The sequence below is a fragment of the Malania oleifera genome, chromosome 2 (genome assembly GCF_029873635.1).
Source record: "Malania oleifera isolate guangnan ecotype guangnan chromosome 2, ASM2987363v1, whole genome shotgun sequence".
NCBI lineage: Eukaryota > Viridiplantae > Streptophyta > Magnoliopsida > Santalales > Ximeniaceae > Malania > Malania oleifera.
Window position 1 is genome coordinate 129,912,174 of NC_080418.1, and position 72,089 is coordinate 129,984,262.

Genomic DNA, 72,089 nt, shown 5'->3' on the forward strand with positions numbered 1-72,089 from the left:
TGGTTCAGTTGTCTAGGGCCTTGGTCAACTGTTGACCCAGGCCTGGTTTAGTCGACCAGGGAAGAATGAACTGCCTAGTTTGGTCGACCGAAAGTGCACAAAGTGTGCATTTGGGTCTCGTTTTAACACACACAAATCCTAATGAAGTGCCTAACAAACATGGGTGCAAATGTGTGTGTCCTAGGGTCATTTATGATTATAAATACACCGAAAAAGTCCGGTGTCGGTTGACCGGTAAACCTTAAGATCTTTCTACGGTCACTTTTAGTTTGTATCTGGTTTGAGCTTACAAAATAAACCATGCATGTAATGTGTGTGGTTATTACAAACCAAATACCCTAATTACTATTATAGAAAAATTTCACTACTGAATATTACAATTGAGAACATAAATTTGTCTTCAAGTTTTGAGCTTTCACGTGTCATCAATGTGTCTGCTAATATAGATCTGCACGTGAACTAGATATATATTAAATACAAGAGTATTTGTCATTATCAAAATCGGGTCTGACCTATAAGGTCAACATAGGGTTCTAGACAGGGATTCATTGACGGTATTCTGTGTTTTTCCTGAAATGACAATTTCAGTAAAACCACGGAAAACCATTGATGGTTTCATGTTTCTGCGGTGGGGCAGACCTGGACCCGAGAGTTTAGAAGTTAACATGATTATTCTGAAATGATTGTGTTTATTGTAATATGATAGAGGAATGCTAATCTATTCCTATCCTACTTTCATAATGGAGCCCACGGATAGCAACTTATATAGTAGCTCGAAGGGGACTTCGAGTGATGGGTCACCTCATGTGCCTTGGCATTTGACCAGGCAGGTTATGCGAGAAATTGTGTAACGAACCAAAAATATCATCATTTTTTTATTATTATTTAAAAAGAAATAATATAGATTACTTTGATATTCTTGTAATACCTGCTATAAAATCTCAGGCCCCAGATGGGCAATGAGGCATCCCTGCACTCAAAATGGCATACCTACGCAACGGAAAATAGAAAGTAATACACCCATATTTACAATACCAGAATTCAGTGTTTCCAAACCATACATAAACGTCTACATGTCATCCCAGTATCATCTACCCAAAAATACAATCCCCTGAATACACTTACCTTTAAAATAGGGCAGTACACAAGATCTCTTTATCTGCGAGCCTAATCTACTCGTCTAGCTGGATCACCTGAAAAATGTTAAATCACTAGGATGAGAGAATTCTTAATAAGAGGAAATATGCTATTACTAGTGTGTGACGACTGAGTTTCATAAATACTATATTGATAATATCTGAAAATTATATAAACTGGTAAATTTATATACAATATAATTTGCATTTATCATAGTTTAAGGTATAACTATAATTTTTGAGTCTTCTACTTTTCATACTTCTAGTATCATACTATATCTGCTGATATTCTGTAAAATTGTAAACATATACATAACTGAGATGTTTATCCTAGAAAAACTGTGCGTCATGATTTAACCCCTCATGATAGCGTTGTACGGCCCATAGGCGGGACTTAATCTGGGTTGACCCACCAGGTAAGTCAATTGTAACTTTACCAATCCTCAGCCCGACCAAAATGCAGCCTCTCTTAGGCACGAAACTAGTAACTACCTCATCAAACCAGCCACCTCAACCAAGTCTTTTGGGGAGTCTGCAAACCCTCCTGGCACGGTTCACAAAACCATCCAAACACTATATAAGATGTGTGGTTGCACTTTGAACTATAGTAGCAACGGTACCGTGCTCTGCTAACTCATCATAACATGATTCATCAGGGTCTGATACTATATATACTATTTCTATAGATATCCTACTGTTTCATCATGTTTCCAAAATAACCATAAAACTATAAATCTAATCTGAAAATACTATACTCATCATACTAAAATAACTAAAATATCTGACTGTCACATCTTTCTGAATAATCTGTATTGTCTGAGTGTTATGGTTTTGGAAAACATCACATTCCATAAATACTGTAAAATACTTGTTTGTATAATATATGTAAAATATCCATTTGATAAATATCTATCTGTATATATATACACTGTAAAGCATGATATTCTGAAAAACTATATAAATTCTATACTTAACAATTATCTACTTAGGACACACAATTAATATATCTCATGTTCTGAAATCTGTAAAACTGTGTAATTTATACCATGTACCCTAGTAAACAAATACTATAATTCACTGATAATATTTCTGAATTTACTAGCATAACATATTTCCCTTACCTAACTGGCTGGGAGGCTCGCCTCCAACTTATGCTCACGCTCACGACGTACTATTCCCAAAATCTTGAAATAATCCATATTTCCAATAAATCACTGTATTTCCCCGAAACTACGTATTCATAATTTACTAAACTATAATTTACCTGGGCTCTTGGAAATATTTTCTAGGGGTCCTCACCCCATGCCTGCAGGGTCCTAAAACACCCTATCCTTGAAAACATCACACCTTAATTTTATTTTACAAAACACCAGTATGTTCTCATAAAATACCAAATCTCAATTCAGATAAGCCTACTAATACTGAAGTTACCCAAATAATCTACTTACCCTGATTTTGGGATAGTTCCCAAATTGGCCAAACCAAGAATCTGTTTCGGCAAACTGGTAGAGAATCTCTCTAGGATCAATGTGGCAACTTCTGATCATCAAAACGGGGAGTAACGAGGCGAGATTCATAGAAAGAAGGCAGAGGAACCAAGTAGGAGAGAGAGAGAGAGAGAGAGAGAGAGAGAGATGAGAAAAATGATTTTCTATCGTTGAATCCCGATTTTCTACTATATATAAACCTTTTACCACCTGGCCTCGACGAGCCATGTCACCTCGTCAACGAGTTCAAAAAGGAAGTTTGTCGACGAGCACCTAACCCTCATCAACGAGTTTTAGGCCCCAAAACAACCCATCGATAAATTCTCACGGACGAGACCCATGTCCACGTTGACGAGTCCAAGAAGACTGTTCGTCAACGTTCGTCGATGAGGCCCTGTTGCATCCCCTTTTAAAATAAATTTTCCCTCTCTTTTCTTTATTATTTAATTCCCATAATTATTCGGGTTACTACAGATTGGGTGAAGCGTTGGGAGATGGGAGCGTCCACCTACGACTGAGGGTTGCACCATTGAGAAGTTCACCCGCATGCATCCTCTGACGTTTATTGGAGGATCCGACCCGATTGTGGTAGAAAACTAGTGTAGAAGACTGAAAATATACTGAAAGTTCTGCAATGCACCGACGAGTAAAAAGTTCTCTATGCTATGTTTCAACTAGCAGGAGAAGTTAAGAGATGGTGGACGATGGTGAGTCTGCTAGAGGAGCATAGGACCAACCCATTAGGGATGGCATGGGGCCATTTTAAGGAGGTATTCTTCGAGAGGTACTTCCCGACTTCTGTCCGTGATGCAAAGGCAGACGAATTCTCGAGTCTGACCCAGGGGACCTTGATGGTGTAGAGATACGCAGCTAGATATATTAAGCTATCTCGTTTTGCACCATGTCTGATATCGAACAAGTACGAGAAGACTTGGAGGTTTGAGAAGGGTATATGGAAGGATATTCGTAGGCTGGTGGGAATGCTGCAAATTTGGGAGTTCCCTGTTTTGGTGGATAAAGTCATAGTGGTTGAGGGTAGTCTCGAGGAGGATGAGGTGTTGCAGGACCAAAAGAAGAGGCCACTACCTTCTGGTTCTCAAATTGGTTCTCACCAGGGGTAGTGGAAGAGGAGAAACTATGGTACGAGAAATCACCAGGATATGGAATCGCAGGGTCTATAAGGGGATCCATCCCGCGTGCGATCATTTGTGGGTGACTATTATGGCTATAGCAAACCGGGCCACAAGTCTCGTGACTGTCGTACACAGATGGATGATATGATTACACTGAGTTAGAATCGGGGAAAGAATCAAGTGCCCCGGGGAAACTTTTAGGGAAACACAGCTCAGGCAAGAGTGTACTCGCTTACTTCAGCTGATGTAGAGCACGCTGACAACATGGTGACATGTACAACGTTATTGCTTTCAAATAAAGTTGTTATCTTATTTGATTCAGGAGCAACCCACTCCTTTATATCTGCAAACTTTGTGAAACTGTGTGGGGTTGAAACTCAAGTGATGGATGAGAGGTTGTTTGTGACTACACCATCTAGGAATGTGGTGATTTGTAGGAAGATGCTAGGGAACTGCCTAATGGTAATTCAAGGAAGGTCGCTACTGGTGAATCTGGTAGTATACGATATGTTTGGTTTTGATGTCATACTGGGGATGGATTGGTTATCCGCCAGTTTTGCTGTAATTGACTGTCGTAGGAAAGTGGTGGTGTTCATACCTCCTCGGGAACAGAAGTATGAGTTCGTAGGATCGTGTGTGCATTTGACGCCGCAGATTCTATTGGCAGTGCAGGTAAGAAGGTTACTCTTGGACGGGTGTCAGGGGTACCTAACTTGTGTGAAGGAACCACCTCAGGATTATTTGAAGCTCAAAGATATCCGAGTGGTTAACAAATTTCTGGATGTATTCCCAAAAGACTTACCCAATTTACTTCCTGATCATGAGGTGGAGTTTGCTATTGAATTGCTGCCAGACAAGGCACTGATTTCTAAAGCTCCATACCGAATGGCTTTAGATGAACTAAAAGAGTTGGAGGATCAGTTGCAGGAACTACTGGATAATGGCTTTATCAGACCTAACGTTTCGCCTTAGGGAGCTCCAGTATTGTTCGTGAAGAAGAAGGACGGGTCAATGAGAATATGCATTGATTACCATGAGATTAACAAGGTAACAGTGAAGAACAGATACTCGTTGCCTCGTATAGATGATCTATTTGACCAGTTGCAGGGAACGCAGGTCTTTTTGAAGATTGATCTACGATCAGGGTATCATCAGGTGAAAGTGAAGACTGGATGTTTCTAAGACTACTTTCCGAACCCGATATGGTCATTACGAGTTTTTGGTCATGCCATTTGGGTTGACTAACACTCCGGCAGTATTTATGGATCTAATGAATTGGGTTTTACATGAATACCTAGACCAATTCATAGTGGTATTCATTGACGATATTCTAGTATACTCTAGGAGTTTGGAAGAGCATGAAAACCATCTGAGGTTGGTGCTTCATATACTGCGAGAAAGGAAGTTGTATGCTAAGATGAACAAATGTGAGTTCTGGTTGAATTAGGTTGCATTTCTAAGCCATATCGTGTTAGGAGGTGATATCTCAGTTGATCCAAGTAAGATTGAAGCAGTGGTTGACTGGATGAAATCGAAGAGCATGTAAGAAGTTCGGAGTTTCCTTGGACTGGCAGGATACTATCGTCGGTTCATGGAGGGATTCTCTAAGTTGTCTAGCCCTCTGACACGGTTAATGAGGAAGGACATGAAATTTGTTTGGACCGATGATTGTGAGTATAGTTTCTAGGAGTTGAAACATCGACTAGTTACTGCTCTAGTTTTGACCTTCCCATCTTGGGATAGTGGTTTTGTGATTTATAGCGACACATCTCTGAAGGGTTTGGGATGTGTGCTGATGCAACAAGGGAAAGTAATTGCATATACTTCTCGACAACTCAAGAAGTACGAGAAGAATTACCCTACGCATAACCTGGAGTTAGCGGCAGTGGTGTATGCATTGAAGATCTGGAGACATTACTTGTACGGTGAACAGTGTGAGATCTTCACAGACCACAAAAGCCTCAAGTACTTCTTCACACGGAAGGAGTTGAACATGAGACAGAGGAGGTGGCTTTAACTGATCAAGGACTACGATTGCACCATCAACTATCACCTAGGAAAGGCTAACATAGTAGCTAATGTGTTGAGTTGGAAGTTAGAGCATGCGTTAGTATCCGCAGTGGTAGATCATCATCATATCAGGAGGGACTTGGAGGGTCTTGGCATGGAATTGGTGGATGGAAATCACCAGGCTTTCATTGCTAGCTTGGTGATCTAGTCGACATTGTTTGAGAGGATTAAAGCAGCGTAGGCAAATGATGTGGAGTTAGTGGAGACTGTGGAAAAAGTACAGCAAGGGTTGGCTACAGGTTTTAGTATCTCCAATGGTGGTGTATTGAGTTTTGGAACCAAGATGTGTGTTCTGAACGACGAGGAGATAAAGAGGACTATTCTGGAAGAGGCGCATCGTTTTTTGTATACGGTACATCCAAGTAGCATGAAGATGTATTGGGATTTGCATGAATCCTTCTGGTGGAGTGGCATGAAGAGGGAGATTGCTCGATTTTTGGAGCAATGTCTGATGTGTCAGCAGGTAAATACTGAACATCAGAGGCCGGCAGAGCCGTTGCAGTCATTGAGCATTCCGAAGTGAAAATGGGAGAACATTTCCATGGGCTTTGTCATCGGGTTACCACTAGCATCTCACAGTAGAATGCAATCTGGGTGATGGTTGATAGGTTGACTAAATCTGCTCACTTTGTACCGATGAAGGTTAGCTACTCCTTGGGTAGGGTCGCAGACCTATACGTGCAGGATATAGTCAGAATGCACGGGGTACCAGTGTCCATTGTTTCAGATTGAGACCCAAGATTCACTTCTCGATTATGGAATAGCTTACAGGTAGCATTGGGGATGAAACTTACTTTCAATACAATGTTCCACCCCCAGACTGATAGACAGTTAGAGAGGACGATTCAGATCTTAGAGGATATGTTTACAGGCTTATGTGTTAGACTTCGGCGGTTGTTGGATGTGGTTCCCATAGTCAGTAGAGTTTGCCTATAGTAATAGCTTCCAATCCAATATCGGGATGGCACCATTCGAAGAATTGTATGGTCGGAGGTGTCGGTCTCCACTGTATTAAGATGAGATCGACGAACGGCAAATATTGGGACCCGAACTTATGTAGCAGGCTTCTGAGAAGGTCAGATTGATCAGGGATTGAATTAAATCAACTTAGAGACGTAAGAAGAGTTACATGGATGTGCGTAATTGGGAATTGGAATTCGAGGTGGGGGTAAGACATTCCTAAGGATTGCTCTGATGAAGGGAGTGATGAGGTTCGGGAGGAAGGTCAAACTAAGCCTGAGGTATATAGGACCATTCGAGTACTCGAGCGAGTGGGTCCAGTGGCCTATAGGATTGCACTACCCCCAACGCTCTCTAAGATCCACGATGTGTTCCACGTATCTATGTTGAGGAGGTACGTGTCAGATCCGTCACATGTGATTAGTTACAATTCTTTTGAGATTGGGGATGCTTTAGCGTATGAGGAGGTGCCAGTTCAGATTTTGGACCAGAAAGTTCAGCAGCTGCGTACCAAGGAGATACTGTTAGTGAAAGTGCTATGGCGGAATCACGCGGTTGAGGAAGGTTCTTGGGAATTAGATACAGAAATACCCTAGAAATATCCACATTTGTTTTGAGGAATAGAGTTGTTGAGTTAGTTGGGTAGGTATGTAATGTTTATGTTGATTAGAGTAATGATGTGTGGTTAGTCTCTAGGAGAGGTTTGTGATATTGTGAGCTCCCAAGACAGTGCATATGTAACCACGGTATTCCTCCGCCATAAGTGAGGGTATGTAATGTATATGGGACAAGGCTGCTATGTGGATGGTCACCGGCTCTTTCTAGAGTCGGGTATGCATTTGGGTATATTGATGAATTAGAGAGCGAGAGATTGCAAATTTCGAGGACAAAATTTTTGTAAGGAGGGGAGGTTGTAAGAACCCGACCCGAGAAATCCAAATTAAATAAATGAGAAAAAGGAAGGGAAATTAAAAAGGAGAAAATAGCAGGGCTCGTCGACGAGGCCAACTTCATCGTCGATGAATGCCCTTCTTCTGCTCATCGACGAGTGCTCCAATTGGTCGATGAGGCTGACCAGGTCAAGGGGTCTTGCTTCATTGCTAAGAAACTAAAAATCCTCTCTCTAAAACTCGAACCAGACTCTCTCTTTCTAAGATCTCGGGCCGTTTGTTACCCGAATCAACTATCCAACGTTACTACATGGATCAGAAGGAGAACCTCTACGATTATATCAGATCAGATCTTTATTTGAGGATTTCCGGGTTTTATCCTGAAATCGAGGTAAGGGTCTAAGTTTGTTTTTGGTCTGGTAGATCTGTAGCAAATAGGATTGTAGTGAAGACTTGTTCTTTGGTTTTTAGGTTTTGGGAACTTGATTTGCACTTTTGGAGCTGTGGTCGTGTCAGAAACAAGCTTGATCCTAAGTCCCAGAAATGCACCTTCGTTGGTTATAATGAAGATGAATATGGGTATTGCATTTGGGACGATGAAAACAAAAAGTTGATTAGAAGTGGAGACGTAATCTTTAACGAAAATGTGATGTATAAGGACAGACATACAATAAAACCTACCGAACGAGTTCACAATGAATCAACCTATGCAAACATGGATGATGTCCTAGAAGGTGTCGAGACACAACAATAGAATGTCGAGAATCCTCAAGCGGAGGAACCAGTGGAGCAGATCATCGCACCACCGCCTCTTACTCCAACTTTGGAGCTTAGGAGATCTTCTCGGCCCCATGTACCAAATAAGAGGTATATGAATTATTTACTTCTTACAGATGGAATAAAGACTAAATGTTATGATGAAGCATGTTAGGTGGCAAATGCGAGCAAGCGAGAGCTTGCAATGAAGGAAGAGATGAAGTCCCTCACCTCCAACAAAACGTGGGAACTAACTAAGTTGCCCAAAGGTAAGAAAGATGTTTACAACAATTGGGTGTACAGGATCAAAGAAGAGCATGATGGATCCAAGAGGTACAAGATTCGGTTGGAAGTCAAAGACTTCGAGTAGATGAAGGCGATGACTACAGAGAAGCTGAAGTTGTGCTCAATTTCAGGTGGTCTTCATGTTTGAAGACAGATGTGAGCACATCATTTACCTATACACTGGTTAAGAAGTTGCCTCCATCTCTAAATGGGAGATTGTTGAGATGCAAAATGTGGAATCATCGACAACCACTGTCCCAGCTGCTTTCGTTGATGTTGGAGATCAGCGGCCACCAACCCTACCTACAATGCTAACATTAAGCCACTATGTTTGAATTTTTGCCAACCACTCCACCTCCCCATGGCTATATATATAACAAAATGTATGTAAGTGAGATGGGGGCAGGGAGTGTGCAGAAGCTATGCGTAGTGTGTGAGGAATAGAGAGTGTTGTGCAAGAGAGAGTAGAGTTGAGTAGAGTAGCTCCTCCTCATTGTAATTCTCCCAGTTTATGGTGAAGATGTATCTGCTCCGTGGACGTAGGTTAGATTGGACTGAACCACGTAAATTTGGTGTTCCATTTTTGTTGTTTATTTTGCTTGTGCGTGATTATTGCTCCTGGATCCACCCCAACATAAACAGAATATCCAAAAAGTAAAAGTTGCCTAAAAAGTAAAAGTTGCTGAGATGAGAATACTTAGATGGATGTGTGATATAATACTGAAAGATAAATTAAGGAATGAACATATTCGTGGTAAGTTAGGTGTAGCTCCCATAGAAGATAAGATAAGGGAGAGACGACTTAGATGGTATGAATACTTGCAACATAGGTCACATAGTGCGTTAGTGAGGAAAAGTGAGTTGGTTATTGTGGGGAGCAGTAGAAGGAGTAGAGGTATACCTAAAATAACTTAGAATGAGATAGTGACTAAGGATTTAATAACCCTAAATTTGTCAAATAAAATGGTGCATGATCGCATAAATTTGTAGAAAATGATTCATATAACTGACCCCGCCTAGTGGGACTTAAGACTTTATTTTGTTGTTGTTGTTGTTGTTCTACATTCATCATGACAAGGTTGTGATTAATAAGATATATATATATATATATATATATTACACATATATATACATAATTAATGATTTACTCACTAAAACATATAGAAATAGACAAAAAAAAGGATAGTTATGAAGAAGCATATATTTTAAGGCAAATGTTGTTGGATAAATGTTGTTGCGGGCTTTGCAAAATAGGGGGGTGTTTTGCCATCGTTGGAGGTGGGGCTGCTATTGTTGTTGTGGACAGAGAGTTAGGGAGGGAAATTGCCAGTTAGGAGAGGGCGTAGGATTTTCAAAAAATAGAAAATTTAATGTAAAATAATTACTTATGTAGTGTTTGTATGTGTACTCTACTATTCTATAATACCCTACTTATAAGTGGTCAAAATGTTATCTCAAAAGGTTTTTCCATATTTACTTATTTTTGTTCTAAGAAGACAATTCAAAAAACTAATTTTTGTATTATGTACTTTTCTTTTTGTTTAAGTCAAATATAACTTTTTTTTTTTAAATTTTTATTTTAAGCGATAAGTATTATAAATACTTATTTTAAGTGCTTACAGACAAGATTGAGAGAAACTTATCACTTATGTAAAACCGTGATACCGCATGATTAAGGAAAAAACGATAAAAATCATCGTTTCGTTTACAATATTATTGCGTCACAATAAGAAACATTAGATTCAATGAGAGAAGGGGGCTAGATTCGTGCAAAAACTTAAAATTCATATATATATATATATATATCATTGCCATACCATAATAAGTAAATTAAATTAGTTGTAAGATTTAAATAAAATTAATCTATAATACAATGTTTGCTATAAATTTTTTTATTAATTTATGAAGACTGATTGGTTCTTATAAAATTTCTTAATTTTTAAATTTTAAGTTATAATTTTTTGTTAAGTTTTTGAATGCAAAGAGAACCTATTAGTAATTTTTTTTATAAAAAGGCCAGCATCGGGCCGCCCGGAACCAATACAAGCCAAGCTTATTGAACCGGTTGGGCCGTACATCGGGTTGCTGGACCGGTCACGCTCAGGTATAGCTTCATGGGATCGATCCACAGATATTTTGATCTCTATTCAGACGCTAAGCCCTTTGTACCTTAACACAGAATTTTTTTTACACACACAAAAAAAAAAAAAAAAAAAAAAAAAAAGGAGAAGAAAAGGAAAATAAAAAATGAAAAACCCCAGATTTTATCTTCTCCCTCGTATAAAACCCAAAACCCTACTCCCGAAACCTCATCACCCTCAGTCCCAAACTCTGTTCTCATGATTACTGTGCTAAGCTCCAGCACACACAGCTGAAGTCTCAACAAAAACACCATCCCTCAACTTCATGACTATCCGTGGCAGGCGCATCCCAGCTCCGTAGACACAGGAAGGGTGAGAAATGAGGTGAAAGCAGCGTCACCATCATCATCTTCCAAACTCAACTCTGCCAGAAAGATGGTCAAAAGAAGGGCTCCACCGCCGGCGGCGGCGGGGAAGAATGGTGGCCGTCGTTCGCGGCGGCCCTGCAATCATAACTCAGTCATCGGAGACGGGAAGAGGAAGCAGAAGAAGTTGGTACTTCTCCAGGAGAGTCAGCTCACTGCGGACTATATTCTGAAGAAGGTGTTCCGGAAAGATGGTCCTCCTCTTGGTGTCGAGTTCGATTCTCTGCCTTCTGGGGTGTTTTGCCATTGTAAAGGTGAATTCAATGTGTATATAAGATACATATGCCAAAATGTATTTATTAGATATCGATATTGACAGATAACCAAGTGTGCATAGAGTGATGGATACAAATATCAGTTGATTTATATTTGGAGGTTAAGAGAACTGTGACGTACTACCTACGTACTACCTTAAGACGCTTGCATTATTTTTTTAATGGAAAAAGAAGAAATTTTATTGAAGGGGAGAGAACATACAAGAGGGAGCACAAGAAGTCCTTATAAGAGAACCAAAAAGCCAAAAACAGAAGATAATTGCATATTCATTCATGGTTTCCGGCTGTGTTGTTTGGGGTCATAGTGCGAGAGTTGTTTAACACTAAAAAATTGGGTCTGATTGTTAGTAGAATCTGATGGAATAATAAGAAAAACAGCATTTGGTTCTTCTGCTTGATCACTTTTCTTTTTCCGTGAGTTGATCTCTCTTGACCTGCTCGGTTGAGGAGTGAAGCAGGAATAGATTGGAGATTAGTGGCTGTTAAGTGTTGGATTGTAGGTGGAAGATTGTAAGTTTTGATAAGGGACTGAACCATCATTGCTCAATTCATCTCTTAAAAGAAAAGTCCTCAACTGTGTAGTGTGGTGTAATTTGAGGAAGCAAATTTTTGTTATTTTTGCTAAATTTATTTGTTTATTAACATAGAAAAAGTACAGAAGTTGTTTTTTTTTTTTTTTTGTCCGTCTATACCTTTGTTTTGGTCTATACCTTTGTCGCTTAAATTTTTCTTTTGGTGTTGGCTGTTGGGTCTGGGGGTTGGGTGTAGCAGCAGCTGCTGATTTATTTGTGTATTTTAGTTCTCTTATGAATAGACAAATCTTAAGTTGTTTTACAGTCTTCATTTGCTTGGTAATTTAATGTTATACTTGTTTTTTTTTTCTTTCAAATGCTCTATTTTTTAATGATCATATTCTGTATCTGTATATCTTTTGTTCTTACACACTAACTTTTACTTGATCAGATTCCAGAAATACGTGCTCTGCCTCCCAAGAAATCCAAAGAGTGCATCAAAGGAGGAAGGTAGTAAAAAGTAAATTTTATGGGCAGCTTCAATTGGTTACTTGATGTTTCCTCCATTCTTTGAGACCATCCATGCCGTCTGTACCCTGTCTTTCTGATCTTAACACTCAAAATTTGATTTTTCATTTCTAGGTTGTCAAGCCTGCTGTATTAGATTGTCAGGTTTCTTGTAAGAAGAGTGCTGCAGTGAGGAATCATGGTATTGGTAAAGGTTTGATGACCGTATGGCAGGTATTAAATCCTGGTGCTAGAGGATTTCCCACCGGTGTTGATTTTTCAGACAATAAAACCACTGGTGGATCTCAAATCTCGACTTCTAAATCACGAAAACCACTAAATGGTGATAAGAAGCTACAAAAGCCAAAACTTTTGACGGTATGATTATGATATCTTTTGATAATTCATATAATGTTTGGGAAGTATTTTACTATTAAATCATGATAAAAGATGATGCCTGCAAAAAAATGTGGTGTTTGATTTGATATCATGGAAGATAAATCTCATATAATAAGTGTAAAAGTATTTTCCTCAGACCCTGCATTTGAGCTACTTGTCTGCATTTATTTGAATGATTTTTTAGATTGACCAATTATTTGATTAATGAGTTCCTGAAATTGAGTCAACATTAAAGTGTTCTTCTGAATACAGAGAAGGCTGAGAAATAAAGTGGGGGATAAAAAAAAGACTTCTGTAAGAAGGAGAAAGGTAAATTAATGCCTGTTATTGCTTTAGTGTGGTTATTTGGTGCCTGTATTAGCATTAAGAAATCTGTTATATTTCAGGCAGAATGTAATAAAGATGAAAGTCATAAAACAATACACAAAGATAAATGTCAACTTGCTCTGGTGGGAGCAAGGTCTGAGGAACACCTTGATTCATTTATGGAGCTAGTGGATGATGAGGAGCTTGAAGTAAGGGAGTTACAAGCAGGACCCAATCCACTAACCTGCTCTGCCCATTTTGCTACAAATGGACTGCATTGTTGTTCTCTTTGCAAAGGTTTGTTTTGGAACTGCGTTTTTTATTTCTTACTTTCTCTTAATCACATTGAAAATAATGTGCGTGTGTGCGTGTGATGCTTCTGGAGTTGCTCTCTAACAGCAGCATCTTTTCTCTGCCCCAGATTTGCTCTCTAAGTTCCCCCCTGATTCTGTAAAAATGAGGCAACCATTTTGTCTTCAACCTTGGGATTCTTCTCCAGGACTTGTCAAGAAGCTTTTTAAGGTGCGCAGAGCAAGAATCTGGTTATTGCTTTTTGGTGTTGGTTTGAAAATTTATATGTAGGATGCTCTTCCATGTATATATTTTTTGAAAATTTTAATTACTTATTTCTTTTCCTGAAATCGCTTTTATTTTTTTCCTGATAGAAAAAAAGAAACTTTATAAAGAGAAAAAAGAAATGTACAAGGAAAATTCTATAAACAAACCAGAAAATACCAAAAAAGAAGAAAACAAGTAAAGAAAAAGAAAAAGAAAAATTGGTCCAATAAAGTCGTCCAATATTGCCAAAGATCATGGATGCCCACATTTTTAGCGGAGAGAGGAGTCCTGTCACAAATCAAATCAATAGATTAAGGTTAGTTTTAAAAAATATGAGCACTTTTTTCCGGCCAAAGCACCCATAAAACATAAAAACTGAAAACCATAAAGTTCTTGCGTTCTTATCCTTCCAAAAAAACTTTAAAATCGAGCAGCAATATAGCCTCCAAAGAGTTAGTGCATTCCCAATACTTCCCCAACAATTCAAAAAGCTTGTTCCAAACTCCAGGCCAGGGAGCAAGGAAAAAAAAGATGAGCATATTCCTCACTACTAGCATAATAGATAAAGAACACGCATGTCAGGATGTAGATTCATAAAGTGTGGCTTTTGGTTCGCAAATTCAAACAACAATCCCAGGAATTTTCATTGATTCCCTGGTATTCCCATGTTAGGTTCATGTTTAAAAAATTATGAAGTGATAAAAGACCCTGGTTAGTTTTTAAAATCCAACAATGCCCTCATCTAAAAGTAGTTGCATTATTGAATTAGCCTTTGAATTATAGTATCTTAATAATCGTATTTTAATTTAGTGATTTTGACATTGTGTTTATATTGAGTAGGGCAATTTTTATTATTTTATTTTATCCATTGAATTTTATGTACTATGTATAAGCATTTTTTTGGGTTGAAGTATCGTGTTTCCTACTTAAAGGTATTTTGGAAATAAACCAAACATGGGAGTGTGTTATGCCTAGGAATTTATGAACAATATGCTTCTAAACATAATGTGCAAATCCTATATCCCGAGTAGCAAGGTTCCCAGGAATCGCAATGCCGGAGGTAATCTTAGATCTGCAAACCAAATGCCAATAGGATCTTCTATTGTTAGTTTTAACTCTATTAAGGATGTCGGTCCACAAAAAAGCTTCTCTGTTAGAAGGAGTCTTTATCATTCCACAAACAATTAATGAGAGGAAAAAAATGAGAAGCAAATTTGATGAGAATAAAAAGATTTACAAGAGAGAATTTAGAAATGTCCACACACCAGACCTGATCATCCCCGCAATAGGAATAATGATAAATTTTCAACAAATTAGGAACATTTTCTGAAAGAACTTGTTTTATACTTTATTTATAAAATCATATTGCTGAACTGAATTTTTTTAGTACTTAGCCGTCCTGTGATAAGATGCATAGTTGCATACCATGTAAGTTTCCTGTTTTATCTGAATTTTATCATATATTCCATGAATGCCACACATTCTTTGTTAAATCTGGTTGTAATTTTGTATAAAAATTATGATGCAATATTATCTTGTCATGATGATATAATTACATTTGCTGGTGAATCAGTCTGCATTTTGATTTTTTATTATTAGCTCTCTTGATGTATTATTAATAATAGCACTATAGCAGAATAGATTCATAGTGCTAAAGCATTCACTTGTTGAGCTGTAGACTGACTTTCTTTCTGCAGGTCTTCCATTTTCTTTATACTTATGCTGCAACAATTGATGTATACCCATTTACCCTTGATGAATTTGCTGAATCATTTCATGACAAGGTCGGTTTCTTATTAGTTCCTTCTGGTATTTATGATATTTTGCTTAATTGAACCTTTCTTTGTACTCTTTGTTGATTTTGTTAATATCTATGTTTGATTTTCAGGATTCTTTGTTACTTGGAAAAGTTCATGTGGCCCTTCTCAAGTTTCTTCTGTCAAACATTGAGATGCAGCTTAGTAATGGATGTATTCCTCGTGCAAGCAAAAATTTCTTTTTTCTTGGCTTACTGCACTCGGTGAGTGTAGAAATATGCATGGAAGTGTTAACAATTAGTTTGGCTGATGATAATTTATCATTCTTGTATTGTTCTGTGTATTTATCCTTCTTGTATTCTTGTATCCTTCTTGTATTATTTAATATGCATACTTCCCATTTGTACATTTTTATATTCTTTATCATTTTTAAATTTCCTCGAGATGAAAGTTAGGATGATATAATGAATTCTGCTTTGCAGTTTCTGAAATTAGGCTGATTTTTACTTGGACAGTTATGCATTTCAATGCACGTGCATCTGCTGCACTGGTACTTTTGAATTTAAATGAGTTCGGGCCTGGACCTAATTTTTTGTTTCCATATGCATGTGATTAGCCTGGACTAATTAGTTTTTAAGCATTTAGAGTGCTGCAACTAACTGTTATAGTGTTAGACAGATCCTAAGAAAATTCTCAGCTGCTGGATTGCTAAACAGTGTCAAAAAAATCCAGCTGATGGCCTGGTAAAGGTGGATAAGAAAAGCCTGAGACTGGCAAATCATTTTCCAGCCTTCATTGACCTACTCATGAAGTAGATATGGTTGATTTCTCAACTTGTTTAACCATAGAATATCACTTTCAATGTGGCAGCTGATGAAGTTTTGTCTGCTTTTCATATTGGCCTCACAGTTTTGTCCTATAAAAGGTGCTTCACGTAGTTGGAGCCAAACCATCCTTACAAGCCCAAGATGTCCCTTGTACACATCCGATGTCAGACCGTGACATGCTCCCTAGTCTGATCTATGATGCCTTAGTGGTCCACACCTCTGTATAGGATCCACCCACATGATAGTACCCCGAGGGTGACTTTGAAACCAAATGTAATGATCTTGGGTCCAACTCTGGTGAGATATTGTCTGCTTCAGCTCATGGGTCTCACGGTTTTTCTTATGAAAGGCGCTTCATGTAATTGGAACCCGAACCAACCTTATAAGCCCAAGATCTTCCTAGTATACATTCAATATGGGACTATGACACTGTGCATCTAAATTATTGATATATGATTTTATACCTATTTGATTTCTATGTTGATATATGTCAATATTTAAAACATTAATATTTTTGTTTGTTTTTCAGTTTTTCCCTCAAAATTTGATTATTTTTAGGGTTTTGAATACTTTAATTTGTTGAAAATTTTTGATGATATTGCGTAGTCATGCTATAGGAGTATGGAATTTACATTATTTCTGTAAAAAAAAGTTGTACACACAGTTTTGAATGGTGCAAGACATATTGAGGCACAAAGGGCATCTGAGGTCTAGGCGCAATGTGCACACCCGAGGAAAATGAGGCTCCCCTTTATTTAAATAATGCAATAATGCTCATACATTACATATTCTGTTACAGAATTATCACTAATATCTAAAAAAATGGTTCTCATAAACTCTATATGCTGCAGGAGGACTCGGTCAATCAAATCACTGCATTATGATACTTTAAATCAAGTTATTGATTTATAATTATTTGAATTTATGATAAGTAATTTTTTTCTTGATTTTTGACTCAATTTCTGGTTTTTAGAAAATTGCTGACAATTACAAGTTTGATCCTGTACATAATTTTTTAAGTTTGAAATGCTGTATATTTAACCAAAATTTTAGCAAGATCTTATGAATCTTTTTCAAGATTTTTTTTAATGATATTCTGATTTCTAATTCCTTCTTGGCTAAGTTAAAATTTTAAAGTTTTATTTTAATGGGATGTATTCAAACTTGAATTTGAGAACCAGAATTGAAAAAAATTACTTTGTTCTTGAAAGAGATTTTTGACTCTTCATTCCTTGAAAAAATTCTTAAATATCTTTACTGAATTTCAAATGGGGGCTATTTCTTTGTTTACATGCAAACTCTTAAGTAAACACAAAGGGAAAGGGACATTCACTTGATTGATTTCACATGTAAATAAGTTGCTTGAGGGCTTATTGTGTTGGAAACAGGATGTATGCTGCTGATTCAGTCGAAAAGAAGATATAGAACTATAGAAGAGGTGTGCTATTTTGTTGCTTGGTGCTTGGTCTTGGGCTGTACACCTGGGTACCCAGGCATGCACCTCATGCAATTTTCCTTGCTTGAGGCTATCTAAGGCATAGGTCTTGGTGCTTGAGTGTGTACTGTGCGGCTTGTGCCTAGGACATGCTTTTAAGTCATGGAATAACTTATTTGCTTATGCTGAGTGAGTGATCTATTTGCATCTGTGGATCATCTCGCTTGATACCACTTGCGCTTGACACCACTTAAGTACTGAACTAGATAAAAGTACCTTATAAAAGTAATGTTATTAAGTGCTTTTGGATTACACTTCGAAAGTTAAAACTTAAAAGTGGTGTGTTGTTATGTTAGAATATAAGTATTGATTTAACTATTAAAGTAATAATATTGTCATAATAATAAAAAAAAATAATAACAATCATCATCCTATAATCATACCATATTTATAATAATATTAGAAAGATATTATGTAAAAATATTATAACATTATAATATGCAGTATTATTTACATTGTAACATAAGTTATCAATACTATAATGTAGATAATTTTGTGGACAAAGTATGATTATACGTGCAGAAGTATGAATAGTGTAAATAATTTTGTGGATAAAGCATCCTTATCTTTTAGAAGTAAGACAAACATTCCTAAAGGAAAGTTAGATAAACTTACATTTAGAATGTCTAGAAATTAATGTCTAAATGATAAATTATGGGCTGAAAAGTACCCTCTAAATGATAAATTTTGAATTTATTTAAAATTTTAAAAACTCATTAATTGATCCTAAGTAAGCTAAAAAGTATGAAGATTTTAGGTAGCAAATCACAATTTAGAAATTGCAGTAAATGTATTAATATTTTTTTTGGAAGAAGCCATATATTGAGATTCTTTGAAAAATAAAAAGAATGGAAGATATATGTATTTATTAAAATTATATATTTTGCATAATTTTCATTAGAGCATTCTTGTCATATCATATCTCATGTTTTAAAAAATTTTAATGTCCCTAAATCCATGTTGTGTCATGATAGTATCTCATGATTCTCATGTTTATGTATTTTATAGTTTTAAATAAATTATATTTTTTATAAATAATTTTGAGCATTCATTCTTTAATATTTTTAAACTAAATTATGACAGTATGGTACTGATTTGTTTTAAAAACATATTAAAACTTTATTAAGAATTATAAAAATATTTTACACTATTATTCGCATGCAATCTTGTGCAACATACATGACATATTTACTAGTTATTATAAATTTATAATTATTATAACGTAATAAATATATGACATATTTTAGCCCTTTTTTTGATCATAAAAGAATATATTAAGAAAGAGAATAGAAAAAATTATGAACTAAGGGAAGACAAGATGCCTCAAAGCTGGAAAAAACAAACAGAAATAAAAAACCTAGAAAAATAAAATAAAAAAATAAAAATCAAAGAAAACCTAATTAAGAAAACTTCTCTTTAAACACTTCCCTTCATTAGTGGTTGCCGTACGGCATTTTCAGATCTTTGCACGGTTTGAGGCAAGGTGACCCCCTCCCCCACCTTGCATTTATCTTGGTTATGGAAGTTTTGAGCCATATGATAATCAAAGCCAATTAAGGTGGCCTGCTCAAGGGGCTTGGCATCGGAAGGAACAACAAAAATTTGGTAGTTTCCCATCTTCTTTTGCAAATGATTCTATCATTTTCTGTGAGGATGAACCTGAGCAAAATTTTAACCTTAGATGGATCCTACTTTGCTTGGAAGAAGTCGCGGGTTTAAAGGTGAATTTAGGCAAAATTGATATCATTCCTACGGGACCTTGTGATTGTGGATCCTTACTAGCAGGCATTTTAGGCTCTCCCATTGGGAGCCAAGTTCAAAGATAAGGGAGTTTGGGGTCCTATAGTTGGTAGATTTGAAAGGAGACAGGCTGTTTGGAAAAGGAATTATCTCTTCAAGGGTTGGCAAACTCACACTGATTAAAAGTACCTTAGCTAACCTCTTTTTTTGTTTTTTGTCTCTGTTTCCCATCCCTAGTGCAGTTGCCAAAACATTGGAAGGCATTCAAAGAAGATTTCTTTGGGGACATGGTAGAGGAACTCAAATATCGTCTTGTAAGATGGGAGTTTGTTAAACAACCCACGCAAAAGAGATGGCTTGACCTTAGATCCATTCTCACTTTTAACAAGGCACTCTTTGGGAAGCTTCTTTGGAGGTTCATATCTGAGACAAATTATTTTTGAGGGAAGTTATTGCTACTAAATATGGCATTCATCATAACGGTTTGGCCTTTAAAGAGGTGCCCAAAGGCTATGATAGAAATGTTTAGAAATTCATCAGGAATGGGTGGCAGAATTTTTCTTTCACATTCATTTTTGCTTGAGAAATAGGGATAATGTATTTTTTTGACATGGCATTTGGAGTGGTGAATGTTAGTTACCTTTTATGCCCCCATCTATCTCAGCTAAGCGCTTTATGCCCGTCTATCCACAATTGTTTACGAGCACCTGGAACATTCCCTTGATCAGAAATGTTTTAGATTGGGAGATTAATGCTCTGATAAAATTTTATTGTAGCCTTTACAATAGTCAGTGCTAAGCAACCTCCAATAAGCCCATGTGGCCCTTGAGCAAAAATGGAATTTCACGGTCAAGTCTTGTTAGACACCATAGTTGCCTGGCAGAGTGTGACAGCAATTTTCCTTGGAAGATCATTTGGAAAACGGCAGCCCCTTCGGAGATATTTTTTCCTCACTTATGATTACCTTCAGAAAAGGGCTTGTCTCTTGTGACTAGGTATTTTATGTGCCTTGAGAAAGTGGAACTGGTGGAACACATTCTTCTTCGTTGTCCTTGGACAGGAACCTCTGGAGCTTTGGCCATTTCCATGGTCCAACAGAAGTGCATTACTGCAACTTTGGTTGAGGGTGAGATTTGGGCCTGGAAAGGGATTCCGTCCAACAAGGTCAGAAGTAGGGTTCTTTCCTAAATCCCCTTTGCTATTTTTTGGGCTGTGTAGAAGGAAAGGAATAGGAGGGGTTTCGATGGAACGGTTTCTTCTCATGCTGTCATGGAAAATTGGATATCTATGATCACTAATTGGGCTGTGCAGAAGGAAAGGAATAGGAGGGGTTTCGATGGAACCGTTTCTTCTCATGCTGTCATGGAAAATTGGATATCTATGATCACTAATTGGCATGGTGGGACGCCTAGGAGGGACATTTGTGTAATCCTTGATTTCCTTGATTTACTACATTGACGGTTGTATTGGTCCTTGTTTTTGCCATACTTGACCAGGGTCTCCTTGATGCCCAGGCTTCTTTATAATATTTTATTTCTTTGCTGGTAAAAAAATAAAAAAAATCCTTCCCTTTATAATTGATAGAGCTTTGAAGAGTTGCTAATTCCATACGACCTTTATTTGGTTTACTTTTATCTCCATCCAATTGAACTTCATTCTCTCCATGATCAGCCATTCACAATCCTATTCTATCCAAAGATTTTGAGCAACAGCATCCTGTTCACTAATCTTCTCCATAGCAGTAGGTGGTATCCCTTCCTTGCAATGATTACTCACAGCAACATTCCGCTCACAAATCTTCTTCATAGGAATAGGTAGTACCCCATCCTTACACCGATTACTTACAACCAAATTCTCTCCATCACCCATATATCCCGCAACACATTCGGAGCCAGTTTTTCGTGAATCTTATCCAACAATAAACCACTATCACAATCAAATTCACATTTTGGCCCTTTTAAAATAATATCATAATAATATTAATATAGTGTAAAATTTATACTAATATTTCATATAACATAATAATTATACCATAATTAAATTATTATCAATGTTATAATATTATGTGATATTTTTGTCTTATATAATAAAATGCATTATTGTTTTACTCTATAAATACAGTAGTACAATACATAATATAAGTGGCCCACTAGTGTCTCCCTACTAATTAAAAACCTTTTATTCACGAGGTCTTTGGTAAATGCTTAGGGTTTTAAGAACTTGTCCTATAATGAACCAAACACTGTTTACTTACTGGAGCTACCAATAGGTGATAAGTGACTTCAGTACTTATAAGTGGTATCAAGTGCGAGCTAATATTCATTCAGCAGTTTTAGTTGAATATACTCATCGAGTTTCCAGCAGGATTGGATGAATTTGTTAGCTTGGCTTTATTGTCATATTTTTAAAATAGTTTTTTCTCCTTTTCATTTATTTATTTTTTTGTTTTTGGTTGGAGGATATCTTGTCTTCCTTTTGTACATATCTCTTCTCTCAATAAATTTTCTCTGTAAAAGCAAGTCCTCTTGTTACAGGTGGCCTTCAAAATGTCAGAACAGATTGACGAGTTAGTCTCATGTTACTTTTCACAGCATAATAGTCTCGATTTTTCTTCTTGTTTAAGCTTCAAAAATCACATTCCGTTCCAATTCTGTCGGAGTCTACAAGTTCTGCTACCTTTTTCCTCCACCAACCTCTCCCCCCCCCCCCTCCCCCAAAAAAAAAAACAAAAATGAAACACACAGAAAAAAGAAAATGGGATTCATAAATAGATAATGACTAAAGAAGCTTTAAACATTGATAAAAAAAATTATGGACTCCTCAAATGTAATAAAACAGTAAATTTGACATTGATAGCCTGCAATTGGTTCTCATTTTAGATTAATTTAATTTTAAATTGAAAAATTCCAGTTCTAAAATTTAACAATTCAAACAAGCTTAAAGAAAGACTGTAATTGCCAAAATTATCTGTCATAGACAGTTGGGAACTCTAAGGAAAGAAAGTGGAACGTTTGACCTTCTCTCCCACACCAGCAGACCTCATCTTGCAATTAGGAAGTGTTGATACTTGATACATACATGGATGCAGGTACTGATGGCAATATGATGTGTTAATTAATTAATATAAAAATAAAAAAATATATTTGGGCATGTTTTTTCTTCTGGATGACAAATATTGAGGTGCAGCAACAAAAAAATAAAAAAATTCAAGGAACATAGAAATAAATGAGGTGTCGTCATTTGTCTACAATGAAAAATCATACATGGGCAGGCAAGCCGAAAGCCTAGAGCTGTCAATGATGCCAGCCTGCAATATGTTTTTTTTTGTTTTGTTATGTTTTGTTTTTTGTTTTTTTCTAGTAATAATACACTGCTTGCAGTTATGCCTGGTGTGGGTGATGGGCATGGCTCATCAAGAAATTGTAAAAAAAAAAAAAAAATTTACAAAGAGTGGGCAAACTGGCAGAGTGGTGCTTGGGCTCCAAAGTCCAAACACACCAATGGTGAAAGAACCTCTTGACTCTCTCTCTCTCTCTCTCTCTGTCTCTCTCCCCCTCTCAAGTCTATATATATTTGGCATTTCGACAGCTGTTGAAAAGTTCATTGATTTCATAAATGTTGGGAGTATTAATGGAGAGCATAAAATTGAAAAAATTCGATTTTCCAAAAAAAATTATTTATAGAATTTTCAATTAGATACTCTGGAGTAACTTTATACATTTCATTCACACCTCTAATTTCATGCGCGTTGTCCTCTTATGTCCCCTTGATTCTGATTTGTCTACAACTAATGTTTTAAGTTTTGGATCCCTTGGCAGTGTTTCTGCTCGAGTTTGCCTTCTATACAAATCTTTATTATTGCAAGTACTTTTAATTTAAAGTTTCTATCCACCTGCTCCTTCACATTGGATAAAAAATGTGAAATAAAATTATCGTTTGTAAATGGAAAAATGGTGTTCTAGAGACTCATGAGTGAGGGGAAGTTTGTTGGATGTTCCACTTGTGAGAGTTGTTCCTCATTGGAATTGAAAAGGTGGTGAATGCTGTGCGGAGATCAAAATAAGATGGCAGGTGTTATTTTCATTTGTCACTTCATGATTTGGAGTTGATTTCTAGATATGTTGGGATTGAGTGGATTTTCCTGTTATGTTTATTATCCTAGATCGGAACAAGTTGATGTAATCTTCTTTTCACGTCCTCATGCCGGAAATAGTGGAATAGGAGGATCACTATGACTATATAGCCCTTGGTAAATTTATTAATTATTGACAAAAATATAATTAATTTAATAAATAATTGAATTATATCTTTATCAATCTTCATCAATGACCAATATCTTAATCATTTTTAAAATTCCCTTTGATTTTATTAATCTTCCCTTCTTAATGTTGGCTATTTGGAAGGTATCAACTTCTTACATATTTGAGGAAAGTACGCCACAAGCTTGCTGTTTGCTGTTTTAAAGGCTTGTCATTCTGTTAAAGCAAGGTTTTAAAACCTGGACTGGACCGTCCAGCCTGACTTGGTTGGCTGGAATTCATCCACTTACCAGTCTGGGCAATTGTATGAAACTGGAAATTCCAAGAACTGGAGTCAACTTGTCCAGACTCAGGAACTCGGCTTAATCTGGCCAAATCAGTGAGTTGGGTTGAACCAATTACTCTGTGCTTTTCTCATAAATACAGAAAAAAATGTAAATTTGAAGGGTAGAGGATCTCAGGTCCCCTATGTTAATGAGGAGTGGTTTTGCCAGCAGAGCAATTACGCTCATATTAACAATTTGAACAAATAATATATAGACAAGACAACCACATCTATTTGGACTTTATATATACAAACCCTTATGTATTTTTTTTAATCATAAAGAAAATCTAGGGAATCAAATTCTCTCTTGTGCTTATCTAATATTATGAAATATGAATTGATCAAAGTTTTCTAGCCTTTAGTAAATTTTAATTAAATTAAATCCTCTAGCACTATATTAAATAATAGTTTGACTTTTAATATTAATCATAATATTATTATTATTATCATTTCTTCATGATATATATATTTAACTGGTTTAACCACGGGTTCGACCTGTTGGACCAACCCAGTAGCTTTACCAGGTTGGCCACCGGTCTGGGTTTTAAAACAACGTTTTAAAGTTATTGCAATTGGGGAATGAGGTTGAGTATCTCTTTCAATAATTAATATTTCCCTGTTGACTATGGTGCATGAGGTTGAAAATCTCTTTCAATAATTGATATTTCCCTGTTGACTGTGATGCATGCTGCTTAAGATATGCTTTTTTGTTAAATTTAATTATTGTTACAAGTACAGCGCAGCTTAGAAGGTCCATTTCTGTTTTTGTTTTTATTTTTTTATAGGCAAAGATTTTGTTGAATTTGGTAGTTTTTTGGAAGAAACTGGAATTTTGATTAGCATACATCGGTAGGACAGGAGTTCAAGACATTATGGTTTTTCTGGTACTTGGTAAAGTTTTTAATTGTTTAATCAATGTAATTTATGATTTGGCAGGTTGAACGTCAAGAGTTTGTCGTGAAAATCTGGAATAAATTTTTAAATCCTCTAACATGGACGGAAATACTGCGTCAAGTGTTGATTGCAGCTGGTTTTGGATCAAAAGAGGGTACATTACGAAAGGAATTCCTAAACAAGGTATTCAGTCTTTACTTATTTAGTTATTTTCCCCACTGGTCACATAAAGGCCATACTGTAATCTGATTAGTTTACAGTTTGATTTAAGTCTGTTATTAGCTGTGCTTTCTTATATAGATATAATATTAGATTACTGTTGTGGATGTTGTTGAGAATAATCTCTCTCTCTCTCTTAGCTGTTAGAAGTGCAAGTTGCGCTAGGTGCAAGAGGTACCTGAGGACTTGGTGCAAGGGGCAGGTGTGTGCTTGGCAAAGATGGGGTGCACATTTATTGAAAAACCTGTATAAGGTGCTCATGTAATAAGATTTGAAATTATTAGCAAATTATCCCTTATATTTATTTTATAGAAAAAAAAAATTCATTAATGAATAGAAAAGAGAATTACACAGAAAGGAGGATAAGAGATTGTCAGATTTCTAGGGAATAAATTAGGAAATTCTATTTTTTAAATTCTGAAATTACAGTTCAGTTACTAGTAGTTTCAGTTTCCTGTTTTCTAGCCTAGAGATCTGCTGATTTTATTTGCTGATTTTGTGGTGATTTGATTTGCTGATTTTGTGCCGATTTGATTTGATGATTTTGTGGCCTTCCTAATTTGGTGGCCTTCCTCTACTATTTATCTTGTAATCGTGTCTTTTGAAATAATAAGAATGGTTATTCTTCTTCTCAAAAATCCTTCATGGTATTAGAGCCACACTCTTTATCTATTGTGTTCTTTCTTCTGATGATGTCGTATAAGTTGGCGATGACCGGTGCCCAAAGAAATCCTACCGCCTCTTCTGGTACTTCCGAAACTATTCTGCCCAATCCCACTATCCCTCCCAGGTCTGTATCTGCTGATTGCTATTCACAGAATTCAGCCCTTTATCTCACGGTTACAAAACTCAATGGGCAGAGCTATCTCGAGTGGGCTCAGTCCGTAAAATTGGCGATCGATGGCAGAGGCAAAATAGGGCATTTGACTGATGAAATATCGAAACCTGCTGCTGGTGACCCCGATCTAAAAAAATGGCATTCCGAAAATTCTCTTATTATTGCTTGGCTCATTAATTCCATGGAACCTGCCATTGGAAAACCTCACCTATTTCTTCCCACTGCTAAAGACGTCTGGGAGGCCGTTCGAGATCTTTATTCGGACCTGGAGAATTCTTCTCAAATATTTGAGTTGAAAACTCGACTCTGGAGATCCAAACAGAATGATTGTGACATTACTACTTATTACAACGAATTGGTAACGTTATGGCAGGAACTTGATCAGTGTAATGATGATGTTTGGGAGAATTCGAATGACCACACTCGCCACAAGAAGAGAGAGGAAAATGACAGGGTTTACATGTTTTTAGCCGGCGTTAATCAGAGTTTGGACGAGGTCTGAGGCCACATTCTCGGCAGGAAGCCATTAACCTATATTCGGGAAGTTTTTTCTGAAGTTAGACGTGAGGAGTCAAGGAGAAAAATCATGCTGCACAACACCAAATCTGGTTTTAACTTGGAACCTCAGAGCTCTGCTCGTGTCAAGAGGTGTTAATTCTGACAACGATGGGCGTAAGAAACCATGGTGCGAGCATTGCAAAAAACCATGGCATACAAAGGAGACGTGTTGGAAGCTTCATGGTAAACCGGCAAATTGGGAGCCAAAATCCAAATGAGACAATAACACCTACCAAGCCACTGCTGAAGAGACTCAAGAGCCTTCTACCAACTCAGATGCAGTCCCCTTTAACAAGGAGCAATTAGAGTACTTGTACAAATTGTTTCAATCTCTTAAAACTGTCCTTAATTCCGTCTTGTTCTTTGGTACAGAAGGGTAACTCTCTTGCTACTACGTTTTTAGGTGTTATTCCTAATTTTTTTTCATTTGTGGATAATTGATTCTGGCGCAACTGATCATATGACTGGTTGCTCCAAATTGTTCTCATCCTATAGTCCGTGTGCAGGCAATAAAAAGGTCAAAATTGCTGATGGTTCACTCTTGGTAATTGCCGGGATAGGAACTATCAAACTCACTTCGTTGTTAACTCTCTATGATGTGCTCCACGTTCCAAATTTGTCTTGCAATTTGTTGCCCATAAGTAAAATTACCTCTGATAATCAATGTCAAGCTAATTTCTACTCTTCTTATTGTGAGTTTTAGCAATTGACCATGGGGAGGAGAATTGATGGTGCTAAGGAAAAAGATGGACTCTATTATTTTGACGATGGACCTAACTTGAGTAGACAATGTCAAATTACTTGCTTAAATTCTGTTTCTGTTTTCAAAGATAATGATATCATGTTATGGCATTATAGGTTAGGCCATCCTAGTTTTCAACATTTAAAATGCTTGTTTCCCAATTTATTTCGGAATAAAAGTCCATCTTCTTTTTATTGTGAAGTTTGTCAGCTTGTTAAACATCATCGTGCATCCTTTTCCACCCAACCCTACAAACCAACTATACCATTTACTATGATTCACAGTGATATCTGGGGCCTATGTAGAACATCTACGTATTTTGGCAAAAAATGGTTTGTGACCTTTATTGATGATCACACGAGGTTAAGTTGGGTTTATTTGATAAAGGAAAAATCTGAAGTGGAAAAAATTTTCCAAAATTTTTACACCATGGTGCAAACACAATTTCAAAAAAATATTCAAATATTGTGGAGTGATAATGGTCAAGAATATTTCAAAAACATTTTGGGTCAATTTTTTCTTGAAAAAGGAATTGTTCATCAAAGTTCTTGTGTTGACACCCCACAAAAAAATGGTTTGGTTGAAAGAAAAAACAAACACTTATTGGAAGTAGCTCGGACATTGCTTTTTACCAATCAAGTACCTAAATATCTTTGGGGTGAAGCCGTTCTTACTGCTACATATGTCATAAATAGAAAGCCTAATAAGGTTTTAAACTTTGAAACACCTTTTGATGTTTTTTATAAGTATTATCCAACAAATCGGTTGTCTTCGTCTTTACCACTAAAGATATTTGGTTGTACCGCTTTTGTTCATATTCATAGTCATAATCGAGGAAAACTTGAACCCTGAGCCACAAAATGTGTGTTTGTTGGTTATGCTCTCACTCAAAAGGGGTATAAATGTTTTCATCCCATTTCTAAAAAAATGTCTGTTATCATGGATTTTACATTCTTTGAATTACATCCCTATTTTACGCCTCATCTTTAGAAAAAAAGGGGGGGGGGGGGGGGAAGAATCAAAACAAAGATTCAGCTGTGTTTCATGATTTTTTCCAAATTGAAGACTCGCAAAATGATCCTTCTCCAACTTTGATTATTCAACTTGGAAACCCAAGCTTTATTATACCAGGAGAAAGTGAGTCAAGTTTTTTAGATACTGAAAAGGCAGGTCTTCCTACAGTGCCATCTCATGATGGTCATGATCCTATAATGACTAACAAAGGAACATCGTTGGTACCATTTGACATTGTCTACTCGCGACAGAGGACAACTCGAAAGAAATGGTCTTCCAATCCTTTACATTGTCCGGAATCTGTAAACCCTCTAGGTAATGTTCTCACCGAGCCTCTACCTCACGTTCAGCCCATTTCATCTTCGAGTTCTTAGTCCTTTAGTTCTAAACCGGAGTTTGGTTCCAATCCTGAGTTCGATGATTCTGAACTTCCCATTGTTGTCCGGAAGGGTGTGAGGTCTTGCACCCAACATCCATTGTCCAATTATGTGTCATATGAAAATCTCTCACCTGTTTTTCGTGCTTTTACCTCACAATTGTTTTGTATGGAGATTCCTAATACTGTGCACGATGTTCTGAAAGTTCTTGAGTGGAAGCAGGGTGTCTTGAGGAGATGAAAGCTCTTGAAAACAATGGCACGTGGGAGTTAGTTGATCTACCAAGAGGAAAGACAACTGTAGGGTGCAAATGGGTGTTTACAGTCAAGTATAAATCTGATGGTTCTCTAGAATGGTATAAAGCTCAATTGGTTGCCAAGGGTTTCATTCAGACCTATGGCATTGATTACTTGGAGACATTCGCCCCAGTCGCAAGCTAAACTCTGTAAGAGTTCTTTTGTCACTAGCTGCTAATCGTGATTGGCCTTTGCAACTGTTGGACGTAAAAAATGCGTTTCTTAATAGAAACCTGGAGGAAGAAGTGTTCATGGATGCACCTCCAGGATTTGGTGAAAAGTTTGGCACAAAGGTGTGTAAACAGAAGAAGTCCTTAATCCTTAGATGGGTGAAAATAGTCAACAAGTGCATGGTTTGAGAAATTCACTCATTTTGTTAAGAGCTCCAGGATTTGGTGAAAAGTTTGGCACAAAGGTGTGTAAACAGAAGAAGTCCTTAATCCTTAGATGGGTGAAAATAGTCAACAAGTGCATGGTTTGAGAAATTCACTCATTTTGTTAAAAGTTAGGGGTATACTCAAGGGCAAGGTGATCATATGATGTTTATAAGACATTCACAGGATGGGAAGATAGCGATACTGATTGTGTATGTAGACGATATAATTCTCATTGGAGATGATGTACATGAGATGAACTGATTGAAGACTTCCCTCTCATCAACATTTGAGATCAAGGACTTAGGATCTCTGAGGTATTTCCTTGGAATGGAGGTTGCTTGGCCGAAGAAAGGGATTGTTGTCTCCCAACGGAAGTATGTCCTTGATCTCCTTAAGGAGACTGGGATGAGCGGTTGTAGGCCAGCAGACACTCCAATAGATCCCAATTAGAAACTTGGAGATGACAAGGAAGGTGATCCAGTGAATACAACTCAGTATCAAAATTTGGTGGGAAAGTTTACTTATCACATACACGACTCGATATTGCTTTTGCTGTGAGTTTGGTAAGCTAGTTTATGCATTCACCCTACGATAAACATGTTGAAGTAGTTTAATTGGATTCTCAGATACTTGAAAAGTACACCAGGTAAGGGTTTACTCTTCCATAAGACCACACAGCAGAAGATAGAGGCATACACTGATGCAGATTGGGCAGACTTAGTTATTGACAGGAGATCCACGTCAGGTGGCGAAGCAAGAAACAGAATTTGGTTGCAAGGAGCAGTGCCGAGGCAAAATATAGGGCTATGGCTAACGGAGTTTGTGAGATGCTATGGCTGAAGAGAATTCTTGAAGAGCTGCGGATGCTGGTGAACATGCCAATGAAGTTGTATTGTGACAACAAAGCTGCCATAAGTATTGCTCAAAACCTAGTACCATGATCGCACGAAGCATGTAGAGATTGGCAGACACTTCATAAAAGAGAAGATTGATAGGGGAGCTGTTTGCATGCCTTTTGTTCCTACTACTCAACAAATAACCGATATCTTCACCAAAGGACTTTTCAGACCTAGTTTTGAGCTCTTTGTAAGCAAGTTGGGCATGATAGATATCTACGCTCCAACTTGAGAGAGGGGGGGGGGGGTGTCAGATTTCTAGGGAATAAATTAGGAAATTCTATTTTTTAAAATCTGAAATTACTATTTCAGTTTTTAGTAGTCTCAGTTTCCTGTTTTCTAGCCTAGAGATCTGCTGATTTTATTTGCTGATTTTGTGGTGATTTGATTTGCTGATTTTGTGCTGATTTGATTTGCTGCGTGTCTCTTGAAATAATAAGAATGGTTATTCTTCTTCTCAAAAATCCTTCAGAGATCCTCCTAATATGCAAGCAAGCAAAGAAACAAATGAAACAGTTGCAACAAAGCCCTTTTCCCATCCCTCTAAAGATCCGACAACAACATTCCTTGACAGAAAAACAATTAGGCTGGAAGGAAGCCCTGAAAGTAACTTTGTCTAGATGAAAATGCACGGAATTTGTTTTGCCATTGAAGATCCTTGCATTCCTTTCCGTGCAGAGTGTCCAAAAAATGCCAAAACTGTCTCTCTCCATAAATTTGTTTTCCTCCTCCTCCTCCTCCTCCTCTTCCTCCTCCTCCCAAGACTTTGCACCAGGGAAGCACCAGAGCAAAAAATATCCCTTATATTTATATGTAAACTCTCTATTACGATAAATTTTGGCATGGCTCAATCAATTAAATTAATGCAAATGATCACTAGTGCCTTAAATTTTAATTGCATGCTTTTTTTTTGGATTGAAATTAAATTGTTTGATTTGACTTAGTTTCACAGTTTATAGGTATTTAGAAAGTTTTTGGGTCAATTTAGAAAAAAGTCAACTATATGGTTGATCAAGGCTAGAAGTTACGAAGGGATGTCTCATATTCATCTGATGGTTTTAGAACTATTTTTTGATAAAATTTCTCAGAATTTTAATCAAAATTTTTTTAATACAACAATTTTCTGTATTGATTTTGAGGGGATGCTCCTTAGCTTTAAATTCAGAGTGCCAGATTGTCCTTATCTTTTCTAATTTTGTTATTGAAATGACGGATTGAATATTTTCTGTGTTGGATGTGTGATTTTTGAAGTACTTTAATTGAATTTAGGTTTCCTGAACATGTAAAATCTTGAATGGAAGAATATACAATATTTACTTAAACAACTAAAAGAAAAATTAAATGAAAACAAAAAATCACTTGTGACTACTGAAAGGTAGGATGCACCCCAAATCACTAGAAAAAAAGAGAACATGATGCATCTCATTCCACTTTATTGAGCCGGTTCCTGTTGCCTCACCTGAGGCTGTTTTGGCCTAGCCTCTGCCCTTGTAATTAGATGTGTCTAAGGCATGCTCTTAATAATTTTTGTTGTTTATTCCCTGGACCCTGCATATGGGGGAGCTTTGTGCACCGGACGGCCCTTTTTATTAGGGTATTGTTGTGCTTGGTTGTATGCTAAGAGTTCGACATCTAAATATTTCAAGTCTTTTATCCTGTTTAAACAGTATCTTGATCATTGTCATTTCCTCTCTTACTCTATTGGTTTGACAGCAGTTCTGTTAGAAAGCTGCATAGAATTCATGTACACTATGTTTGGGAGAGGCCTTAGATTTGGATATGTTTGGAAAACGGGTCATGACTCGACCGGTCACCCGTGACCCGCCCGGTTAAGACAGGTTGGGTTTATGAATGCAACTTGTTTATAAACGGGTCAACTCGTGACCCGCCCATTTATAAATGGGTCAACTCGGGTTCGGGTTGAGTCACTCGCCAGGTGACCTGTTTATTTACCTATATATACCCATTTAACCAAAAAAGCCCTTATCTCTTGCAACCTTACCCGCACCCATGGCCCTCTGCCCTCTGCCTAGGCTCCCAGCACTGCACGCTGCCTGCACGCTGCACCCCAGGCAGCCCAGCACTGCAGCACCAGCACGCTGCCACGCTGTTGCCGTCGCCGCACGCCATCCTTCTCCCTCTCACTCTTTGTCCCTCTCGGCTCTCACTATCTCAACTCTCCCTCTCACAATCTCACCCTCAGGCCTCAGTGTTGCTGCTTGCCGTCTCCTCCTTCTCACTCTCAGTCTCCTTCAGTCTCCGATTCTCACTTTCACGATCTCACCCTCAGGCCTCAGTCTCCCTCTCAGTCTTGGCTCATCCTCAGGCCTTATGGCTTGCATCTGCTATGGTTTCTTTCTCATGCTTGGGAGTGTTGGCTTCCGTGCCTTGCTGTTCTTTGTTTGGCAGATATATAGGTCCATCAAGTGTGAGTAGCTGGATGCACCAATTTATTTCAGATAGTCAAATCAGATATGGTTTTCAAGTCTGGTGGCATGGCATCACTGCATGAGTATTTATTTTATTTTTTTCAAAACATTGACGGCCACTGAGACATTAGCAGTATAAGGGATTGATGTGAGACCAGGAAGTGATTTGATGCCATGAATTTATTGTTAGGAATTTTGTTGAGGTTTCTACCGTTGCACATGGTCAGTTAGTGAGATGATGATGCATGTGATTAGGGCCCAATCTTCCTCTCTCTGCTTTCACAACTCAGTCCATCCATCTGCATTTTTTTTTTTACATTTTACGTTTTTTTAAAAGATTTAATAATTAAAATTAGGAGTACTTTTCTTTAAAAAATAAATTTTAAAAAAATTAAAATATATAATTATTTTTTAAATAGGTAACTCGTGACCTGCCGTTTAATAAACAAACGGGTTAGGGTTTATATGGTTATGACCCGTTAACATCAACCCAACCCGTTTACGACCCGTCCCATTTTTAACTCGCTCCGTGAACCCGTTTTGCCACCCCTAATAAAATGTAATACAAAATTGTATTGTGTTTTGCCCAAATTCACACATCCAAATCCAGAGCCCGAAATCCATGCTCCCAGATGCAGCGTAATTGTTAGTAAAATGCTGCTATAAAGAATGTTTTAGAAGATTTGCATACACACAAGCAAACACAATCAGGATTGGATATATCCATTGTAAAAATTTCTGGTTGATACCTGTCAATGATCTTTACGCATCTTTACATGTACAAATATCTGCTTTTTGTAGCCTTCCAATTTGTGCTCAATTAAATTACCCAAGAAGTTGCAGTACCATGTGGATTTGATGGAGGATCTTTGATCAGTATGATATTTAATAAGCATGATAGGGAAGGGTTGGGCTTGCAGTTTGTGCACGCGCCATTGAAGAGAAAAAGGATGAGAAAGGACATTGTTTTTTCATGAAATCGACCTTCACCGTACTTGACATTGCATGGATGCATCCATTTATTTCTAACTACAGTTTGCCACCTTATAAATAATATTTGTGGGGGGGAAGAAAAGTTATTAATTGTAAGTAAATATTATCTGCAAAGCCAAAATATTGTCTATTTACATTTTTCATATCTTACATATATACTTAATAAAGCATTTCTAGTTATAACTTGCACTTACAAAAAATCAAAGTGCTACAAGCTCCTAATATCTCCTTAAGAAATATCTTAATTAATAATCCTATTGCCTTTTTATGAATTTGTTATTACTTGTAAGCTTAACTAATTGAGTAGTTCTTGATTTTAGGCACCAAATTTGTCTCTTAATTTTTTGTTGACTTACCTCTTTTTTCAATAGATTCTCTTTTAATATTTTTTTGTAAGTGACTATATGCACAAATATATTATACATACATGCATGCGCGCGCGCACACACACATATGTTGGCAATTGTTATGGGTTAACAAAGATATAGAGGCTAACAACAACGTCAACAAACCAAGGTTTAAGCCCCACCAGGTTGGGTTGGCTACATGAATCTTTTTTCGTCAATTTACATGATCTTGAGCAATTTTGTTTGACAATTTGTCTAATCCCTATTATCTCATTCCAAGTTATTTTAGGTCTATCCTCACCCTTCTATAGTCACTATTAGTAACTAGCTCACTCCTTCTCGTTGGTGCATGATTTGGCGTGCTTTAATAGTTGCTTCCTTAGCTTATCTTCTAGAGGTGCTACGCCTTTTAATGTTATGCCATTCATCCACCTTAGTATTTTCATTTTGGAAACTTTTACTTTTAGGATATCTTGTTTCTTAGCTGCACAACATTTTGAATTGTATAGCATAGTTGTTCTTACAGCTGTCCTATAAAATTTTCTTTTATTTTAGGGGTATTTAATGATCACACAACATGCCCAAAGCTTTCCATTTTACCCGACCATCTTTAACTCTCCACATCTTTAATTTCTCATTCAAATTGCTTAATAGATTCGAGGAATCGAAATCTACTGGTGCTATTAATTCCTTGACCATCAAGTTTAATCTTTTCTTTAATATTCCTCCTACCGTGACTGAATTATAATTTTTATTATTTTTATTCTAAAACCTCTATATTCTAAAGCTTTTCTCCATAATTCTAATTTAGATTCTACTCCAACCCTAGTTTAATCAATCAAGACCTATCATTTGCCAACAACATACACTGTGGGACCATGTTTTGGATATTCTTAGTAAGTTCATCGAGCACTAATGCAAAAAGATAAGGGCTCCAAGAAGATCCTTGGTGTTTTTCTAGTGTGTGGTTTTCAGTGATCATCAATGGTGAACCCAAATATTGGTTTAGCATTTCTAGGGGCATTAGTCAAGGTGATCCTTCCCATTTTCTATTTGTTTTTGTAGCGGATATGTTGAGTAGGATGGTGGATAGAGCTGTGGAGAGGGGGCTGGTTAGAAACTTAAAAGTTGGGAGAGAGGATGTGGTGGTTTCCCGTCTCTAGTTTGCTAACGATACAATTTTTTTCCTTGATGATGACAGTCCTCTTAGTATTTTAGGTATTCTCCATACCTACGAGAAGGTGTCTGGTCTTAAAATTAATGTGGGGAGGAGTGGATTAGCAGCTTTGAATGTTCCCGATGAGCTAGGGAGCATGGCCATGGAAGTGGGTTATGGCATTCTGGATTGGCCTTTGACTTATCTAGGGGTTCTTTGAAGTGGGGGGGGGGATCCTAGAGCAGCGGAGTTATGGAATCTAGTGATGCAGAGGGTGATGAAAATTAGATGGGTGGAAGGGGGGTTCTCTCTTCTATTTAGAGGGTAGAATTACTTTGATTTCAGGCTTGTCTTTCTAGTGTTTCCCTTTATTTTTTTGTCTATTTTTAAGATTCCAAGAGGGATTGCCAGTAAACTGGAGAAAATGATGGGAGACTTTTTGTAGTCTATCCTGGGGGACCATAGGGATCACTTAGTCATATGGGATGAGGTTTGTAAGCCGGAAAAAGGAGCGTGGGTTGGGTCTAGGTAAGTTGGTGTCTAAAAGCACTGCCTTTTTAGCTAAATGGTTGTTGTGCTTGCCTCTATAAGAATCTTCCCTTTGGCATTGAGTAATAATTAGCCAGTTTGAGTTGGATGAGAATGGGTGGGATACAAATAGTAATCTAAGATATTCTTTGGAGAGTCGATGGAGGTCCATTTATTAGATTTATCCTTCAACCCTCACACTAATCTTGTGGTGGGGAGGGGGTCACGTGTCTGCTTTTGGAAAGACCATTGGCTAGATAATGAAGTTTTATCCACTTCTTTTCCTCATTTCTTTTGTTAGTGTGCTGAGCAAAATAGAGCCATATCTCTTTTTGTTGGAGATTTGAGTAGCCCTTTGGTTTCTTGGAATCTTCATTTTAGGAGACCTTTTAATGAGGAGGGAGATGGGGGATTTTTCTACTTCGCTATCCTTATAAGCTGGAAGTAATCTGTCGTTGTGGAGGGATATTCACACTTGGTCCTTGGATCGGTTGAGAGTGTATTCTTGCAAATCTCTTTTTGGATTCTTGATTCGTTCTAATTCTTCATTTCCACTCTTTCCTATAATTTGGAAGGCCAGGACTCCTTCAAAAATTAAGGCTATCACTTGGTTGATTGTGCTTAATAAAATAAAGACTATCAACTCATTGCAAATCAGAAGACCTTTGAAAGCTCTTTCTCTTGATGTTTGTGTGCTCTGTTTGAAGGGCTCTGAGACAGCTTCTCATCTCCTTTTACACTGCGACTTTGCCTGGACGATTTGGAATAAGTTGTACGGTGTAATGGGGGAGAGTTGAGTATGCCGTATATTAGTGGAAGATTTATTAGCCATTTCTTTCACTGGTATTGGAAGAAGGAAGGATAGGACAACCTTATGGAGGTGTGGTGTATTTGCAGTTTTATGGGGGTTATAGATGGAACAGAACGCACAAATTTTCTGTGGTAAAAAATTAATTTGGGAGTTGGTTTGAGATAAGATCCAGTTTTTAGCATCACTGTGGTGTGTTGGTTTTGATTTTCCAAGAGTAAATAGTTTCCAGGAGATTCAAAGAGATTGGAGTAACGTGCTGGCTTGTTGAGTTTTTCTTATTTCTATAGGTTTTTGTTGTGTTTTCTGGCTTGTTCCAGGTTTTCTTTGGGAGATCTCTCATTCCCCCTCTTGTAAATTCTTTTACCGTTAATATAATTTTCTTTTGCTATAAAAAAAAATATCAAATAAGTTCCTATTAATATTTTCTTAGCCCTGATATTTCTTGTATAATATTGTTCATATCTTCTAAAATTGTCTTTTAAGGTTTTATGCTATTTGAGGAGCATAAGCACTGATGACAGTCACTATCTCTTGCACTGAGACCATCTTTCTTGTTTTGTTATGTTCGGATAGATTTTTTTTTTTGTTTTTTGTCTTTAAGATCATGATTTTTTATGATTCTATGTCCTACTCTTTTAACATGTACAATACTACCATTTAATGTACCAAAGTTTTAAATCTTGATTTTTTAACTTCTTGAGATTTTCTCCCCTAACCACTTAGTTTCTGGAAGGCAAATTATGTTAATTCTTCTTTTAATCATTGTGTCAACTACATCATGCTTTTAACGGTAAGTGTCCCTAATACCTATATTCCAAATTGCTATTCTAACCTTACTCTCCTGAACTAACTTCTTTAACAGGCCTTCACCATATGAGAATATATAATTATTAATGGCATGTCACTTCAAATTCAATAAGAGAACATTTTTGTTTTGGAAAAAAATATTATATTATGTATTGAGAGAGTAGTATTAGATAAATGCCCACATCGAGAATGATGTGGGAACCCTTACATATTTGACACCATACCTAGGTGCCAGCATAGTGTGCTGCTTCAAGGCAACGGCTAGCCCACCCTTGTGCATTTTTTGCAACACCCAGGTGGTATAAGTGTAATGCATTACTCATAGTGGATGCCACAAATAATGATTCATATCAAAGATTTGACAAGTGACAAGTTTTATGTTGGGAGTCAGCTACCTAACACTACCCTTCTCCTTCACCTGCGCTTGGGATTGATTGTGTTTGAAAAGAATTAGGACATTGAGTGTATCACTAACGGATTTAAGGTTCATAAAAAATGTTGCTAAATTTGAGGAATTATTATATCATAGAACATTATATATTAAGTGGCCTACTCTATTGTTGGTTTATGTTGCTTTGACCTTTGTATTCTTAAATGAAGAGTTCATTGTTTTGCTTGTTGATTGTGATGTTTATGTGTGTGTGTGTGTGTTTGTGTTTTTTTTTTCAATCAACAAATTTGTGAATTTGCTATTTTGTTTTTTACCTGGATGTTTGTGGGAGTATGTTACTGATTTTTCAAATTTAACTTGTTATCTTATAGGAAGTAGATCTTATGGTCAAGTACGGATTGCGTCCTGGTACTTTGAAGTGTGAACTGTTTAGTATTTTGTCAGAACAAGGGAATAGTGGACTGAAAGTGTCTGAGTTGGCGAGGTCTTTGCAGGTAAGTTACTGGCGCATGGACATAATTTTTATGGAAAAAAGCACATTAATTGGCTGTTATTATTACTGAACTGCCATTATTTTCGAGTTGATTGCTTGACTGACCAGTGTTTGTTTTCCTTTTGAAGATTGTTGATATGAATCTTGCCAGCACAACTGATGAACTGGAATGTTTAATAAGTTCAACTCTTGCTAGTGACATTACTTTGTTCGAAAAAATCTCAGCTTCAGCATATCGTTTACGTACTAATTCTGGCACAATGGCAACTGAAAATTCTCAGTCAGATACTGATGACTCTGGAAGCATTGATGATGATGAATCCGAGGATGGGGACACATCTAGCAGTGGTGATGAATTTGAGTGTGATTCATTGGCTGCAAAAAAAGGAAGACATAAGCATACAAATCATTGCAAGAGTAATAATAACATGTTAACTGTATACAGTGAAATTGATGAGAGCCATCCAGGAGAAGTATGGCTGCTAGGACTGATGGAAGGTGAATATTCAGATTTAAGCACTGAAGAGAAGTTAGATGCCTTAATTGCTTTAGTTGATCTTCTTAGTGCTGCAACCAGTATAACAGTGGAGGTAATAATTTACAGTAATATACATTTTATCTTTGCCTCTTCTGCATTCGAGTTTTCCTTTGCCTAGTCTATATTTATAATTTATAATTTTTTTGTATTCTTTTTTTTTTTTTATCCAGAGAAGCAGCTTGTTTATCTAAGTTATGTGGTTCTTTTGCTAAGATAGACTCATGCCACTAATCTTACTACTGGATAATTCTAGATTTTATTTTTTATTTTTTATCTCGTCATGCTGTTCCCTTATTCAGCTTCTCATGATTTCTTTATTTTATGTCTTGACTTGTGATATCATGTCAGATGATTTCATTGCCTCTCACCCCTCTCTAGGAACATTTCAGAAACACATTGGATCCTCGTGTGTGTGTGTGTGTTTGTGTGTGGTGACATATCTATTATCCTAGTGTGTTTTTGGAATTGTGCAATTGAATGCTACAACTTTTCCACATCCTTGCTTACTGTTTTGAGATCTCTTTATAAGGTTATTAAACATTAGATTTCTTATTATATAGCATTGGATCTTAGTCTCTTCAGCATTATGAAGTCGAGCTAAATTGCTTGGATGAGAGAAATTGTGATATTGTGAGTCTAATTATTTTTTGCATACAGTAAGCAATTCATACCTTATTTGTTTGGAAATTAATTCATTTTATAATCTTTTAATGGAATTTCTGATGCAAGAACTGCATGTTTTTGGGTTCCTTGTGTAAATGTATGGTTTTTGAAGTCATAGAATTTCAATTAATTTAGTTAGATAGTTGCTGCAGCTACCAAAATATTAAACCTAGTTTTACTCATGTAATTCTGTTTATGTTTTGTTCCAAACTCATAATTTCAAGAATTGCATTCTGATTGTGGATGCCTGAGTTAAAAATAAAACTTTGGAAATTCCTAAGAGCAATGGATAAAGACCTTGTCAACTTGGTTTGATTGTTGGTGCAGCTATATGTTTGTATGTATGTATGGTATTTGTGTGTGTCTATGCGTGTGTGTGTGTATGATAGAAAAAAGAAGATATATTAAGAGAAAGAGAAGATACAATCAGTGTGAGGATACAAAATACTCAAAAGAAAACAGGAAAAAAAAAAGACAAGATGTAATTGAAAAAGAAAAAAAAAAAGACTACTTAACCAAGAAAACCCCTCTTTAAGCCCTTCCCATAATAGTTAAATGAACACTTCAAAGTAGCTAATTCTTCCTGACCCTTCTTTACTTTTGACTTACCACCATCAAGCCAAACTTCATTTCCTCCACAATCAGACAAATTGAATCCCAAATTATCCAATAAACTCTGAGCTTGAAGGTCCTTCCCAGAAATCTCTTGAACTGGGGTGGGAGTTTTCCATCACTAACCTTTTGCTCTTTAACTGAATCATCATCCTCAAAAATGCTAATTCCATCCAAACCTTCCAGTGGAGGTGGCGGCACATAAAACAAGTCCCCGAGGGATTAGAGAAGAGTTGAAAGAATAAATTTATCCCAAATTTCATTCCAAAGTAAACCTGTCACATTCAAAATCACTAGTGCCTACACTCTCATCATCCAAGACATCCCCCACCTCTTTTTCTTCTTGCCAGTGTTAACCCTCTCACCAATTGGCTCCTCCACTAAAAGCGCCCTCTGAATCTCTTAAGAATATATATACATGCATACATATGTGTATATTTATACATACATACATACTACATATATATACATATATATATATATATATCTATATTACACACACATACGTATGTACTTGTGTATATATGTATAGATTATACAATTCTCCTTTTTCATGTTTGTACTTTTTCTCCTTTGTTTTTGGGGGCTATTAATGGGGGTGTGGTTTCATCGTTATCTTCTTTTTTGTTCATCCTTAGTATGTTCATTTCAATTTCTACAAGCTGCTTGCTGGTTTGTGTGTTCATGCAGTGAGCAATGGCACATGAATGGAAGCTCTGCTTTTCAAAATTGAGTTATATTGGGCTATGTTTTTGTTGCCCTTGCATGTGCAAAGGTGCACTTTAAAAAATTTTAATTTAGAGTTTTGTGTCGTTTGGACATTGTATTCATTGTGGAATGTTAAATTTTTTTCATGTGATATAACCCTGTCAGTATGCAGATGCACATGGCAGTTTTCTTTCAAATTCAATTAGCCAGATCAATATTTTGGTGTTCATAGTGGGACTTCTATCCTAAATTATGGAGTATTTATTCCCCTATAAAATATTCCTGTTCCTAGCAATTTCTAGAGAAAGGTTTGCAGGCATTTTTTTTTGTGTGTTTAGGGGGCCTGCTTTTTCCCTTGAAATAGTCCACTATTCCATTCTCTCTCTCTCTCTCTCTCTCTCTCTCTCTCTCTCTCTCTGTGGAAGGTGTGGCATTTTACATGCTAATTTTCATTGACCAAGTAGTCAATACTCGAGGTCTGCTGTGCAAAATCTACCTGCTAATATGATTATTATTATTATTATATTTTTATAGGATCCAATGAAAGCCATAGCAGATTACATTCCAAACGGTCATCATTTTAATTCTGGAGCAAAAATAAAAAGATCATCAGCTGCAGAACGTAATATCCTCCAGCCATCCTTCAGTCATATTGGAAAAATTTCTGCTACAGAAGGGACATCTTTAGAAATTCGTCCAATTGATTCTTCTTCCTCAATGCCACAGTTCTCTGGGAAGGAGAAAACTTTTAACATGAGGGAGGAAGAAAAGAATCTGGAAATTGAGGTTGATTTACATCCTATGCAATCTGTCTTTTTGGGTTCAGATCGTAGGTACAACAGGTACTGGATTTTCTTGGGCCCTTGTAATGGAACTGATCCAGGCCACAAGCGTGTGTATTTTGAATCATCTGAAGATGGTCACTGGGAAGTGATTGATACCCTAGAGGTGATCTATACCCTCATCAGTTCTTGTACAGTGTCATGTGATTATTTACTAGTTAAATTATTAAACTTCTGGACTAACCATTTGGCTTGCTTCTGTTTGCTTCATCTTGTTCCAGGCTTTGTGTGCCTTGTTGTCTGCTTTGGACAATAGGGGCAGGCGAGAAGCTCTCCTTCTTGATTCTTTGGAGAAGCGAGAGACTTATCTCTGCCAAGCAATGTCCAGTAGAATGTCTGTGGATGCTGGAATCAGGCAGTCTGCACAATCTGATCAATCAGAAATAGACATGATTAGAGAAGAAAGTTCTTCACCAGTGTCTGATGTAGACAATAATCTATGTATGATTGAAATCACAAAAAATTGCTTGGTTTCAAGTGGTGCCGTATTTAATGAGGTCTGGAAGAAGGGAGAAGAGCAAAAACAAAAATGGAACCGTCTGCAAGCATTCGATGCATGGATATGGAATTCTTTCTACTGTAATCTTAATGTGGTAAAATATAGCAAAAGGTCTTATTTTGACTCACTCACAAGATGTGAAAGTTGCCATGATCTGTTTTGGAGAGATGAAAAGCACTGCAGGACGTGTCATTCAACATTTGAGCTTGATTTTAATCTAGAAGAAAGATATGCTGTACATGCTGCTACATGCAGGGAGAAAGAAAATGCTAATGTCTTTCCAAAGCACAAAGTCCTACCATCACAGTTGCAAGCACTTAAAGCTGCAATTCATGCTATGGAGGTAGGTTGTGTATGCTGTTATATATATAGAAACATGCCATGTTTCTCAGTTTCATCTTATACGAACAACACAATGTGTGCAAAAGAGGAGCTCAGAAACTGATTTATGATATTATTTCAAAGAATCAAGAGTTGAAGTCGGTGGCTTAAAGTCAAAATGGTTAATGGGTTTGATTAGGGTAGAATTTTTATGGTTTTAATTTTTTTTATTAATAGAAATTCTGGCAGAATTAAACATAGAACAAGATAATAAGCTGAGGTTGACAGCATGGAGAGTACCCGTGGGTGACAATGGTTTATTATGATAGTTCAATCATGCATGAGGATCTTGATATGTTATTCAAAAAATGAATAAAAATTGAATTTTTTTAGAATTTAGACTGTTTATATCCTTTAAGAGTGCTTAGTCAAGGTGGTGCTCGCAAGCTTCCGGATAGAATCTTGTCTGTATCCATGGAGAAGACTCATCCATGACTGGAATCACCCTTTGCTAGCAGTTAGTTGTGTCTGGCTAATCGGCTTAGTTTGCTAGTGAGTGAACACTCAAGAAGCATTTCCCTACAATGAATGCTGCTGAGAGTGTTGAGGCAGATTATTTGCAAGTAAATAAGGAATGGGTTTTCTTGTTAGGTTTTGAACTCATTACCATTCATTAGCTGATGATTTAGCCAGTTTGAAGCACCAAGCACACTAAGCACTAAGGTCAACCATCCAAATTAAAGGTGTTGGAAGGGCTAATGACAGAAGGGTGGTACAGTGGTACTTTTAGTGAGATGGACTGACAGAGACTACCATCCTCCTGGAGGATTTTGCTGAGATAAGATAGTGTAATAGAATTGTGAAAAGTGTTAGTAACTCTTAGATGAGAGAAACCTGATATTTATTGTAATTTTTTTCCTTACATGGTAATTTTCTGCAATGCCTACATATTGTAATTACCTTCTTTAAGTCAAGTTGTTTGAAATGACATCTTGATTTATTTATTTGCAGTCAGTTATGCCGAAAGATGCCTTGGTTGGTGCATGGAGAAAATCAGCTCATAAACTTTGGGTCAAACGGCTCCGACGTACTTCATCTTTGGCAGAGCTTTTGCAGGTGCGTATGTATGCATACATATATGTTCTTATTTTTCTTGTAATTTATCTTTCCCATGATAGCATCCATATGTTTTATTTTGCAATATTTTTCTTGTGAAGCTGGTTCAAAGACTGCCACACATGTTCTGTTCTCCCTAATTTTTTGTCTCTCTCAGGTGCTTGCTGATTTTGTTGGTGCCATCAATGAAGACTGGTTGTGTCAAAGCAGCATTGCATTGGGTTCAGATACCATCTTAGAAGAAATCATTGCATGCTTTCCAACAATGCCACAAACATCATCTGCAGTTGCTCTTTGGTTAGTGAAAGTAGACTCTTTGATTGCTCCCCATTTGGAAATAGTGCAGTCCGAAAAGGCACAGAGGCATCCCAGTGGATTAAAAGGTATACCTGATCTGTCATTACACTTTCTTCCCAGATGGATCATGCATTTTTTTTTTTTGGTTGGTTGCCTATATTCAGACTGAAAATATTTTTTTAATGATTTTTTCCATTTTTTTCATTCCTTCTTTACCTCTTACCCTTTTCCTTTTTTTTTTTTATTGAATATAAATGAGCTTTATTATTATTATTATTATTATTATTATTATTATTATTATTATTATTATTCCCTTTGATAACATCTTGGAAATCAGAATTGAGAACATTGACGACTTGAATATTCTTCCCCTTGACTAATTCTTGGTTAAAAAAAATAAAAAATAAAAAAATATTTTGTAAAATATTCCAAATGTACAGGCTATAAATATAAAATAAAACAAAAAATAATCTAATATTTGGAATAGAAAGAACCAAAGTCCAGACTTCATCATTAGGAATTGTCATGTATCCCTGAATTACAGAAGAGATTGTTTGGAGCTCCTGATGATGGAATTTTCTTGGGTTTGGACTGAGGATTTTTTTTGGGCTGGGACAAGGAGAACAGAAAACTTCAGGCTTATGGATGAAACATTTTGCGTTTCACCAAGACCTATGCCTTTTGGATGAGAGAATTGTATTAAGAACCAAAATGATGTACAGTGGAAGAGGACAGGATGGTCCCAAGATGCAAAAAGCAACAACCAGAAAAATTACAGATGAGCTGCCCTCCATTTCCTTTGAAGATTGTACAGTGATGAATTCCAAAAGGCCCCAAATGAGTGGGCTCATAACGAAGCCAAAAACACCACTTTATCCCATAATAATTTAGGACAAGATGTGCATCCCTTAAAGATTCTTGTTTTCCTCTTGATCCAAACCATAAGGTAGCAAAGCCGCTCCACTCCATAAAACACGATCCTTTCTGCTAGAGCCAAAGCCTCTATGCTTCACCAGCAAGAAGTCTCCCACATTCTGAGGCACCACCTGAGCTTCACCTGTATAAGAGAAGAGAGCATTCCAAAGGTGCGATGCTATCTTACAAGTGCAGAAAGAGGTGAACATTTGTTCATTGGTCTCATGACACATTAAGCATAAGCATGTCAGGGCTGAGAGACATAGGGTCTCATAGTCTGGAGCATATCATGAGTACTAATCCTGATCAGTAGCACATTCCAGATGGTCTGGAATTTCTTAGGAACCTAGCCTCCCAAATGATGTGGCTCCAAGGGAAAACAGTAGGAGTTCTTAAAGGTGTGAGAAGAAAGATTAAGGAGAGTACAGCCCTGAAGATTCATCCTCCCAGAGTCTCATCCTCCCTGTTGGGGACAAAATAGTCTAAACTCAGAAAGCAAGATGGTAAGCTTTCCGTCCTATCTCTCATTGAGATTCCTGAAATGATAATTTAGTGTTCTTAGTGTTGCTGTGGGTTTTGGTGAATCTCTTCTTTCTTCATCATTCTCTAGCATATGTACAGCAGGACTGGGTGGCTTTGCTTGAGTGGAGCTGATTTGTAATCTTTTGTTTTCTGGAGTTTTTATTTTTCTTGGTTTCTTTTGTTTAGATGGATATCTGTTCTTCCCTTTTTACTCCTTTTTTCATGTTGTAGTATTTTCCTCTTTCTAATAAATTGCTTTGTTTATCCGAAAAAAAGTATACCCATATATCTGGTTGACCTTTTTTCTCTCTCTAGACAATCATTCATATTCAAATTTCTGGCAACTAGCCACATTCCAGCCTTGACACCTCCTTCTCTTCACGTTTTTCTTATTATTTTGCATAATAATGTCTTTTAATATTTCATGTTATTCTTGATCTATTTTGAATTTTTGATTATCTAGATGTCTACTTAGATTACCCTGTCCTCTCCTTTCTTGTACTTCTTATCTCATTATGTTCTCCTTTCTTAAAATGTAGACCGAGTTCAATGAAGGCCCACATGATATTTCACCCACATAAAAAATGCTGCCTTAACTTGCGTATAGATAATACTTTTCTTTTCTTTAGTTTATCCCTTTCAAAACCTAGCAGCTGCCTTCGCTGCCTTTTCAATTTGTATCTCTCACAAAGCAAGAGGATCATTTAGAGAGCCTGACAGGGTGATGGCCTAAATAAAAAAAAGGAAAAATTTCTATACATGTTAAAAATTCCAAAAAAGTTGAGGAGCATGTGTATGCCCACACAATATGGTGGGAGCGATCTGGTACAAGGAGTTTTCCTTTTTGTACAGCTGTTTTTGTTCCTCTCAGCCAAAAGTTCCTCCCTAACAAATCCGTCTACTGTCCAAGGGAAGCCAAGAAGAGAAAAAGTAAAGTCCCACAAATTTCTGGTCCAAGAGCAATGCAATAAAATGTGATTCACTGATTCTGCGGCATTTTCAGAGAGAGAACCTCTTTTGCTAGAATTTTGCCCCCTTTTGAAGGTTATAAATTGTAACCCACGCTTAAAAACCTACTTTTTTGGAGCATTTGTCTTCCAACAACAGCTTTCTAGGCCTTGTTAGCCTCTCCTTAACAAGATTAACCTTTTCAAGGTCTTTGTAGTAGGAATTGACTGAAAAGAAGCTGCTGATATTTGATTTTCAAATTGGTTTGTGTTGGCCTTCCAAGTCAATCACCATTGCATAAAACCATACACTCCATAAAAAAAAGAGATCTTCCAACTCCCTGTCTCAAGCATCTCTCTCAAAAAAATGTTGAAGTGACTCCACCCATAGAGTAGACAAAACAAGGGCTTATCAGAGCATCCTTATTACAGGCCAAAGAGAGACACCTGGAGGCTGGAAAATGGATCTTCAAATGGTTATGTCCATACCGAAAGATCATGCCTAAAGATTGTCCGATTCACCACATCTAAATGAAGCAAAGCAGTCATTCCATCATTTCCTTATCCGCTTCTAGACACTCACTCTATCTGGTTTCCTTTTATCATCAGAAGGTCCACCTTCTGGGATGGGAGTCATGCATGGCAACTTTTAATTAGTATCAATGATGAACTCCAAATAAATTTCCTGCTTTACTAAAGAAAGCAAGAGACTTGATTTCTTAACACCTCAGCAACCCAACTTGAAGTGGAAGCCTAACCAACCTCATTTCACCAAGTGGTACTTATCCGACCTATATTACCCAAAAGGAATATCTTCCAAGTATCTTCTGATCTATTAATCTCTTGGCAACCAACAAAGAGATTAGAAAATTAGACATTTTGTAAATTGGAAGATTGGAGAGCAGACTCTTAATAAGAGTCCGCCATCCACCCTTGAAGAGATGGTGTCTTTTCCAGCCAGTGAGCTTCTTTTCAAATTTCGCTACTATGGGATCTGATATATGTTTTGTTTGAATTTGGGCCCATGTGGAACTCCAAATCCCCAACTTTGCAACCATATCCCAGGCAATAGATGCCCATCAATTCCATTTATAATGGGAATTAGTTCATTTTTCGCCAAATTAACTTTCAGCCTAGAAAGAGCTTCAATTTGGAGGATAATGCAACTGAAGTTAAGGATTTGATGAACGTCTGCCCTGCAAAAAATAATTGTGTCCCCCACAAAGAGGAGTTGGAGGAACTTTAATTTCTCTACCACTTCCACCCACCTTGAGCCTGTAGAAGTCCTGCCTTTGGGGTTTTAGGGAGCATTGCTCTGAGAAAACAGGGACATGGTGCCCCTCCGCTGAAAGCCTCTGGAGGAGTGGAAAATAACTAGAAGGGCAGCCATCAATGAGGACGGTGATAGGTGTGGAATTACTGAATCTGTTTCATTTGTGCCGAAAATCCTAGAAGTCAAAACCAATCCCTTCTGTGATAAACAACAAAATGCCAACAGACACGATCAAAAGCTTTCTTCACATCATGGTTACAAACAACTCTTCTTCCTTTTGAGTTGATCACCCACAAGTTCAGAGGCAATCAAGGTTGCGTTCAAAATTTGGATGCTTTCCCCAAAAACATTATGATAAAGATGTACAATTTTTATTTTCCCAATCAAATTTTAGATTTTAGTTGCTTGTACCTTGGTGATAAGTTTGTAAACACTTTTTAAATCAAGGTTACTTCTTTTTCTTGTCACTGTTGATGCCCTGCTTACAGCTCAACTGTCATCCTCTTCTTTCTGCCTCAAAAAAGATTTTAGGCTTTGCCTTTGAAGCCCTTCGTGAGATATCCGTATGATTTTACTCACCATCTTAACTTTCCTGAGTACCTGCTAGTGGACCTTTAGATTCTTTGCTAGTTGAGATTGGGCATTCAGGAAAGACCGGGCCCCTTTTGTTCATGAAATCCCCTAGTGGATTCAGTTAATTGTTAAGATCTTGCAAAGCAACTTGCTTAGAGCCCAAATTGGCCCATTGACAATTCTTCTTTAAAGCTGTTGATGCCTTTTGGCTTGTGCTTTCGAGCAATAGCAGTAAGTTTTTTATGTTTTTGTTTTTATTTTTTTGTTCTTTAAAACAGCTTTAGTAGATCCAGCTGTGGATGAGCCATTATTAAAGGAAGAAACATTACTGCTCAAACGCCTCTTGACCCATCTTCTCGTCTGCTGTTTGACTTCATGCCAGGAATAATTCTCTTTCCTAGATCCTTGGTAGCAGGGGAGACTTTTTGATTTTCTGCCAGCCTTTAGCTCCAAAAGCCTCAGGAAAATAATTAGTCTTATTCCCAGTCCTTTAATCTTTGAAAGCGCCTTCATCAGTATCTCAAATCCTTTATGTTGGAGTATGGAGGTGGCTTCAGTAATCTGTGAAGTGTATACTGTTGCAGCACATTCTATTTATATCTATTTTCACTACATATCGTAAGGGGGTCTTCAGGATTCTAAAACTTGATGCTGGATTGTGAAGGCAGCTGTTTTGAATGTGGGACTATGATTTATGTGTTGGAATTCCTGTACAGATCCAGCTAAACTAGTTGATTCCAGCTAGCTGAGCCCAATTTACTCCGGTCTGTGTCAAATTGATTTGCTTTTCACGTCAACTAGTTGAACTGTCAACTTATCGAAATTATGGTGCCTTTACTAGTGTAAAGAAGTTCATTTTTTCCTTCCATTTTTATATTGTGTTGCTTAGAAATCTATTTGTTTTGCTCTGAGAACTTTGTTTTTGTTTTTTTTTTTTTGGGGAGGGGGAATGGAAAGGGAGATTGACTGATTCTTTTCCTGATTGTGTTGCTTAGAAATTGTCTGTCAGCCTTGCTCTGAAAATCCAATTCTTTGGCCCTTAACAGTGAAAGTTGGCGTGTATTTTTTTTGGGGGGGGGTGGGGGTGGTTTCAGGGGTTCAATCTTACTCTTCTGATTTCATTGCTTGGAGTTCGTCTAAAATTGTCTATTTCCATTTCCTCAGGCAAGCGAGCTCGAGAATAATAGACAGCAGTTTTTGGTCAAGGATACTATGCAAGGTGGAATTTGATTTGTATATTGGAGGCATGAAGAATATTGTTTGTTACAGCAGTTTCAGAACACAAGAAGCATCAGCTCTTCATGGTGGTTATTACAATCATTGTCATGGTGGCCTCTGTTGCTACTCGTTTGAAGGGTGGCAAGCTTTGTGAGCTGGTGAAGCACTAGGAAAATTGATTCGCTGCTTTTGAGGCTTGGGAGCAAAACCAACACACTCAAATGTGTACACAGGTGGGTTAGCCTGCTCTCTCCTTTTGTTGTTTTTCAAGCTTGGGAACAAAATCAAAACTCCCAAATTTGCACACAGGTTGGCTAGCTTTAGACTCTCGTCATTTTTGACTTCTGTTACAATTAGACGGTCGGAATCATAAAATTGGAAAAATGAAATTTTGGTATATTCTTTTCTCGTTTAAGTCCCAGTCCTTGTCTTATGAAACCACCCTAGTTCCATAATTTCTTGTAAAAATGAACTCCAGCCTTTACAATAAAGGAATTTTTTGCCCTTGTAAACAGTCATGCTGCTGCTCCAGTCCCCCCACCCTTCTCCCCAAAAGGTCCCTTGAGTTTCTGTTTTTTATTTAATGAGTTATTAATGTTAGGGCTACTGGGCTGCTTGGATTGAACTCTTCACATTTGGCTATGTACGTGTTGAGCAAAGGGGTCTTTCTTAGAACACGGCCCTTTCTTTTTCGGCTTGTGCATTGGTAAGCAAAAATAAGTGTGCTGTTTGTATTTGTGTGTGGATGAAAACGGCATTGACAAATTATCCATATTTTGATAATGCATGGCACTGTGTTGCCAACGAATTTACAGTCCACCGCTTGCACGAAGGCCATGAACTTAGAAATGGAGAGAAATGGAGAGCAAATTGAAGAAATGACCTTGGGCAGGCAAGAGAACCTGGTAAACTGAAATAATTGCTTTAGTGAATAAACCCATCGATATTGAAGTACCACAAGTGGTACTCCAGTCCTCTTATGAAACTTTCGTTATTGGGTTTTCCGTACACTTCACATGTTTCTAGTGATCTTGTGCATTGGCATAAATTCGATAATTATACAGTTCATCAGTTTTGTTATTATAATTATTTATTAACTTTGAGGGCTCAAGAGGCGAAAAGAGAAATAAACTCATTATAGGTTTAACCTACAGTGTACATCAGAAGACATGCATATATCGGCGTACTGAGGTGTAGCGTGAAGTAAATTAATCGCTGGTTTAACCGATTCTGTACATGAGAAGGCATGTAGGTCTGTACATGAGAAGACATGTATCTATGGGCTTACTTTGGATGTAGCACTACATGTATAAATAGGAATACATCACAAATATCTTAAAACATTAAGGTTATGTTTGGTTTGTGGAATGTTTATTCCGAAGTATAGATTATTTTTGGTAGGTTAGTTGTAATAAGTTGATACAAAAAATTATATTATTGATATAAAATAAAAAGTAAATAACAATATGAAATATTTTATGAGTTCATAATCAACAATAATAAAAAGGCAAAAAATAATGACAGTAATTATTATTTTAAGGATAATAATTATTATATCAATAATAAAAAAAATAATAACAACTAGTAATAATTACAATAAAAATAAAATTTATTTTTAAAAAAAACAGCAAGAAGGAAAATAATTATAAAAAGACAATAATAATTATTTTAAGGATAATAAGTACTATAGAAATAATAAAGAATAATAACCAATAATAATTAAAATAACAATAATATTTATTATATTATAGTACTTCGAAAAATATAAACTCATTTTTTGGAAGTCATTTTATGACAAAAATTGAATTGGCCGTTATACCTTTTAGAATATGTTTTTTTAACTTCTCTATTTTACCTTTTGATATTTCTAACTTTTTCATCTCATCTTTTGAGTTTCCCTCAATATACGTAAATCAATGTCTTTCTAATTTCTCCATTCCATCTTTTGACAATATTCTTAAGTACATATTCCTTCTTCTCTCTCTCCATGGTAGTCTTATGCCCACTAGCTACTTTCTATTTACAGTTTTCTCTCCCTTCTCTTTCATAGTTTTTATATAGATCCAAGGGGACAAATGCTTGAAAGATTACTAACAAACTAGTAATCGCTAGACATGACAACTTACGGAATTGTGTCATGATATGGGAGATTGCAAGAGCTTTTTTTTTTTTTTTTTTTCATTTTTTTATGTTTTATAAAATCTTAAAACTGCTTTTCTTTTGTTTTTTGTTTTTTAATCTGAACCTTTGCTTTTATATTTGAGTCTTTTTCTTCCTAAAATTCGGTTTCATCTATGCAACTAGGAGCAAAAAAAAAAAAAAAAAAACTTGCTTTTCATTGTTGGATAAAGTGGCATAAAGTTGTAGCACATATAAAATTTTTATGACCGAGTTTAAATACGAGTTCTATTTGTTTTCCTAGAATAGAAGCATATTTTTTGTTTACTTTCTTTTAGCATTCTGAGCAAAATAAGCAAGTGGCAGAATAGGTTCCTTTAATAATCTTGATCAGTATACTATTTTTTTCTTCTATAAAATCTTTATTGTTATAGATAGATGGAAAAACTTTATGGAATGAGAGACTTAAGAATGCACCACATTGAAAGATGATAAAAATAAGGCGATGATCCATTGTTAGATATGCTTTTATTTGCAAACTTCATTAATAATTTTAGCCTATATCGTCATGTTTACTTCAAGATTATAAAGAGTTAGCTTAGAATGTGTATTGGTAATCTATACAATATTGTCTTATTAATCATGCCGTGTGATTATAGATTATTACTCACGTAGGTTCAATTTTGATTAGTTTTTCCTTTTATTTTATATAGTTAATTATTAGTTTCAATTTGTGTTTTTTTTTAGTGTTATACATAGATAGCAACAACACTATAATGTATTCTACAGTTAGTGCATACATTTATTTTCATCGATAACGATTTAGTCTTAATACTTATTAGTTAGAGAATTTTCAAAAATTGACATTGTTTTTAGTGGATTGTTGGAAAGTCGGTAACTTGTTGGATATCTGTCAATATCTGCATGACAATATTATTAAATTACTTCTAATTCTATTATTTAACTCTATATATATTCTGCTATTTTCATTTAATTAAAGAAGTTGTTCTAATTAGTAAATCAGAAATAGAATAATGAACCTATTGAAAGTTCTAGGAGAAGGGAAGTCTACATTTTCAAAAGATAGATATTCATTAGTACTTTGGCTCAAATATACAATTTCCATTTGACCTGTCATACATGTGTCTCAGGGTGATAGTCCTATTTTCTACTCAATTTTAAGAGAATCTAGAGTCATAAGCAACACTAGTTGAAACTTGGATTACTAAGCTATGCAAAGAGCGAGCAAAAAAGGGGCACACTAAACCTTTAAAATGAAATAATAAACTCATTAAAGTCATTTGCTTGGAGTGTGGAAGCCAACTATAACTGTAAGAATGACACAATATGTACTTATATTGGTCATTTGATTCGACATTAAGGCTATATTTGGTTTTTGAAATGTTTATTCCAAAGAATCGAATAAAATAAGTTGAAAAATATTATAAAACTTATATAGGAATTAGTAGATATAAGTTACTCCTGTAAATGCTTGTGTTGTTCCATTCAATATATAATAGGTCAGGAACAAATATTTTGTGAAATTTGGGAATAATTGTCCCTCGTCTACCATGTTGTACATTCATAAAAATTTTTGCGTTCTTATTTTCATTATGATGACAATGTTTCTTTTCTTTTGAAAGCTATCAAGTCCTTATATTATGGTCGCTCTATTATTAGTGATAGGCATTCCACAAAAACCTCCTAAGTTCTTGATGGTTGTCCTTACGTTTTTGTTATGTTCATATACATTTATACTATTATTGATATTGTCAACAAATAAAAAGGAAAATAAGGAATAACTACTTTGGATCATTGAATTTGACATTTGGTACATATGCAAACATATCTTATGAAAGTGCTTTTCAAAATCTATATAGCTAGGAATATTGTATTTTTTTTACTTTAGAGAATTTTGTTGCCTTCAATTGAATTAATAAATAAAGAGAATATTCTATCGAAAAGCAAGTGTGATAACCTTTTTATTTTATTTTATAAAATCTGTCTACAGAAATCACAAATTTTGGACCAAGAAAAAATCTGAACTATCTTGAATAATATAATGCACCAACAACATCCATATATTGAAAATTCAAGGCTAACACATATAAATCCATTTATTCCAATTTGCTCCTTAAAATAAAGACATTAAGCAAATGATTATTCAATAACCACAAGGCTCTTTATATCCTTCTAACATCTTTAACTTGCGTGAAAACATTATTATTAATGCAAACTTTGTTCTATTGTCAACATAACCAAATATATTCTGCTGACTTATCCCCCTACCAGCTTTTAAGAACATAGCCATTTCCAATTCCATTGTTTTCATCCATACAACTCATTCATCTTGACATTCTTATCAGTTGCATTCATTCACTAAGCTTCTTGTTCCTCAACCACTTAGCATTCTACCATAAAATAAAGCTGATTTTTCAAATGTCCAATAGGGATTCTTGTTCAATCATATTATACTAAATCAATAAAAAAATATTCCAAAGTTTAAGACTACATAAGCAACATTTCTCGACTACCAAATATCAAAGGTCAAATCTTGGATGTTTCTTGAACCTTCACCATAAATGTTGGTCCTAAATTTTCATCTAACTTCTTGAATGAAGTGTATCTCATCCTTTGAATTTAATAACTATTCTTTAACTTTTTTATTGGATGTTGAAACTATGTAAAGAACACCCACTATAATAAACTATCTTGTGCATATTCAACAATTTCGTTATTATCAACCCTAAAGGCAACGCATTTCATTATAGAAAAAATGAAATAAAAATAACCATAAGCTCTCAAGTATTTACGATGTTGATTAAAATTCCACTTAGCCTTTAACAAATGTTACTAATAAAATTTCCGACTAGATATATACAAACATATAGTACATCTAACTAGAAAAATCACTCATTCTAATAATACAATTGCTAGAATCCCTAATGTTATTTAATTTTAATATTGACATTTTTAAGACTACAAAAAAATATAAAATAATATGGACAAAGTTATGCACCTCTTTAGGCATCTGCCTCAAATTATTAGCTTGGATATTAACACTTCTTAGAAACATCATGTGTTTTGTAGTTCAATCTAACAAGCTGTCAATGCTACACTTAACTCCATGAAAACATCATATATTTCATTAAAAAAAGAATGGAAGGGTCAAAAATGATATCAATTAAAAACATTATCGGAATGACAATATAACAACAATAACACCAAAGAAACCCACTTTTACATTGTTAAGGACTAGCTCTCACACTTGCTTGACTTGATTTTGAATCGTTTGTCTATTCCTTGGTTTTGGCCCAAACTTATCACCAATTTTAACCTTTCTTTTACGGACATTATATAACTTCTTATACTACAGAAGCCTATAACCCTTTGTTTTGTGGTTCTTTGTCAATCAACATGCTTATTATGCTCTTAAATTAATGAATAAGCTAAAGTTGACAAACTAGAAGAAGAATTTTTTCCCCTTGCCAAAAATGTTGACATTACGTGACTCTATCAAACATAGTCATCTCACACAAATGAACCTCCTTTAAATTGACTATTGGCCTTGAAAGTAGCAAATCAACTCAACAAGTTAGAAAATGACTAAATCTATATATAACATCCTCTAAACTATTATTTATATTGATGACTACAACTTCCAAGAGATGTTTGAAACTATCCCTTTTAGTAAACCATTCACTTGATTCCAAAGTTGACAGATGTACGTCCTCGTTAAAATCACCATTGTTAATCAAAGTTGAGCTACTACATGCATCTTCCCCCAATACAGATCAATCTTGTAAGTTCATTGATTTATTTAAAGAAAGTTGGTCCAAGTGCTTTGAAGCTTGCAATCTATAGGAACTTGAAAGAATTGCTCACATTTCTATGAGCAACTTCACCTACTACCTTGTTTCTATATGGTTCTTCCATCATATCTCAATAGTGATAAGAATTCAAATTTTCAGCAAAGGACTCTCAAAGCATTGCCGAGTTATAGTCGTTAGACTTAAAAAAAATGCAAAAAAAAAATTATTCATTAAGACAAGATAATTTGAAAATGTTAATTTCCATCACCTCGAACTCAAAAGTATTAATAAATTGATTTAGAAAAGTGAAACTTCGAAATGGAGAGGAAGTAGTCAAACATGGCATTTAGTTCTCCTTGCATTTTAATTGATATGCACTCATTGAAATTGTCACTTGATCTTCATTGCAACCTTTTCATAATCAATCTTGTCCTCTACTTCTCACCTTATTGGGTTTCCCTAGGATAGATTTTGGTTATATTTGAGGTTTTTTTTTTTTTTTTTTTTTGTTTTTTTTTTTTTTTTTGTTTTTTTTTCTGGTGCAACAATTAAATTAAACGGCGAGTATGCATTTGGATATGCCAAAGCAAAACTAAGAGTACATAGATTGGTGCGAATTTGATCATTTGACAATAGAAAGTGCATACTTGCTTCATTGCTAATGTTGTTGTAATTCCAATCTTGGATTATGCATTTTCTCATATATAAATTAATGAATTTGATATTTTAGTTGAGGAGTTCTGTTTTGGCGGAACAAGTACTTGTCAAAATGAAAGTCATGTTTTTTCCTTCTTTCTTTCTTTTGGTGTATAATATAGAACTTGATTAGTTATATATTTTGTACTTTTGTTGTAAATTCAAGTCCCAATATCAAAAACAAAGCTTTGGCATAAGTTGTATTACAATCTTGATTAAACCAACACGAGATAGTTTGTCAGGGTCACATGAATGTAAAGGAAACATAATTTCTAAAATATCTTTGAACTAACTATGAGATCTCATAACTTGAACGAGACTTTTATGACTTCATCTTGAGAACCACTAAATGATTTTAGTTAGTTTTATGTTATCAACAAAAATCCTAAACAACATGGTTTTTTGAATCTATAACCAAGAAGTTTCTCGCAATCCCTACATACAACCTGTCATGCTCACAAAACTTCTTGAACACTAGCGTACTCAGCTTCAATGTCTGACTTGAGGAACTTTCACTCGGTCTGGTATTCCACCTCAGTCACAAGTTAAACCTGGCAAACATCTCCAACTTTTGCCGCATGAAGTACCCTCAAACCTTTCGTGATAAACTCACGAAGTACCTATGCCCTCACTAGTCCCCAAACATCAAAAACAATGTAGTTAAGAATACCCTTCATTTTATGTGTGGTTGTTTTACACAAGGCAGTATTATTTGACTCGGAAGTTTCAGCTGCGGCTCTACCTATCAATTTGTAAGTGATGAACTAGGCTTTGTTGGGTGTTATGCAAAAAAAACATCCCGAGTATAGGATCCAAAAATCCGTGAGGCGTTCTGAACCTGATGAAATAGAAAGCATATCACAATCAATGCTCCTTGTCTCCTTCTTTCACTACATTTGCAGATTTTGACGAACCCTTTTGAGTTTCTACATTCCCCTTCCTCCACTCCAGACACTCTGATTTTATGTGCTTAATTTTTTCACACTTAAAACACTGAACGCCCTTCCTCCTTCTAGACTGCGAATGAGTTTTATTACCACTCGTCCACTCCAGAACTTGCCTCTCCCCTGATCCTGATTACCCTTAACCATGAGCCCTTCACCTTGTGAACTCACATCATTGGCCTTTTTCCTCTGTTGGAACCCCAATAATGTACTTATGATATCCTCCGACCCCGGGGTTTCTTTCCCCCATGTTAGAGTCATAATCAGATTCTTGTACGTAGGAGACATAGGTAGGGAATTAAGCATCATCAATGCTTTGACTTCTTCCTCGAATGTCACCTCAACTCGCTTCAGATCATTAATAATCTAATTGAATACGTTGATGTGCTGAGTTAAGTCCAAACCCTCTAGCATCTTAAGCCAATATATTTTTTGCTTAAGATACAACTTGTTCGTCAATGACTTGGACGTGTACCGGCTTTCCAGTTTCAACCGAACCACTCACATCGATTCCTCATCCATGACGTGATACATCATGTCATCGACCAGACAATGCCTGATAGTAGACACAACTTTCGCTTCCAACTCCTTCTGACTCGTATCCTCCATGCCTTCCGAATTCTTTCCGTATAGTGCCTTCACCACCTTACTGCATCAATAAATCCTTAACCCTCCTTTGCCAAAGTCCGAAATTTCCCATTCCATCGAACTTACCAATATCGAACTTCATCGAAGAGATCCTACCCATTGCAACCAATAACTTTGATACCAATTGTTGATACAAAAGCGTAGTATAAATCTTGCACAACTCGAAACAATTCAAAACAAGTAATGTAAGCACTTAATGATGAATATACATGTTGGAATTGGTGTATTCCCAAAAAGGGGGTGAATTGAAATTTTAAAAATTTTCTCTTTAATTAAACCATACATTGGCAGTATATCGCAACCTAGGGTCCTTCTAAAAACAGACTCAATTCACCAAACAAATAAGTGATCAAAATTCAAAGCATGTATAGCAGACTCAGTAATTCACGATCATACACAATAAAACATAAACATTCAAGTGCTAGAATTTAAACTGGGGAAATTAAAATCATGCACAAGAAATGTTATCAGGGTTCGGCCAACAATGCCTATGTCCCCGCCTCAAGCTCACAAGTAAGAGGATTCCACTATGGCTCGCTTAACGGGTGGAGCGGCACCTAATACAACACCTTACAGGATGATGCACCTAGTTCTCCTAACCGGGTTTGAACCAGTCCGGTGCTCTCCTAACCGAGTCTGAGCAATTCGGGACTTTTCACAGGGTAAGTCTCCCTCTTCCAACCACATGTCGGAAATACAACATATATGAAATTTTTTTGTACAAACAAATATGCTTCTTACACTAAGCAGATATACCACTATACACAATCAGTTAATGCACTCACATATGATAAGATATTAAGCTCAAGTGAAATTTCCTTAACCAATGTGTTAACTCTCAATAATATGTGTGTCAATATGTATATGTGAGAGTGAGACCTTTGGTTTCAAGATAATGTATTTGCAATATGAATATTCAAAGCATCTCTAGAATACTCAAATATCTCAAAAATATTTTTCAAATATCAAGCATAATGGATATTAGGGTTTAAGCTTGCTAAAAATGATTTTATCAAAACGCAAAGCAAGCTTATGAAACTTGCAATTAGGATGCAAGTTCTTAAGCCAATTAAAAGTTTTTTTCAATCTAATATTTATAAGTAAAATACAATGGGAAAAGCTTTAAGGTACTCTCCAAAATCAACAATCAACAAATGCAAGTATGCGAGAGTTGTTAGCTTGCAAAGAGAATGAATGAATACCCACAAAAATAATCTCTCTCAAAGATATGTAATTAAATGAGTATGAGAGAGATTTTGCAATATGCTTTGATAAAAATGGGAGTATGAAGTATTTAACACAATGAATTTTCAGAGAAAATTTTTTTATAATCTATACGCTAATCTCATACTAATTATGAAAAATGAGGGGGTATATATAGAGTTGGGCAAAAATATAACCGTTGGGGACATCAAGAGTATTTTGAAATTTGTTTAATTGAGTTTATTAAAATTAACCCTGATTTACTGCGGTAAAAATTTTACCAACTCGAGAAGGTAAGTCGACCATATTCAAGGTTTGGTCGACTATATTATTGAGTGTAGTCGATCGTGACCATTTTGAATTGGAGATATGGTCAATTGTCTCAAGGCGATTTCGAACCATTCGTAGGTTCGGTCGACCAAGGCAAGTTCGGTTGACCATTTTCTAAGGTTTGGTTGACCAAGGCAGTTTTGAACTATTGTTCAGTCGACCAAGTTGTTGGGGGTCACACACACGTCAGTTCGGTCGACCGTGGAAGACACGTTCATTTCAGAATAGTCAACCGTGAAGTCAACATGTTAACTTGTGGTCAGTTTAGTCGACTGTGGCTTTTGTACTGCTTAGGGTTTGGTCAATTGAGACCGCCTACAATGTGCATTTAAGTCTTGATTTGGTCTTTATGCTTCATCAACCTAGTGTAAATAAAAATAAGGCATTTTAGGCTATATGGGTCATGATTCCTATGGTCATTCTAAGACCTCTTGAGCATATACACCCTATCATGCATGACATGCAAATATTACAGACCATTATTACAGACCCGGAAACTAAATGCAATTACAAAAAAATGTCTTCAGTTTCCTTGCTCTTCACTTTATGGAGTATGCTAGGTGTATGCGTATTATCTGTTTTGGCCTCTATTTTCTTTGCCCCTTATGTGTGATCTCAATTGTGGACTTGTTCATATGCTAAATACACACATAAGTTCACTATGTTTCGTTAGCATCAAAATAAAGATCAGACTAAAAAAGTCAACAATATCCCATTTTTTGATGATGTCAAACACGCATGAGCAAAATGGGTCCAGCCTGAAAAGGCCCCCCCCTAAGAATATGCATATCGAAAAGAGTAAATAATGATCAATGATTTAGTTCAGGCATATTAAGAAAAGTAGACATAAGACATTTCAAAATCATTTGCATTTAGTCTTAGTAGTAAGATACAAGAACTTATGCATTTTGCTCAATAAAACCTCTCCCCCTTTTGGCATTAGCAAAATGGTTAAGTTAAGAAGAATATGTGATGGCTTTAAAAGAAGTCTTAGCTTGAGAATGACAATCCCCTTTTCAAAAAAAAAAAAAAAAAAAAAAAAAGTTCATTTTGCTTAAATGAGTTCTCCCCCACACAAGCAAGAAACAAAGAGTATATTTAACGTTCGACAATTTCTTGCAAGATAAAATATATGTATATAAATATATAAGGATAGATAAATGTATATATTCCCCGTATGATATTTTCCAGAAGTATTGAGGGTGTGCTCGCTGAAAAAGAAACTTTACAACGAAGCGCGTGCAAGCAACATCATTCTGGTTTGACATTTACGCACAATTCATGATATAACCAGAATCACAACTATATGGATCCAAAGATCATATATATAGAAGAAGAAAAATATTGAAACATGGATCATACGGTCAAATCAAAGAATAAGTGGTAATTATTAAAATTTTCAGTTAAGGTATTCAATGACAATATTATAAGTAAACACATGCCACATTGAATTTCAATATAAATCTAAGCTTTAAAAGGTTGGTGAGCACAACAAGATGGAATTTTTATTTTAGATACTCTCCCTATCGATTTGAATCATAGCTTAGATAAAGTAAATTGCTTATACTAAACAAGATTAATCTCATTAAGCACGCTAAGCAGTATAAGCAACTATCTTTGTTTCCATAAATATCTGATGATTATGTAAGGATGAAATTCGATATTTATTTTGTTTTCACTCATCCTTTCAAAAGATTTTATCATAATCATCTTTACACATGGTTTTATTTTGGGAAAATTTTTATCGAAATTTGGGCAGCATACCATCTGTAAAACGGACATTTCCTAAACCTATATGTTATAAAATCATACAGAATATGCACCAGTATTACACATCATTGCATCAGCCATGCAGGTGGCATTCCAGATATAATCAGTAAAGCATAAACAATAGTGACAGTCGATGCATGATCAAGTAATATAGTCATTAATATTATCAACTCAACCATTAACAGTAGCTATGACTAATGACCCAACCATCAGATGTGCAAAATAGATAGTGGGTGAATGTGCAGTGCAATCGATGAAAAGAAAAATGTATGATGTTTAGATATACAGACCAAGATAAAAAGTAAGCAAATAAAAAGATAAGAAAAACAAATTTCTTCACGATGGTGTCCCAAGGCCTGTGCACCGTCTCCATGGTCAAAAGATCCAGCTTCATCTCTGGCTATGTCCATATGCTCCTCATCTCCATCATTGTGCAACTCATGAATACGATCATTTGACTCATTGAAATTAATGGCCATGAGCTTCTCCAGCTCCTTGTACTTGTGCTCTAATGTGATAAAAAAATTCTTTGAACTCATTCTGAAGAGCTGTGTACTGAGCATTAGATGATGAGGCCAACTCCCTTATATCTGTCTATATGGATTGTGTGATCTGGAACTGGGAATCCCTATACTCAGCGAAGGAACTAGTGAGCCCTATGATGGCTGCCATCAAATCTGCATTTGACAGCTGTGCAGGCTGTGGTGGCAGCTCTTGTGGAATCTCTTGCTGGTCTGCCTGTCTCTTACTAGCTATGGGCATTCACATATTACCGACCAACTCATATCCCATGAGCCTCAAGGTGACCAAGGAGAACATATCTGCATTCCTCCTTCTCTTAAGTAGAACATAATTTTATTTGGTTACTTCAATCCTCTTATACAATTTGTTCAATATCCCCCCCCATAAGGCATGATAATCGTATGACCAGTGGTCTTTGCCAGCATCCATTTCATCATCAAACTGGGTAGGTCTAGTTTCTTTCTAGTGAAAAGACACCACATGAAAAAGAAATCCAGATGGAACACATGTACCCTGGACCCGACTTAGCTTTAGGCAAAATATTGTATGTAATCAAATAATGAACTACTTTGGCCTCTAAACTGAAGGACCTATATTATGGAGGGTGATTGGGGTTTGCATCTAGGACATTCATAACAAGGTTTGTAAACCTTTTAATAGAGAACTCATGTTCATTTATCTAGGAGGACACTGCATCAGGACATTCAAAATCCCCTCGCCCAATATTGAGGGTATTATATAGGTACTCATCATCAAATCTAACGTTAATATCCAAAACTCTAGAGTAGCACCCATCCTTATCGTTACCCAAATTGGCATAAAATAGTATGACAAAGGTAGGATAATGCCCTTTAGGATGATAGGACATGAACGAGTCCCAACTCTGATGCCTAAACATGTCCACTACATTTCTAAAGTGATTTTCCATAAAAGTGAGATCAAGGACTTTACCTAGGATAACTTGTTTGGGTCGGAATTCCCTTACATATCTCGTCCTTGCTTGCTTTGAAATGAACCAGCTGTCCTGCGTGAACCCGACTTCCTGAGCATCAACTTGCTCGTTTGCCCTAGCCATGGAGGAAGATGGAAAACCTTTTAGCAGGTAGGAAGGTGGGTTTATGAGGGTGACTAAAAATTAGGGGAAAAACAGAGGAAAGATCTTAGTTTAGAAGTGAAAATGAACCTGTTAGTGCGGGGGAATATATATAAACCCGCAAGGTTCGGTCGACCTAAGGAGGGTTCGGTCGACGAAACATTAAGGGAATGGTCGACCGAAACTTGATGTGATGTTTCAGTTTCCATGGGTTGGTCAACCGAATAATTTTGTTTTTGAAGTGGACGGTTGAATATGGTCACCTATTAGTAGACCGACGTGGGTTTGGTTGATCGAAGACCTTGAGTAAAAACTCGATGGTCGACCAAACAGGTTAAAGTTAATTGGATGGTCGACCGAATTCATCAGGGAATATAGATATGGTCGACCAAACTCAGTCAACACTTACAAATTGGACCTAATTTTGACTTATTCCTTGCTTTACAAGAATAATCAATGGCTTTTCAAGTAAGGTGGGATCGATTGGAATAATTTCTAAGATGAACCACTTCCCAAGCCTTCGGTCATTACTACCCCATTATAGCTAGTCCTATGCTTCGAAGAAAAATAAATAAATAATTAATTTCAATTGAAACCCTTCCTTCCTCTCGTCCTATGGGATTAACCGCCATAATTACCCACATCATTTCCTTATCTAAACCTCTAGCACTTCTACATAAACAAGTAGACCACACGTTCCCTTTCATTTCACTAAGTAAGCAGGCTTTATATGCATGTGAGGGAGTTTGCTTATTTGTTCTATTTTCTCGAGATGAGGCATGAAAATTTTTATGACTGTGGGATTTGAAATATGGACCCTTTTTTGAAGAGTTTCTTTATTTTAGCTTTTAAGGGTTTGTTATGATTATTCTTTTCATTTTTAGCTTTGAGTGTAACTCTAGAATAATCATCTATTTCTTTCTCTAAGCAGACAATTTTCAAACCTTTCTCTATCTTTTTCTTCTCTAGGATAGCATGATAAGCTTTTAGTTCCTCTAATTGCTTAGCTACCCTTTTGTTTTAATTTTTCAAAAATACTTTCTACTTAGACATCCTAATTGGGAACTTATTCATTTTCAATAACCTATTTTCTAGTTGTTCAAATAAAGGCATGCTTTCATTATTCAATTTGTCAGCCAGTATATCACAAGACTTAGCAGATGATTCATCACAAGTTATATCTCCCAATTTTTCATGAGAATCATCACATGCATTATCATCAAGGCAATCGTTAGAGTCAACTGATGATTCAACATATGATATATCATAGGGTTCAGCATAAGAATCATCACATGCTTCATTGCACAAATCAGTAAATGAGGTAGGGTAAGAGTCATATACCTCATCATCTACTAATGCAACCTGCCCATGATTAGCCACTACCTGATCATTTAGGCTTGGAGCATTTGGAGTGACAATCTCCTTTTCCTAGGTTTCTCCATATCTCTTTTCTAGCTCAACCCAGATCTCCTGTGCACTTCTACATGCCATGATCTCAAGCACAATATTAGAATCTAAAGTGCAATACAGTAAATCCATGACATGTGAATTTGCATGCATAAGATTAATATCGTTTTCATTTACAAGCATACAAATTCCATTAACAATCACCCGTCAGGCCATCAAATTCATTGATTTTATAAATATGCTCATTCTAATTTTTCAGTGGGTGTAATTTGCACCACAAAATACAGGAAGCCTAGTAGGAGACTTTCCCTTACTGAATGGGGATACACCAAATTGAGCCATTGCAATTTTTTGCAAAAACGTTCAAGTCTAGTGCAACGAGGCTCTGATACCAATTGTTGGGATTGATGCATTCCCAAGAGGAGGGTGAATTGGAATTTTAAAACTTTTCTCTTAAGTTAAACCAGACATTGGCAGTATTTCACAACCTAAGGTCCTTCTAAAAGCAAACTCAATTCACCAAACAAATAACTGAGCAAAATTCAAAGCATGTATAGCAGACTCAGCAATTCACAATCATATACAATAAAATATAAACATTCAAGTGGTGGAATTTAAATTGGGAAAATTAAAATTAGGCACAAGAAATGTTATCGGGATTCGGCCAATAATACCTACGTCCCTGCCTTAAGCTCACAAGTAAGAGGATTCCACTATGGCTCGCTTAATGGGTGGAGTGGTACCTAATACAACACCTTACAGGATAGTGCACCTAATTCTCCTAATCGGGTCTGAACTAGTCCGGTGCTCTCTTAACCGAGTTTGAGCAATTCAGGACTTTTCATAGGGTAAGTTTCCCTCTTCCGACCACACATTAGGAATACAACAGATATGAAATTTTTCGTACAAACAAATATGATTCTTATACTAAGCAAATGTACCAATATGCACAATTTATTAATGCACTCACATATGATAGGATATTAAGCTCAAGTGAGATTTTGTTAACCAATGTGTTAACTCTCAATAATATGTATGTCAATATGTATATGTGAGAGTGAGACCTTTAATTTCAAGATAATGTATTTGTAATATGAATATTCAAAGCATCTCTAGAACCCTACGCAAATATCTCAAACATATTTTTCAAATATTAAGCACAATGGATATTAGGGTTTAAGCTTGCTAAAAATGATTTTATCAAAACGCAAAGCAAGCTTATGAAACTTGCAATAAGGATGCAAGTTCTTAAGCCAATGAAGAGTTTTTCCCAATCTAATATTTATAAGTAAAATACAATGGGAAAAAAATTAAGTTACTCTTCAAAATCAACAATCAACAAATGCAAGTATGCGAGAGTTGTTAGCTTGCAAAGAGAATGAATGAATCCCACAAAAATAATCTCTCTCAAAGATATGAAATTAAATGAGTATGGGAAAGAGATTTTGCAATATGCTTTGTTAAAAATGGGAGTATGAAGTATTTAGCACAATAAATTTTCAGAGAAAAATTTTGCTAATCTATATGCTAATCTCGTACTAATTATGACAAATGAGGGGGTATATATAGAGTTGGGCAAAACTATAACCGTTGGGGACATCAAGGGTATTTTGAAATTTGTTTAATTAAGTTTAATTAAAATTAACCCTAATTTACTGCGGTAAAAATTTTACCAACCCGAGAGGTTCAATCGACCATGTTCAAGGTTTGGTCGACTATATTATTGAGTGCAGTCGACCTTGACCATTTTGAACTGGAGATATGATCGATCGTCTCAAGGCGATTTCGAACCCTTCATAGGTTCGATCGACCAAGGCAAGTTCGGTTGACCATTTTCTAAGGTTCAGTCGACCAAGGCAGTTTTGAACTAATGGTTTGGTCGATCAAGTTGTTGGGGGTCAGACACGTGTCAGTTTGGTCGACCGTGGAAGGCACGTTCATTTCAGAACAATTGATCGTGAAGTCAACATGTTGACTTATGGTCAGTTCGGTCAACCGAGGCTTTTGTATTGCTTAGAGTTCGATCAACCAAGACCACCTACAATGTGCATTTAAGTCTTGATTTGGTCTCTGTGCTTCATCAACCTAGTGTAAATAAACATAAGGCATTTTAGGCTACATGGGTGATGATTCCTATGGTCATTCTAAGGCCTTTTGAGCATATACACCCTATCATGCATGACATGCAAATATTACAGACCATTATTACAAACCTGGAAACTAAATGCAATTGTAATAAAAACAAATGTCTTCGGTTTTCTTGCTCTTCACTTTATAGAGTATGCCAGGTGTATGTGTATTATCTGTCTTGGCCTCTATTCTCCCTATCCCTTATGTGTGATCTCAATTGTGGACCTGTTCACATGCTAAATACACACATAAGTCCACTGTGTTTCATCAGCATCAAAACAGAGATCGGATTCAAAAAGTCAACAATACAGAACAAGCAATCACTCACAATGAAATTAAGGAAAGCAAACAAAATCAAAGACATAAAAATTTACATGGGTCGACAATTTGCCTACATCCACGAGAGCAAACGACTCTTTTTTCACTATCACATGTGAAGCTTACATCAAGCTTATCAAACTATGGTTACAAAATATAATTATATACTAATCATATGCGTATAAAAGACTTATACTATAACTAAAACACTTCTGTAGTGATCCCCAGAGGAAAATCCTCCAAAATCTCCCAATCTACTGATCTTTTGTTTGAATTCTGTGACGTACGCCAAATGTAATCGTCGATAGTTTAGGGCAAACTGTCGACGACTTGAAGCCAAGAGAATTCCTTTACATTCTTCTTGAAACTATCGACGATTACACTCAAACCGTTGAGTAAACCGATGACAATTTCCTTCCTACAAACTTCTCTCTTGTTCCTCGATTCACGATACTTTTACGGTGCATGCATTCCATTCAAAATATGAGCCACAAACCCAATAGGGTTTAAATTTGTATTAATGACAAAATATTTAGGATTTAACCATTCTGGGAAGGTGTATGTAATAACCTGGAAAAAATATTTAAAAAATAATTAATTAAAAAAATTAAAATTAAGAATAATTATTGATTAGTTAATAAATTAAACATTATTAAGTAAATTAATTAAATAAACAAATAAAAGGAATAAAAAAATTAAATTAAAATAAAATTATTTATTATTAATCAAATTATTAATTAAGTATTATTAAATTTGATTTGTTGAATAAATAATATGATATATATATATATATATATATATAATATTATTAGATAAAGTAAGTAAAGGAAAAAAAAAAAAAAAGGAAAGAATAAAGGAAGCAACTTGGCGGATTTCAAATTAAAATCCACTTTCAATTTGAAACACAGAAGCCCCTTGAAATTCTCACGTATCCTTCGTCTTCGTCTCACTCTCTCCATAATTTTCTCGGCGCATATTCAACCGATTGGGAAACGGAAGGTGTCATTGGATTCCTAATTCTGCCGCCGACATTTTTATTAAAGCAGATTTGTCGTGGGAGCGGTGTAGGTACCATTCCTGAGGTTAGGCAACTTTCTCCTAATTTCTCAATTTCTCGTTAGATCTTTAGTCAAATCAACGATCAGGCACCACCATGAGGTCCTAGTCGTGATCGTCGTCATTTTGGCCAGAGTAAATTTTCAATTGGGGTTTTTTAGGCCCCACTCCAAAGCGAGAGTGAGATTTGAAAATTTTGAAAAATTGGTTCTATTTGAGGGTATAACTGTTTATTTGGTATTTAGGGGCGTAGGAAATATTAAAATAGTATTTTATTTAGGATTAATTTAATGGAATTAAGATTTTTGATTTAGGGTCTGGGTGAGCGCCGCATGTATTTTTTGGGGTCCCTATTGGCGTAGTTCAAGAAACCAAGTAAGAGAAAATTATATATTAAATCAGATTTTATGAAATTAAAGGTAATAATTTATGTTATATTATATGTATGTTTTGGTGTGAATTATTAAAATGCCAACCATGTAAAATTATGATTTTTGAGCCTAGGACCACTTATTTAGTTATGTATTTGTGGAAATGAACTGAAGAAAGTTGAAGGAATTTTCTGGATAATTATGTAAGAAATGGAAATTGTATTTTCAGTAATTAAATGCTAAATTTGGGTTGACTTATTTTACAGGAATATGTATGAATTTTTACTGTTAAATTGTATGGCATGAGATTCTGTGCAAATATATGTTAAATGTATGAGATGCAGACTAAGTAAAGTATTAAGAATAAAATATGATACAGACAATGTTGCCAGCGTATGCTAAATGCTACCATGTAAATGTAAGACAACTGAAAGACAACTATGTTAGCAGATTCTAGCACACTTCGGTATAGACTAATTGATGACAGCTAAATGGAGTTGTAGACTAACTGATGATGGTTAAAGACCAACTGTAGTACGAAGGAAAGAAATGAAAATGTAATGTAATGACAATGAAATGATAAAGGAATGAAATGACAATTGTGAACGATGTAATGTTGATGATTACGTAAAGTGAAATGCAATGCAATGTTTAAGCTATGAACAAGAACATATGTGTATGATTGAATAATGAAAGAAAGAATAATGTATTATGATATTAGAAGTATTAATGTATGTAAAACATGTTACGTTTGGGTGGGGCATACTCTTCGCCCAAAGGTTTGCTGAGTAAGGCGAGTGCACTAGTAGCTTCAGATGTGGTAGTAGCTGCATAACATACTAGGGCAGAGGGAGCCTACTTGTATGGGCGGGTAGATTTCCCTATCCTTAGGGCCTTTGCCGGTAAGCTATTGTCGAATTGTGTGAGTACCAGATCAATCTAATACTTGAGGGCTTATTGAGAAAGGTGAGTGTCCTGATATGCTTTAGTTGTGACCTTAGGATTGCCTAGTATCAGAGCAGAGGGGTGCTACTTGTATGGGTGGGTAATCACCCTATCCTTGAGTAATCTCGTGGGTTAAATCTTTGCATGTGATTGGTAGGTTCAGAGAATGATTTCAGTATTTTATTAATGGTTTGCAAATGATATTAACATGATATTTATATACCTCATATTAGCCATACGCTGTTTTAATATATTGTTTCTTCCCTTACTGAGATGTGTCTCACCCGAAAATGAATTTATCTTTTTCAGGATTTTCTCGAGATTAAGCTTAGAGAGCTTGAGGTTTTATAGAATTTTTGAAAAAATAGAAAGAGAAAAGGGTATATTTTTATGTTAATTTTGAGATGTATATTTTATATTTTATGTTTTATGTATTGGAATCTTTAGATAGATGAATAGTTGTGAATACTTGTATTTGGGGTTATGTTTTGGAGACATGTATATATGTGATTATAGGTGGATGCATGATTAATTATGGTGTATAGATAGATTTAGAAAACTCTGGTATTATATTTTTTTTGGGAGATTATATTTATGTTTTCCGCTGCGTACGTGATATGAGAATGTGGATTATCAGGTAAATGAATGGATTAGTAGCACTCCGGGCCCACTTAGGAGGTCGGGGCGTTACAGTGTAAGTTTGATTTTTAATTAGTACGGTAAGAGAATATCATCACAAATGCGAAAATTAAGGAGATAAATGACCTACTTACCTATAAATAGGCATGCAATGATGAAATAAAGACACACATCTCTTGATATACCCACAATATATGATTAATTATCTAGTTTTGGCCCCTGCGCCGTTTTATCTCTCTTCCCTATTTCCATTAATCTCTATTTCTCTATCTCTCTTTCTTCGTCTCTCCGACACCTTATCTTTTCTAATCTATTTCCAATCAACTCCCTCATTTTCTCTCCCTTCTACGATTTTTGTAGCTCTACGATTCTATATTTCATTGTTCTTTACTTTGTTTCGTCTCCCCTCCCCCCACATTGATAAAAATCTTGCACTCTAAAGGGAATGACTTGAGTCCCACAACACCCCCCTCCCCCTCGGGAAAAATAAGGATTGGTGGGCCATTTAATTAAATTTGAACCAAAAACAACCTTAAAATCTTATCAAATCTTACTTTTAAAAATCATAGTCATTTCATTGCAAACTTTCCTTTGAAACAAGTATGAAAGTCCTCCAAACCTTTTACCACAAGGCTAGCCAACATAATATCTTACTAGCATTCGCAGAGTTAGTAACTTCTAAACTAATGAAATCACATAAAACATTGTGCTTGACTACCTTATGTTGCCTCCAAATTAATTAAAATAATTATTAAACTTTTTTGATTGAATATTATATGCAATAATTTGAAGATGCAATCACTTGAAACCTATTAGAGCTCCCTCAAATGGAGATGGATGTAAAGTTGTTCCCATCAGCATAATTTTAGCATGCCATAATAATTCAATATTGTAGTGTCCCGACCCGACACGTGGGCCTATGGTGTTACTTTACTGACGTTTGAGTACCTGATACCATCATATCATACACAATATGCAGCGGAATAAAAGAAACAATCTCAACATACTATTACTAGAGTCTAAATCAATATATATATATATATATATATATATATCAAGGTTCTGTCCATACACATATTACATCCCAAAAACGAGTTCACATACTCGATCCATATGACTAGCGATACAAGCCCGAAGGCATACTACAATAACTACTCACAAAATAACTAAACTAGTCTCCACCCCCAGGATCTTACTAAACTCGATCTTCGGGATTCCCTGAAAAGATATGTTATACAACGGGGTGAGACACCTCTCAGTAAGGAAGATTAAGTTAATGACAGTGTGTGACAACATGCTTTTCAGTGTATACTAGAATCATATCTCTATCTTTTACTGAACATAGTATGTATACTCATTTCTCATTTTTCATAACATATATCAATACTGGGAAAACATTTACATCATTACATCACAAAATAAACTCTGACCTCGGCCGTTTAATACAATCTCGGGCTTCAGCCCCTCTTTTACAACTCGGTCGTTTAATACAAACTCCAGCCTCAAAATAAACTTTGTTATTTATAAAAACCCGGCCTCAGTCATTTAATACAAACTTGACCTCGACCCTTTCATAAGTTCCTACATTTCTCAAAACAATTCCAGTATTTTCGCAAAAAGTTCAGTATTACACAACATACCCTCTCTCATATTTCCTTCGCTCACAAAACAATATACACCTGCCACACGATTTTCTTTATTTAATACATCGCCCGTAGGCAAGCAATAAAACTTCGTACAAATGGTTTGTAAGATCAAATCGAACTTTCCACCGTTCATTTCTACTCAAAATATCATATCGTATATCCTAAGTTTGTAAACAAGCCCTTCGAACGGTTGGTTTTCAAAAGAATAACTGAAAACATAAACATACTCATACCATAAACATATCCACTGGTCAAAAATGATAAAACACTGCATTAAACATAATCCCTTTACCTGATTTCGAAACAAAAACCGAAACACTCGAAATCCAAATCCCAACCTTTTTCACCAAATCGAAAATCTAATCTGCTAGAACTGTAGATCCTAGCTCCCTGATCCTCGCAATAACTTTCGATCGCCGAAATAAGCAACAAACGAAGAAGAATTGTAGAGAGAGAGAGAGAGTGAACTCACCGGTTCTAGAGAGAGAGAGCTTTTGGAATTTCTTTACCCTTAAGCAATGAAAAATGATATTTATAGGCCTTTTGACCCGGTTAATCTTGTCAACGAATTGGTACCTCCTCAACTAGACATAGAAGGCTGTTCGTCGCTGAACCTCCTCCCTCGTCGACGAACCTAAGCCTGATATTTTTCCTATCAGTAGAGATCTCTTTGTCGATGAGGCTTTGAATTTTAGCGACGAAGCACTGAAAGGCATTCGTCGACGTGAACATTGGTCTCGTCGATGAAGCCTACAAAATTCCCTTTTTATACTTTTCTTATTATTATTATTATTTTTTTTTACGGGTTTGGGTCTCTACAAATATAGTTTAAATAATTGGTCGAAATAAAATCTTTACATCCAAAACAACACACAAGCTATGTTCTATTATAAGTTGTTATAATCTGATTAAGTCTAAAATCAACTAGTAGGTAATTATGCCAATAAACTAACCATAAAAGTAATATATTTATTCAATGTTTGAGAGCTCACCTTCCATTTAGATTTATATGAATTTAGATTAAACAAAATACAAAGCAGTATTTAGT

General features: G+C 36.0%; 1 protein-coding gene across 4 annotated transcripts; it reads left to right on the plus strand.

Moving 5' to 3' along the window:
• The first annotated feature begins 10,941 nt into the window (after positions 1–10,941).
• On the plus strand, positions 10,942–50,547 carry LOC131149131 (homeobox-DDT domain protein RLT3). Of its 4 annotated transcripts, none has more exons than XR_009135138.1 (18): positions 10,980–11,477; positions 12,462–12,520; positions 12,653–12,895; positions 13,169–13,225; positions 13,303–13,519; positions 13,644–13,744; positions 15,478–15,564; positions 15,669–15,800; positions 25,120–25,260; positions 38,228–38,350; positions 38,478–38,939; positions 41,405–41,818; positions 41,934–42,554; positions 43,544–43,648; positions 43,806–44,031; positions 49,340–49,626; positions 49,982–50,099; positions 50,209–50,547. XR_009135138.1 is itself a non-coding variant. In XM_058099250.1 (16 exons), exons 1-16 carry the CDS (start codon positions 11,234–11,236, stop codon positions 49,357–49,359), a joined length of 3,252 nt encoding a protein of 1,083 aa, XP_057955233.1. In that variant the 5' UTR covers positions 10,942–11,233; the 3' UTR covers positions 49,360–49,905. The 4 variants fall into 4 exon arrangements, 2 of the variants coding, with proteins under 2 accessions (XP_057955233.1, XP_057955232.1); XR_009135137.1 differs by having other exon boundaries at positions 49,995–50,099; XM_058099250.1 differs by lacking the exons at positions 49,982–50,099; positions 50,209–50,547 and having other exon boundaries at positions 10,942–11,477; positions 49,340–49,905.
• Positions 50,548–72,089: the final 21,542 nt, after the last annotated feature.

Bases quoted from the DNA above. Each gene is read 5' to 3' on its own strand.
- LOC131149131 (XM_058099249.1), top strand. From the start codon at position 11,234: ATGGTCAAAAGAAGGGCTCCACCGCCGGCGGCGGCGGGGAAGAATGGT. The intron at 15,565-15,668 runs GTCGGTTTCTTA...TTTGATTTTCAG, and splicing joins CTGAATCATTTCATGACAAG to GATTCTTTGTTACTTGGAAA. The intron at 38,940-41,404 runs GTAATAATTTAC...ATATTTTTATAG, and splicing joins CAACCAGTATAACAGTGGAG to GATCCAATGAAAGCCATAGC.